At 40.8% G+C, this 72,089-nt stretch overlaps 1 protein-coding gene and 1 long non-coding RNA gene across 2 annotated transcripts; one reads left to right on the top strand and one right to left on the bottom strand.

The window, feature by feature from the left end:
• Nucleotides 1–9,920: 9,920 nt before the first annotated feature.
• Nucleotides 9,921–10,992, top strand: LOC148041710 (uncharacterized). The gene is made up of 2 exons (XR_015692474.1): nucleotides 9,921–10,031; nucleotides 10,582–10,992. It is a non-coding gene; the product is annotated as an uncharacterized LOC148041710 (long non-coding RNA).
• Nucleotides 10,993–37,856: 26,864 nt separating this feature from the next.
• On the bottom strand, nucleotides 37,857–67,858 carry LOC148041709 (RING-box protein 1a). The gene is made up of 5 exons (XM_087681573.1): nucleotides 67,604–67,858; nucleotides 67,407–67,457; nucleotides 67,274–67,333; nucleotides 38,422–38,493; nucleotides 37,857–38,343 (listed from the first exon to the last, which is right to left on the bottom strand). The coding sequence occupies exons 1-5, from the start codon at nucleotides 67,734–67,736 to the stop codon at nucleotides 38,306–38,308; spliced, it is 354 nt and encodes a 117-aa protein (XP_087537699.1). The 5' UTR covers nucleotides 67,737–67,858; the 3' UTR covers nucleotides 37,857–38,305.
• Between the last annotated feature and the right edge of the window lie 4,231 nt (nucleotides 67,859–72,089).

Below are 72,089 nucleotides of genomic sequence, written 5' to 3'. Positions count from 1 at the left end.
CAGAAGATGTGTTGCAGGAGATGAGATTGGGATTGTTCTGAAGGCTTGCCATGACGAGCCATGTGGAGGCCACTTTGTAGGAGAAGCTACAGCCAGGAAGGCTCTGCTCGTCGCAGGATACTGGTGGCCTACCATTCATAAGGATGCCTATGATTACTGTAAAAGATGTGATGCTTGTCAGAGAATGGGGAAACCCACCAAGACAAGTGCCATGCCACTGCAACCTATTCTTCCTTTGAAGCCTTTTGAGAAGTGGGGCATCGACTTCATAGGTCCGATCGATCCTCCCACTAGAAGGAAACAGAACCGATACATCCTCGTATGTACAGATTATGTCACAAAGTGGTGTGAAGCTAAAGCCCTAAAGCGGGACGATGGTAATAGCATGGCCCTGTTCATGTACGAGAATATCATCACCCGTTTTGGCAGTCCCGTAGAGCTGGTAAGTGACAGAGGCACTCATTTCATTAATAAAGTCATGGAAGAGTTGACAGAGTTGTATAAGATCCGCCATCGCAAGTCCACTCCTTATTACCCCAGAGCCAACGGCCAAGTCGAAGTCACGAATCGCATCCTCTGCTCGATTCTGACAAGAACGATTGCCGCACATCGTCGTGATTGGGATGATCGACTTATAGAGGCCCTCTGGGTGTACAGAACCTCCCATAAAGCAGCAACAGGACAGACACCCTTCCAGCTGGTGTATGGTACAGAAGCTGTTTTCCCTATTGAACTAGAATTACCCTCTTTGAGAGTGGCTATCAAAGAGCGTTTGGGGGACGATGATTCACTGCAACGCTGTCTCCTACACTTGGAATGTTTGGACGAAACTCGCAAGATGGCTTTATAGTGCATGGAAGCCACGCAAGCTCGAAGTAAGGCTTACCATGACAACTTCATCAAGCACAAGGAGTTCAAAGAAGGTGATTTGGTCCTAGCTTATGATTCACGATTTGGCAAGTTTCCTGGCAAGCTCCAACAACGGTGGATGGGCCCATATAAGGTACTTGCCGTCAACCCTAATGGCTCTGTCCAAGTGCAGTCCGTTGATGCCTCTGATGATCCCTTTCTGATCAATGAATATCGCCTGAAGAAGTACTTCCCTCCTTGGGGATCCTGACAATCATGGTCACCTGATCCTTTCCCTCGTTGGCGTGGCACTGTACTTCTTATGATGCTAATTCTAATAGCCGTTCTTCAGCCACTCCTGATGAGGTGGACGGAACCCTTCGTCCCCTCAGCCCCACCTTCCAGCCTTGATCTCTTATCCTCTATTTTCCACCAGCAGTGGCGAGGTTGGTTTTGATACATGGTCTTTCTATCATTCCCTTGCTTAATTCGAAGAAAAAAAAAAAAGAAAGAAAAAAAATATACACATCGGTCATGGGAGAAAAGGACTTCGGTCCCTGTCATGCCGACCTATTCTTCGAGAAAAGGTGGAAACATCCTCGGGAATAGAGGAAAAAAAAAGAAAAAAAAGAAAAAAAAACAAGATAAGAAAAACAAATCTATTATGGGAGAAAAGGAAGAAATTCCCTGTCATAGTAGGCCTCGTTCCAAGAAAAGGTGGCAAACACCCTTGGGCGAGAAGCTAGCTGTGGAAAAGATGATAACACCTAGCAGTCCAGAAAGTGGATTCATCAGTTGATATTCCCAAGATCCAATTCCGAAGCTGCCTCCCTTGGTACGCTGTGTCCTGGGTCTCTCTACAGAGCGTCTAACTGTCCTCTAGCAGACGACATGTCATATCCAACACAATGTTCGATTTGATGGCTACCTCCCTGGGTACGTCTCTTCAATAACTGACGACGCGATCTTCATCGACAAATAATCGAGTGACGTGAGCTTTCATCCTAACCGGATGGGAAAGTGAGTATGGTTTCCCTCTGTAACTATCAACAACGAGTGAGACAGAGGGTGGGGCGAGTGACCAGTCTTTTTTCCTTCAATCAAATGAGAGGTGAGTAGTGTGAATGAAGTGTTGCACACACGGGATGAGCCTCTCAATGCACAAAGCACAATTTGTTTCTGTGCACTGCACTATAAGGCTCCCTGGCCTTCCTTCTCGCACCATATACTGGCACAGGGCGGGATGCACAGTTGCACCATCAAATGCGCACAAGGCATACAACCCTTGCACAAGTGACTGTGAGGATTATATCAATGGGTTTCAGGACACGGCTGCCCTCCTGTATCTATCAACAGAGCATGAGACAGAGGATGGGCTAAGTGTGACTGGAGTTTCTTCAATCAATTACCGAGAGGTGAGATTGAGGAACGTTACGACACTTGGAATCAGGTATGTTCCAGTTTCCCTATGCACCCACGGGATGGGTTTTTGCCGTCATCACAAGACACATCACCCTGTTCTGTACACTGCACTGTAAGGCTCCCTTGCCTTCCTCCTTGCACTTATGCCAGATGGGTTGGACGCACTAATGCACCATCAACTGTGCACCCTGGCATACTCCTTCTGCACCATTCCCCTGTCGATTTCTAAACCGGGTACAAGATATGGGTTTCAATCATTCTTCCTCGAGTGATATTAGTCATGGGGCGAGTGACTGTTCTTTTATTCCATTTGAGTGATTGTAAGTTGAGTGCAATATCCCTCACCATCGACAAATTTCCTACAATTCCTTCAACCAGTTACCTCCCTATGTGCTCCCTTGTGGTCCCTGCCATGAAGGACGTGTGCCGAGAAGATGCCTTGGTACCTTCTGCAGCCGACAAAGACAGTGGAAGTGCCATTGACAATCAACCTTGATTCTCTACAACATGGGCCAAGTTTTTCTAACCCTACACCTTCTGTTTCTTAGTGACGATTATGTCTTAAGTGTGGGGACGTTAGTGGATGGTCTGTGGCATGGTTCTAGGTCCCTGTTGCTTGATTCACCTTCTCCGTTAAGGTTTTAAGTGTGGGGACGCGTCCCTTCGCGTCTACATTGCATACCCTTCTGCATATGCCTCACCCTGCTAATGCATCTATGCTATGACTTGCTTTTACCCTAATGAGGTCCCTTCCCACCCATCCGTTCATTTTCCACCCACCCTTGGGACTGTTCCCTTGCAGTTGTCCTTAATTACCTGCTTTTGCTGTCCTGCCATGTGAAAGCAGCCTACGTTCACCGAAGTCCACATCCAACCTTATAGCCATGTTCTTCCTTTTGAACTAACCGTTTTTCCTTTTTACCTACCCTTGTTCCAGTGCACGGTTTTCGAGTTATTAATTTTTGAAGCATTTTACGCAAATTAGCCGGTTTTTCATGTGAATGCGATTTTCTTGCTTCGGAACCATGATCTGACATCATAGCCCTAACAACCACTTTTTCCCTGATGTTTTTTCTTTTTACTCCGAGTCATTCCGATGTACGATTTGTCTAATATTAATTTTTTGGTTTTTCGAGACTTTTTCGTGCGTCTTTTTGACATTTTTCCATGTGAACCTGCCCTGTTTGCATCGGAATTCCAATTTGATTTGACAGCTGTGTCCCTATGCCTTCCCCCACCTTTTTCCTTTTTCCTCCACCCTCTTTCGCCTTCTGGATTTTTATTATTAATTTTTCAATGTGTTTTCAGGTGTATTTTTGGTATTTTTTGCATGTGAACCCCTCCTACTTTCGCCGAAACTGCGTTTTGACGTGACAACCCTGTGCCATCCCTTCCTGTGGACATTTTTCCTTTTTATTGCATGTCATTCCAGTGAATGGGTCGTCCAATATTAATTTCCGATCCCATTTTCAAGTTTGTTTTTTGGGTTTTTTCCACGTGAATGCATCTTATCTCAGTCGGAACTATGTTTTGATGTGATAGGATTGTCGAGCCGTGTCTTTTTGCACATTTTTTCTTTTTCTTGCACCTCGTTCTGATGCACGGATCTTCCGATATTAATTTTTAATTGTGTTTTTTAGTCCGTTTTTTGTGTTTTTTGCACGTGACCGTCCTTTACTCCCCCTGGAACCTCCGTTGCACATTTTTCCTGTCTTCCCCCTGTCATCTTGCCCACTTTTTGTTTTTACGCCATTTCGTTTTGATGTTCGGATTGGGAGTTATTAATTTTTCTTCATTTTTATGTGTTTTCGAGCACCTCGTCCCGCGCGTGAACGCCCCCGTTTTCGATTTTACGCATCTTAACGCGCCCTGTTTGCATCCGCGTGCCTCGTCCCGGCATCCGGGTACCCTTTCAATCCCGTCACGATAAATTTTTTTACCCCCGCCCCGCGCACGTGCGTGGGATGGGGGTACGCCTTTCCCCCTTGGGCAACCCCCCTATCCCCCCTACCCGATTCCTTGGGCACCCCCCCTCCTATGGCCTCTGCCTCTTCTCCTATGCCCTACCCACCCCATGACCCCTGCCCTTGCTAGGGGCATCCCATCCCTTGGGCCCCCCCCATGGGCCCCTGCCCATCCCCACCCCCTTCCCTATCCCCCCCTACCCCTACCCCTACCCCGACCCCTCCCCACCCTAACGGTCTTCTCCCTCCCTCTTCCCTGCGTCCTGCCTTCCCTCCCCTCCTCCTCCATTCCCTCTCCTCCATTTTCTCCTCCCTCTCCACCCTCTTCTCCATCCCCTCCTCCTCTGCTCCTCTCCTCTTCCCCTCCTTCCCCTCCACCTTCTCCCTCCCTTTCTCTTGCCCGCCCTTCTGCAGAGCCCCCGTCGACGCCCGCCGTCACCTCCCTGTGGCGCCGCCCCTCTGCAGCGCCCCCGCAGGCCACCCCGTCCTCTGGTTGCCAGCCGCCCGCCAACCTCCAAGCCGTCGCCCTTGACACCCTCTGCCACATTCGTCAGCGCCCTGCCCACCCGCCTTGTCCTCGCCCACCCCTTCTCTAGGTCGCAGCCAGCGTCCTCACCCACGCCGTCCTCCAGATCACTGCCGCCCTCGTCTGCAGCGCCCCTCGCCCTCTGCCACGTCGACTGCGCCCCCTTCACCAGGTGCCCGCTGGCCGCCTCGTCCTCGCCTGCCCCTTCTCCAGGTCGCCAGGCCCCTCCTGCCTTCTCGCCTCCTCCACGTGCCCCCCAACCAAGCCCCCTTTTCCCGCGAGCAACCCCACACACCCCCCCACCCCCAACCAAGCCCCCTTTCCCCCCCAGTACACCCCTTTTCCCACCATAACCACCCCATCCCCACCGAAGCCCCCGATCCTACTCACCAAACCCCCCTCCTCCCTATAAGCCCCATATCCCACGCTGTAGCCCCGCTACATGGCTGAACCAAAGCAACCCCCTCCATAAACCCCCGTCCCACCTGTCGACACCCTCGTGGCATCAACACGCGCGTAGGTGTGTACGTGCGCGTGGGAGCTTGAGGTTGATCGTGCGATTGATCGTGCGCGGGTAGGGGACTTTGTTCGTCCGTTGCTGCCACACAGCTGCCACACAGCTTATTTCTGGGTATTTTCCCAGATTTTTTTTATTCAAACACCCGAAACCTTTAACACACAAAAAAAAAAAACAAAAAAAAAATTAAATTTAAAAAAAAACCTTTACAATTCCGAAAAATCTACAGAAAAATCTAGAAAATTTCCTTTTATTTCTGTAACCCATGGCCATATTTTTCTAAACCTATAAATTTCAGAAAACACATTTTTGACCATTTTAAACTTCCAAATTCTTTTAAAAATACACAAAAAATGAAAAAAATTCATTAAAAATGCAAAAAATTTCCAAATTAATTTTCAAAAAATTCCTAACAATTCCATTAATATTTTTACTTATTTTTGGCATATTTTTCTAAGCTGTCACACTATTTCATTTCACACCTAAATTCTTTAAAAATACAAAAAAATAATAAACATTCTTTTTCATCCAAACATAAACTAAACATCTCGAAAAAAAAATCCAGATATTTTTGGATTGAGGAGAGCGCATTCTTTGCATTTACATACACCTACTACCAAGTATTTTCCCTTTTATTTGTTTTTTTTCAGCTATCCCAAAACCCACGGTTAATTCAAAAAAAACAAACAAACAACACACAAAAGAAAAAAAACAAACAAACAAACAAATAATTTAAAAAATAAAACCTAAACACCACCATGGCACACGCATTCGTGCTTAACACACCATATTTTTTTAAAATAAAAATAAACCCACCGTTCACTTAGCACGCGCTAAGTGCGCTAAAGAGACACTTTAATATTTTTAATTAAAATGAACCAGCCGCTCACAAAAGTACGCGCTGGCAAAAAAGCGCTCCACATCACCTTAATTTGTAGTCAATAAACTTGCATTTAGAGACCCAGTCTAGGTATCGAAGTCCGGGATTCGAATGAAAGTACCGCTTTAACCTAATAATTGGTAATTAAATTTATAAGAAGGAACCGCCATTTTCTTGATAAGGTTTATCATTTAATAAAAATTCACCCATTTCTTAATAATTTATTAAAATGAACCTTTCCTTAAATTAATTCCCCCTCACTGCACTTAATTCTCCTTTTTAATAAACCCGATTTCGTGGGATGGGTATGCGCAGTCTTTGGAGTTATTTCCATGGTCAAACACCGGTTTCTCAATGATGTGGTTTTGATATATGTAGGTTGTGGTGATGTTTTGGTTTAGTGTCTTTGTTACGGTTAAGGGTACGGTGTGTAGTTTTTTCTTTATTGCCTGATATGGGGATTTGGGTGTTTGAATGATGCATAGCATGAAGCTTTCGGTCGCATATGTCTAGAGGTCATGTCGAATTTTTTCTAGGCTGTGGTTTGCTTGGGGATAGTTGGTCGAGTCACGTTTTGTTGTTTTGGTTGTTCTCTTATCCTTGGTTTTTTGTATGTTGCTTTGCAGGCATTCTCCTTGATTGTCTATGTTGTGGTGTGTGTGTAATCATCTGAATGGCGCCTTCTCACACTCCTCCCCCTATCCAGTATGTCCCACTAGTCAGTAGGGATTACTCTTCCCTACTCACTTTTGAGCCTCTCACGAAGGCGGGACTCGCTGCTTTTGTGGCTACCTCCTTTCCATTGCTTCCAGAGGATCCATCGTTGTGTGATGAGTTTCTGGCCTCCTACAACAAGAAGTCGGGACTGGTCCAGGGTATTTCTATGACTTTGACACCTCGAGGCCGAGGGAAGGCTCAGTCTCTTCCCTCCAAAGGTGAACCTTTTGTTACCACTCGTCAGCTTTTCTCTAATGAAGAGATTCTGAAGCTGTTACAAAAGCAGACAAGGGAATTGCTGGATGTTAAGAAGGTGATCAACTGTTCAGGAGTTTCCTTTTCCATGATCACTGATCCTGTGTGGAAGATGGTCTGTCAGTTTCTCCAGGACAGGTTTATGCTTGCCAAAATGCCATCCCAATACTTGTCCAAAGAGGTTTTCATAGCTTCAAGGATGGTGTTGAAAGGAGTAGCTATTGATTGGAGCACTTACCTCCTCACTAAAATGCATCAACATTTCGTCAAAGTCACCAGGGGCAATGTTACCAATGTCACATATGGATCGTACTTGTCTGCCTTCTTGACCTACTCAGGTTTACAGAAGAGTATGCCTCCACCTCCTCCATCGGATCCAGTACCTCCTCCTCCCCCTTCAGATGAGTCAAAACCCATTGACCTAGAGGATGATGATTCTCCGCCTCCCCTGATCATACAGCACAAACGTTTGAAGCGGATAGCGGATAAAGCTCCTTCAGTTCTTCCTTCAGTGCCCATTCCTGCTACCTCTGGCAGTGATCTCCCTAGGTACCTCACTTGTAATAACCTGTTCAGAGCATATCAAGAAGGTTCGTTGGGCATATCAGTTCCCTCACTGAACAGTCTAGTCTCAGGAGATGGAATTCCTTTCCTCTGTAAAGACATTCAAAGTTCCATTGAATTGTCAGTGACAGCCTGTGTTCAACAGCTGTACACTTCCTTTTATGAAGAGCTGATGCAGTCTAAGGACCAGTTGCATAAGGCAACATCCGAGTTAGTCTCTGCTAAGGATACCCTAGCATATTTGTTTAAGCAAATGGAACAACAAACCCAACTGGTTGCAACCCAAAGAGATGAGATATCTTCTTTGAAGATTCAATTAACAGAGGCTCGATCAGAGGTTACTAGCCTTTTAGAGGAGAAGGAGAGGATGTCCAGAGAAGCGCAGGAGTTCCAAACTCTCTTAGATGCCAAACTTTCAGCCTTACAAACTGCTAATGACACGGTGGAATCCCAAGCTTCCCAAATCCAGCAGTTGCAAGATCAACTAGCAAAGTCCCGATCTATTCCTCCAAGCCCTAATGTTCCCTTGATCCCTTCTCTCTCACAGCAAGACTTGGCTGCTCTTCAGAGGCAGGCTACCTTGTGTCCTCTCTTCCAAGATAAAGTGGAAAGATTGCAGTCCAGAATGGATTTGCTATGGTCTACATTTGAGCAGTTTCAAGAATATGTTCCACCAGACCATTATTTCTTTGTCCACTATCACTTACAGAAGTTGGCCTTCTACATGAAGCTTTCCACGATGGATTTACCTCTTCCAGAGGATGGATGGAGTGGGGCTTGGTCTGCTGAGTTACTAACAGAGGTAGTAAGGATGGTGTTTAAAGATTCTATCACGACAGATACCATGTTGATGTCATACATGTATCTATGAGGAGACTTGTTAATTCCAGATGAGGTGGATATGGCATGGTATGTGGGGGACATGGTTCTACAAGCTGTTTTGTATGTCAACCATTTGGAGTTGCGAATAGCTGACACGTTCCAGAGTTACTTCTCCAAAGTGGTTAATTGTCCTGATAAATCCTGGCATACTATGATTGATTCTGTGGTCCTGAATCAAAGACAGAACACAGCCCCTACCTATGCCCAGAGTACTAATCAACTGAGGGTGGATCTCTTAGCTTATCTTTCAAAACATAATCTGTTTGATTCTACCTTTTTTTATGCCTATCATAGAAGATCTCTCTTAGGACCTTCTGTTCCTACCCTCTTATATTACCAACAAGTGGCTCACCAATATGATCTATATCTTTCCCTTTGTCAATCCAATTCCACAACTATTTTACCCCTTCTTTTCCAACCTTTCTCTTTCCCTCAAATTCCCATTTTTACATACTGTTCCTTTATTGAGGATAGAGTATTTTTCCCTTCTCCACCATGTCCTTCTCCATCCATTCATGTAACTTCCACATTTCCTATTGATCAATTAACACCCTTTTTAAGTGATTCCATACAAATTTCTGCCACTCCTTTAAATCATTATTCCTTTTATGATTTTGCATACCCCTCACTTCGTCCACTTTTTCTTATTCCATTTCCCTCTCCTAACACTTCTATATCTCAACCACCTCAGTTATTTAGTGACTATGACGGGTTTGATCATCAGATTTCCAGAAGAAGGGGATGGAGCTCGAATGATTCCCTTACAGGACCTCAGATAAATTGGCCAGTAATTCCAGGAGAATGGACAGCTGCCAGTCAAGCATATCAGAACTATATTCATTTTGCTCAGCAGTATTCACAGTCTGCAGATCCTTCAGTGAGATTAACTGCTCATTTTGCTTGGTACCTGGCGTATATGCATAGGCACTCTCATAATGATTCCAAGCCTATTCCAAAGTTGTGCATGAATGTCAATGTGAGCATTGATTCCTAGCAGCTAGATATATTGTATTTTCATGCCCTTGTTTGCCTAGTAGATACCTTGTCCTGTTGGAAAGGATGTACTACCTTCAGTTTTTTCAGAATCCTCCCAAAACATTTGTAGATGAATCCTTATCTATGGATCGTTTCCGAAATCATCAATCTTTTAAGAGGGATCATCTTCATTGATACCTTTTCCAATGTATGGTGGATGATTTTTAATGAACATCTCTTTTTGGAGGAGTCATTCAGATGGTTGTGTTGTGTGTAGTGTTTGTGTTGTGAGTTCATTTATGTAAAAAGAATGTGGTGGTTTCCTATTGGATTGGATTTCGTGTGAGCTACATTTTGGAGAATTGTGGTGATGGGGTCGTGGTTGGAGAGTTGAAGATGCTGATACAGAAGAAGAAGAAGACAACCTCTTATATCCTTTACAAGTTTGTTGTGATTTCTAGTTTGATAAGAAGTGTTAAGGTATAAAGGGTTTTCCTTTCGTTGTATTTTTATATTAGATACAAGTTATAAGTTGGGATCGTGGTTGGATGGATTGTTTTTGAAGAGATATTGAATATCAAAGTTGAGCTTGTTGACTGAACTTGTATTCCCTTTTTCCTGGGTCACGAGGAGGCTTCCTTATTAAGTGTGGGGATATGTTGAGTGTTGAAATGACTTGTTTTTTGGCTGATTTTTGTTGTTTTTGAGAGCTGAATGGTTGATTTTATGAGATGATTGATTGTTTTGAAAGAGGTTTGAGAGTGTTTTGGATGATATTGATTGTGTTTTGGAAGTTCGTGATGTTTATTAGTAGAGATATGAGGTTTTGTGATGTTCTGATAGGTTCTGATTGGTTCTGTATAGCTTCTGTTTTGTTCTGTTTTGTTCTGATTATCTTCTGTAAGGAGAGATGGAGTATTGATTGATGAATATTGAGATATTGTGAAAGCTTATTGAATGGTTTTTGAGAGTTTGGAATGGTTTGAGTATGAGTTATGTGGTTTTGATGACCTTCTGTAACCTTCTGTAGGTCTTCTGTAGAGCTTCTGTCTCTGTTCTGTTCTGTACTGTAGCTGTTCTGTATGCTACTGTATGTGTTCTGATGGATGAGAGTGTAGCTTGGGAAAGTTTTCTAGCCTTGGAAAGAGGTGAATACAAGTGCAAAAGAGTTGAAAGAAGTGAAAGAAGCAGCTGCTAAAGACTGAAGTAAAGACTGGAGTGAAGTGACAGTAGTGAGCTATGAAAGGACACTGTAGTGGCTCTGGTGACTCTTCATATCAGACATACCTCTTGGGAGGGGTATCCACGACCTAAGAAGGATTATTGAGAGTGATTTTGAGAGATTGTAGTGAGGGTATGATGTACTATTGATGGAGAGAGAGAGAGAGAGTCAGAGATAGCCAATTCTACTAAAACAGAGTGATTGTATGTGAGAGATTGAGAGAGAAGACTATGAAGATATTGAAGATGAATACTATGTGATGTATTTCCATTCAAATATGGTGTATTCCTTTGCTTTCTTTGTTCTATTGATGGATTTTGTGAAGATGTTGAAGAGTATGGTTGATTCTATCAAATCCGTGGGAGATCTACATGATGTTGTATGAAGATTTGTTATGCCTGGTGTTCTTTTCTTCATTGTGATCATATAAAACATAATAAGCAAGCTTGTTGATGTTACAAGATAGATTTTCTTGCAAGAGAATTCCCTTTTCCTTGGTGTTCCTCTTGGGAATCCAGGCTCTAAGGCTTGCAAGAGGTTGGGGTTTGACTGAGCTAAATAACACAACACAATTGATGCTTGGTGTGTGGATTGGTCAATAGAGCTCTCATCAACGACTTGTGTGAGGGGCTTGTCTTGGGGCCTTGAGGTTGCACTACTTCCTATTTTTAGAACAACAGGGACATGGGGAGTATCGGGTTGCATCGATTTTGATGCAACATGCTGCAATTTTGGTCAATAGACCCATTGAGGCTTTATGGATTTGGTGGCTTTTAGTTCAAGCAGCTTGGCAGTTCTAGGCAGCTTAGAAGGTTTTGAAGATAGGTTAGAGTTAGCGGCTACGGGCACGCATGCCACACATGATCTTAGGCAACCAAATCCAATTGTTGCCTTCATAAAATCCTTGATCATGCAACAGGGCTTTAGGCACCCATTGCGGCTTGGCCATTCTCATTTGGTTTTATACCATTGACTCTATCTCCAAGGCTTAGGTTAGCGTGACATTTGGAAATTATAGGTCTATGCAAGTTGGCTTTTAGGAGGCTATGATTGTCATTTAGATACACATTTGAACTATGGCTAAGTGGTTTGGGTCATGTCTCCTTTGGGTTGTGGTTAGTTTATCCTAGTGGGGTGGAACAAGTCATGATCCCCCTCCTTAGACTTTCTACTAGGTTCCCCTACTATGTGGCTATGTGGGCTTAGGTGGAGCCATGCTGCCCTTGCTTAAAGCTGTCATTATGCGAACACTCCCAACGTCAAGGTGAATGCACTATGAGTCATAGTCAACATTGCAATGGGCTTGTTTCTTAAATGGGCAACCCAGCAACAATTCCCTGCCAATAATCTTAGTATTAGATAACACATAGAGGATCATAGGGAGGCTTTCGATCTTGATAGAGACCGCTACTTTGCACTTTCCTAGTAGTAGGTAGGATTGCCCCCTAAATGGGTTGAGCTTAGCATTTGTGGGCTGCAATTAGGGCTAACCAATGAGAGCCCAATGCTCATGGGTAAGGATATTGAAGTCAGTTCTCTCATTGATAAGCGCATCAAAAGTGTGTATTTTTTGAGTAGTGACTATTATTCGCAAGTAAGTAGGTGCTACTGCTTACTCCTCCGTGTCCTCGATCTCTGTGATAATGGCCACTCTTACATTTACAAGGGGTTGCGGCATTGGTGTCTCATGCAACGAATGGGTTGTAGGGTAGTACTTCTTGAGGCAACTACCATTGAAGAAGCCTATGCCTCCTCACCCTCTAAGGTCTCAATCTTGACATTGTTGATTGACTAATGTTGTAGATTTTTAAGGGCCCTAATCCTCTAAATTTCATTTTCTACTTATGGACCTTCACAGAGTACAGCAACACGAGATCGCCTTGCTCAAAGTCACATTGTTTGACATGCTTGTCAAACCAACTCTTGCATCGTGATTTTTCATAGATTAGCGCATGCGTAGCTAAGAGCCGGGTCTCAAAAAGACATTCCATCTCTTCTAGGCATTCTGTCCATGCCTCCTTCCCATCCCATCTCTCTTGCATTACTACTCTCAAGTTTGGAACAAAAAACTCAAATGGCAGGATCGCTTCGGTATCGTAGGTCAATTTGAAGGGTGTTTCCCCCACTTTCGTCTTGTAGGCCGTCCTACAGGCCCATAGCAATGCAATGAGCTTATTATCCTAATCACTTCATGAGGCAGAGACCACTTTAGTTAGGGCATTCACTAAGATTTTTTTCATGGATTCTCCTTGACCATTGGCTTGAGGATAGTAAGGTGATGATTTCCTATGGATGATTAAGAATGTGGATAGCAAATGAGCAATCACTTCATTAATGAAGTGCATGCCTTGGTTGCTAACTAGCTCAATGCGAGTACTGTACCACAAGACTGCTTTAGCCTAGCCTTTTTTATAGGACTCTCAAGTAATCTACATTCCAAGATCTAGACTATGTCATATGCCCAATATGGCATTAAGTTTGCTTGAACAAGTCTTTTTCACTAGACATGCTAAACAGGTGCATATCATGTAGGTCATCTACAATCCCGTGTCCACTAGTGGCTTCTCCTATGGGTATGCGAGACATGTGATCGGCCATGTAATATTGCTTGCCTTTGTGCATAAACACGAAAAATTCAAACTATAAAATTAGAAGCAGCCATCTAGCTATGCATCCTGTAGAGCATGGCTTATTTACAAGATAAAGAAAAGCTTGATGGTCCACAAAGAAGGTGAAAGGTGTAGCCCCAAAAGATAATGTCGAAACTTCTTTACAACAAATACTATGGCTAGGCCTTCCCTCTCTATTGTGGAGTAGTTTATCTCTATATCCTTGAGTTGTCTACTAACAAAGCTTACCGAATAGTCAAGATTGTGTTCACTAGGTTGGCACAAAACATCTCCCACAGCAAACTTTGATGCATCAATGTGCATGTGAAATGTTATGCTCCAATATGGGGCTTGTAGAATTGGAGAGGTAGTGAGATCCTTTCTCAATTCCTCATAAGCACGTTGGCACTCCTTGGTTCACTCAAATGAAAGGTGAGAAGGATCGAAGCTTGCACTTGAGAGCTATGGCGGGAGAGCAAGAGCAAGAAAGAGAGAGACAAGAAATGGGAACTCCAACAATCACAATGTGTGACCGGGCCTTCCTTTATTCAAACTATCACTAAAAGAATAACGAATAATGTGATGGTGACGGGTGCCCACCACCTGCAGTGTGCAGTGGAAGTGACTATCAATGTAGTAATACACGGGTGGTTAGGTGGAGGCGCCTTTATCCCCAACAACCTCCCACTTAAAGGCAAATCTGCCCTAGTGAGGAGTGAAAAAGAAAAAGAAAAAGACAGTACAACATGTACACATGTACAACAAGATGAGGAAATACGTCATCTCATCCCACGCCCATCAACCTCCTGAGGAAGGCAAAGTGCTATGTAGAGAGGCTTTTTATGAGCAGATCTGCAGGATTCTGGTCAGTTGAGATCTTGACAAGATCAACAAACTTTTCCTCAATGACCCCACGTATGAAGTGATACCTCACCTCAATGTGTTTTGTCTCCGCATGGAAGACCGGATTCTTGGCTAACTAAATAGCATTCATAGAATCCGAATGCAGTGTAGGAATAGCATCAATACCAAGGTCAGCAACCAAATGACCCAACCAAATGGCCTCCTTGCAAGCCTCAGTGGTTGCAACATACTCGGTCTCTATAGTAGAAAGGGCCATGCATTTCTACACCCTGGACATCCAAGAAACAGCACCTCCAACATATGTGAATACATAGCTGGAAGTGGACTTCCTACTATCTGCATGTCCTGCATAATCAGAGCCAGTGTATCCCACGGCTCCTGTATCTTGGCTACCATAGCATATGCACATATCTGCAGTGCCCTTTAGGTACCTCATGATACCCTTCATGCCATCCCAATGCTTCTTGCCAGGTGTAGCCATATAGCGTGCCACAACACCAACTGCAAAGGCAATATCTGGATGAGTGGCTATCATGGCATACATAAGACTGCCCACTGTGGATGCATAGGGAATCTTGGCCATCTCGGCCCTCTACTCATCTGTCTGCAGGACAATCAGCCTGTGATACCTTCACATAAGAAGGCAATGGACAGCCAATAGACTTTACGTCTTGCATGCGGAAGCGCTCAAGGACTTTATGAATGTACTCCCTCAATGATAAGTAGAGGATTCCTTGATGCCTGTCACGTCTAATGCGCATACCAAGTATCTGAGCGGCCTGTCCTAGATCTTTCATCTTAAAGCTCTTCTTGAGTTGAGCCTTAAGAGTATCTAGCTCATCATGAGCTTTACCTGATCAGCATATCATCCACATAGAGAACCAAAATCAATAAAGAACCATCACGCGCTTTCTTCTTGTAAAGACACGGATCCATAGCACTCCTGCTGTAGCCCTGTGACTGCATAAAGGCATCAAACTTATGATACCACTCCCTAGGTGCATGTTTCAAGCCATAAAGACTTTTCTTCAATTTGCACACTAGGTGCTCCCTGCCAGGTCCTGCAAAGCCCTTAGGCTGCTTCATATAAATCTCGTCATGCAAGTCCCCATGTAGGAAAGCCGTCTTGACATCCATCTGGTATAAATCCAAGTCAATCTGAGCGACCAAAGCCAAGACTAAGAGCAGGGTGGTCATCTTAACCATAGGAGAACAGACCTCATCAAAGTCCACACCATGCTCCTACTTAAAACCCTTTGCTACAAATCTAGCCTTGTATGCCGGCTTGGGGTGTCCAAGGCTACTTTTCAGCTTGTACACCCACTTGCATGGCAAAGCTTTCTTGCTCGTAGGCAAGGAAACCAAATCCCAAGTGTCATTCTTATGCAAGGAGTCTATCTTAGACTGCGTAGCCCTCTCCTAGGAGTGACTGTCTCCCCTGTGCATAGCCTCATCATAAATGAAAGGCTCTCATGTATCTCTAACCAAGACATAATGCATCGAGGGCTAAAATCTATCAGGTGTACATCTGTCTCTAGTAGACCATCTCACGGTAGGCTCTATTCCCTACCTAGTTGCCTGTCCAACACCCTGACCATGAGCATCTACTGCAGCTGTAGGCTGTCCAATTGGCTATGTGGGAGGCTCCTCCTAAAATATGACCTTGCAGATCTCAATAACTCTCTCAGGCTACCGATGTATCTTGTCTTCATGGGAGACTACATCATGACTACGGATGATTTTTCGTGCCTGTGGATCCCAGAGACAGTAACCCATCTCACCTACATCCCCATAACCAAGGAAAATGCATTTGACACTTTTAGGATCCAACTTATTTCTCTTGTCCATGGGCACATGGCAAAATGCCTCACATCCAAAGACATGGAGATGCGCATAAGAGAGAGGTTTTCCAGTCCATACCTCCTCTGCAAACTGGAAATCCAAACCACTAGAAGGTGATGTGTTTATGACATGCACAACTATACTAACTGCCTCAGCCCAAAAGCTCTATGGTAGGCCTACATGGCTAAGCATACTACGTACACGCTCCTAGATGGTTCTATTCATCCGCTCAGCCAAACCATTCTTGGGGGAGGTGTAGGGGGCAGTCAACTGATGCTTAATACCCCTCTCATCACATAACTGCTCAAAAGCACGTGAGACATACTCACCCCCATTATCTATCCTTAGGCATTTTAGCCTATACCCAGACTGGTTCTCAACCAATGCAAGCCATCTCTAAAACACAACCAAGACATCAGATTTCAGCTTAATGGGATAAGCCCAAACTTTCCCTGAAAAATCATCTATGAAAGTAACAAAATACTTGGAACCACCCATAGAGTGACAAGGCATGGGCCCACAGACATCCGAATATACTAATGCCAAGGGCTCACTCATGCGTGGCCTACCAAACTTCTTATGTGTAGACCTAGTCTGCTTGCCATAAAGACAATGCTCACATGAATCAAAACATGCATAATCAAGGGGCGGTAAGTACTGCAAAATAGAAAGCATTTTCATTCCTTTCAAAGATATATGGCCCAAACGGGCATGCCAAAGAGATACATGTGGGATAGAACCCACAAACAAAACAAGATCAAGGGAAGAAGCTGATACAATCAAGGGATAGAGGCTGCTAGCCTTGGCACCTCTTGCAATCACAAGTCTGCCACGAGTGATCTTCCATGCAAAGTCTCCAAAAGATACAACCTACATCATCAAGCTGTCCAACTGACATGAGACTGCGTGTCAAAGCAAGTACATGACGTACATCCTGCATAACAAAACTGTTGCCATAAGGAAACTGCAGCCTAACAGCACCAATGCCCACAATATCAAGAGAGCTATCATCACCCAAGCGCACAGAGCCCGAAATAGTATGGTATGAATGAAACCACTCTCGGCAAGGTGTCACATGAAAAGACACACCTGAGTCCAAGATCCAACACTGTGCATACATAGAGTGTATCTCTATCATGTGCGAAGCACTAGAAGAAGTTGCAAGGATATAATCATCATCATCAACATCCTCAGGCTGCATAACATTGATCTCTTCAATTTTAACACTGGACTTTGCACGCACTATGCTACAATCAGAAGACTTATCCTGCACTTTGTCTTTCCCCTTATCTTTGTGCATTTCATTGCGCAATTCATGGCATTGTGGCTTAATATGGCCCTTTTTCCCACAATGGTGACAAGTAACATCTGCATTCCTGCCACAGGATTTACTACGTGACTTCCCACGAAACTTGGACCAAAATTTCTGAGAATCCCGTCCACGGCCATGCTTTCCATATCCATCATTCCTGCCTCTAATTGTCATAGCATGCGACATACGAGAGGCATCCAAATTATTACGGTTAACCTCTTCCTACAGAAGAGCACTCTCAACATCAAATAATTTCAAGGTAGCAGTAGAGGCACATAATCCAGTGCGGAATATATCCCATGACCCATTAAGAGTACCAAGCAAGAAAAGAGGAGTGACATCCTCTACAAAAGTGATGTCCTGCGAAGTCAAGTTCTTGAGTATAGCATGGAACTGGCTCAAGTGAGCAGACATAGTCGCATTCTTCTTCATGCGCAGATCCATAAGCTACTTCAGCCAATACATCTGACTCGCTGGACTTTTCTTATCATAGAGATTCTTAATTTTATTCCACAACTGCCATGATCTCTGTTCTTCCTCAAATACATTGTAATGAACCTGTTCTGTGAGAGATAATACAATAATGGACTTGCATAACTCATCAAGCTCAAGCCATTCCTCATATGGCATAGTTGGAGATGGATGGCCACTCAACCTCAAAGGTTTGATCTGCGATTTTTGCACCAACACCTGCCAAATTTGGCTCTTCCAATAAGAGTAATTTATACCATCAAGCTTAATGATGTTGAAAATAGCACTTTCACTGGACAAACTCGCCATAATGCAGGCTGGAAGACTGTAGACAATTCAAAACTACTTGCTATTTACTATAGAAAATGACAAAAAATCACCAAAATCTAGAGAAAATGGCAAGAAAAACCAAAGCTGCTGTCCACCAAGTACTAGTGAAAGTACATCATTTCAAAATATTTTAGCATGAAAATTTCATGTCAATCCATACATATATGCTTGTTGTAATAAATTACAGATTTCAGTAAATGAGAGCTAACAGTGCCAAAATCGGATCCCAGGTCAATCAGATACTGCCAAGGCCAAAGCTGACATCATATGGGCATAACATAGGCATATGAGAGTCGATAAGCATGAATCCAACACCCAAACATGTCATACAAACATCTGCCAGTGAGTAGGCACACCCCCAGTCAACGTGGCAAAGTGTTCTTGCCACTACCAAGACTTGACATAAGTAGGTGTCAGCTCACAAAGAGAGGGACCCAAAGCAAAGAGTCAGCTCATAAGCACTAGAGAAACCAAAACATATGAACCATGCATCATCCTGAAGGGTAGAAGATCCCAAATAGTCTCAAAAGCTCAAAGAGCGTAGATCGCCTACTCAATGGCTGTCAAGCATCCAAAGACGCTCCCACTGGCACAAAAGCCGTAAATATCAAGCAACAAAGCTCGAACAAATCATGTACAAGCACCAGTGACAAGTGTCCAAGATCAAGCATCAATGGTATATCCCGGACATGTAGGCAGTAGAGCATCTGTATGTAGCATCCATAAGCATGTAAGACATCAAGTACATCCCAAAATACAACTCTGTCAAGCCAATAAATAGCTCAAGTAAGCTCTGGGAATCCAAGGTCAAGCCAAGACTGAGCTCCAGTAGCAATAGGCTCCAAACAATGTAACTAGCATGTAGTAATGGCATAGGCTAAGCATGTCAAGACCGGTTAGACATAAGCAACATACATGCCATAAGTACATCCAAGACGGAGCATCCAAATTCTTTGCAAAGCGAGCTCAAGCTCAACCAATGATCCCGAATCAAAACCAAGCTCTATGTCGAGCCCCAAGTGTCAATACATCACCATATATGCCTGAAACATAGCCCAAAAAGCATAGGCATAAGTATACATGAGTGAAATGACTTTAGCTCAACTGTGTACAGCAGTAATTTACTGTTCAAAACTGAGAATTTCAACACCAAAATTAGCTCCAAATGGTTGCCAAACAATAGGCATACATTCCCCTAACATCCGGGCATCAAATGGGACCAACCAAGCATCAAATGACAATGCCAAACAAGTTGTAGCATCAAATGTCAGTGTAACACTGTTGTGTAATGTCTATGAGCTACTGTAAACAGTCTTGGGACTATGCAAATCAGACCCAAAACATCACCCAAGTCAAATGCAAGTGTCAATGCTCAATGCCAAGTGCTCAAGGGCTCCAAATGAGCCAAAATCAAGTGCCAAAGGAGGGGGAGAGCTGCTGTTGTGACTGTCAATGCTGAAGACACATATGGGAGGGCTGCATGATTATGCCAACTGTAAATGCTGGTCATGGGGCTGCAAAAAATGGTGGTAAAGCTTCGGAGGGGTCTGGTTAAAGCCAAGGAAAGCCTCAAACAAGCTCTAGCAAGGGGAGAGCAGCCCACATATGAAATGAGAGCTGGGAGTGTAATGGCTACCCTGTGTTCTTCCAGATCTAAAAACTGAGGTAAACCTTGTAAAGAGTGAAGCAATACCTCTGTGTGAATGCCTTGAGGATGCCCAAAGGGGTTGGGAAGGTGCTTTGGGAAGCCGGGGAGTGACGGGAGTTCGAAGGAGTCGAATATGGTTGCCGGGAAGGAGACCCAATGCAAGTGGGGAGTCGATGGGAAGCTAAGAATGCCACAAACCAAGCTCAAGAGTCAGGAAGCCGAGCTTTGATACTAGTTGAAAGGTGAGAAGGATCGAAGCTTGCACTCAAGAGCTATGGCGGGAGAGCAAGAGCAAGAAAGAGAGAGACAAGAAATGGGAACTCCAACAGTCACAATGTGTGATCGGGCCTTTCTTTATTCAAACTGTCACTAAAAGAATAAAGAATAAAGTGACGGTGACAGGCGCCCGCCACACCTGCAGTGTGCAGTGGCGGTGACTGTCAGTGTAGTAATATACGGGCGGCTAGGCGGAGGCGCCTTTACCCCCAACATCAAATACGATCAACAACTCTTGTAAAGTGGTCTAGCAATCAATGCATAGTTCAAGAAGAAGCACCGATAGTACCTTGTGTGTCCAAAGAAACACCAAAATCCCTTATAGTTCATTGGTGGTGGCAAGTTGACAATAACCCTGATTTTGGAGAAGTCAATCAATGTCGTTTTTGGATACCACATGCCCTAGGATACATCTGTGTTTTACCCAAAACTGGCACTTTAAGGGGTTTAAAGAGAGATTATACAATCTACACCATTCAAAGACTATGCAAAGCTTTTTTAGGTGTTCCGCCCAACTCGCCCAACTAGAGTGTATGCATTGGTCATCAACGAATACCTCTAGTTCTTTCCTAAGCATGTCCCTGAAGATGGCGCACATTAGATGCTAAAAGGTGGCAAGTGCATTAGTCAGCCCAAATTGCATGACTATATAAGAAAATACGCCCCATTTCGTGGCAAATAACATCTTGTGTCTATCATCTGGGTTCACCTAAACTTGGTTATAGCCCAAGAAGCCATCCAAGAAATTGTAGGCTTCTTTTCCCATTACTCTCTCAAGTATGTGCTCCATGTAGGGAAATGGAGAATTGTCTCTCTTAGTTGCATCATTGATTTTTTTGTAGTTCACGCGCACTCGAATCTTTCCATTCTTTTTTAGGACAATCATGATGGGTGATACCCACTCCATGTCCTCAATCTCATAGATGAATCCAGTCTTCAATAGTTTATCGATCTCTTTCTTCACGGTAAGAGCATGCTTCAAATTCATTGGGTAAGGTCATTACTTTACTGGTGTTGAATTCGGAGTCATTGGAATGTTATACATTATGACTCTCAAATCGACTCCTTTGAGTTCATCTAAACACCAAGAAAACACGTCTATCTACTCTCGCAAGAGAGCAACGAGACCAAGCTCCTCTCTCTTGGTTAGGTCATCAACTATAAACACATGGGTTCAGGCTCCTCTCTCTTGGTTAGGTCATCAACTATAAACACATGGGTTCAGGCTTCTCCCCTTCCCTTGCTAAGTTGACTTCCTTTACTTTGGCAGGCCCTTCTATCAGTTCGCTTGCTATCCCCACCTCTTCACTTCCAATAAGATCACTACCCTATCTCCCTTCTTGAACTTAGTGAAGCGCTTTGGTAGGTTATGGGGCTTCCTTTGTTGTTCGGCCTCTGGCCCCTTTGGTTGCCCTCTCTTTTTCTCCTTCAAATGTCTACACCTTAGATGGACCCGCAAGTCCCCTTGGTGCATCTAGTTTTAGGTAGTCGGGGTATCTCTGGATCTTGCCCTCATAGCTTACTTCCAATTTCGAGCAAAACTCGCAACCCTCACTAAAGGAGGGAGTATAATCTATGAGGTTGGAAGTAAACTAGAGTGTTCCATCACAACTCTAAGGTTGACTTTGTTCTGAAAAGAGGCATGACACTAGGCTGGACTAGCCCTACTTGCTCATAGTCATGCCTAAGTGATCCAAACCAAGTGTGATCACATTCAACTCTGAAGACTCCTCTTTCAGTTCTAAAAGAGTTGGCTCTCCGTGGCTTGGATTCTACTCGTATTTGTTTGATTAGTCGGCCGTCTGTGTCATACTCTATCGTCTCGGCCTCTTCTTTAATTTCCTCATTTGCGGGGAGTAACAGTTCGTACTCATCATCCGAATCACTACATTCTAACTGCTCATCATTGTTAGGTCTCTATTCTCAACCCTTTTTTCATTTTCAATCAATGCCCAATTGTACATAAGGTTTAGGCCGTGTACCTTGATCAATTTCCATTTTGGCCCATCCATGAGGTCTTGGAGTGGCTTGAGATTGGTGGCTGGGTTACTAGCTAGCTCCCTTATCAAGTACTTGAGAATCCCTTGGAGCTTAAGTCTATTAGAAAGAATATGGAAAGGGTCAAAAGTTTGTCATCTGCTAGGGCTTTTGTCCATCGTGCAAAGTGGTACTACTAAAGGTGGGGTTTTACCCTTTGGTAGTAGTTGGGATGTGTGGCTATACAGGACTCACCTAAGGTCTTTATAGGCTACTTATAATCCTCTTCTTTGTCTGAAAATGGTAGATCAATAGTGGCTAGCACATGCATCCAATCCTGCTCATCTTCAAGACAAGGAATATAATTAGTTAATGGCCCATACGAATTCCTAGAATGTGAGTCTCCCTTTAAGATAGAGGGGATGGCATCCAAGTCAAATGATGGTGTGGTCTTCCAGGTGTCCATCTCAACTACTGGTGCTACCTCCAACCTATTATCTAGGAATAAAATATCGTTGCCCCAATCTTCTATCACTCGTGTATTTTGCATCCAAGGTTGACCTAGCAAGATGTCGTAGTCCACTCCTTTCATGACTATGAATTTCACTGAGAATTGGACTCCCACTATCTTCAAAGGCCAGTCTTTTAGCACTCCAAATGGTTTGACTTTGATGCCATTAGCTAATGTGACATTAAACCTTGCAATCTCCATCGAAGGGTCACCCCATGCTTGTAGGACTACATGGCTAATCACATTGACTCCCACTCATGTGTCTACAATCCTCCTTCTTGTGACATCTCCTAATGCTACCATTGGTAGGACCGCATGCATCTCTATGCCCTCCCAGAAAGCATTTGCGTGCAAGGACTTAGGCACTAAATTTAGTGTTAGGCTTGATATCTATGTGGTTGCATCGTGGTCATGCAAATCAACTACTCCTAGCTCGTTAGATCCCTCTACCCACTACTTTAACTCTCACCATAATGAGGAACTTTGCCTAAGCAAATCCCCCATTGGTGGGTAGGGGCCGATATCAATGTTGTAAGCAGGTTGCTGGCTGGTTGCCCTTCATTATGCTCTACACTCTTTTGCCACTGTTGTTGGAAAATCTGCCCACTTGTGGCACCTAGGCTTCGTCTTTGTGGTGCCACATGGGGTGCAGATGCTTCTCTTGATTCTATGTGAGTAGGCAAGATGGGCATGCTCACACTGGAGAACTCGTCGACCTCGTCTTCTCGAATGGTCTTGACATCCTTTAGGTGCTCTTAGGCCTCTCTCACCCACTCCTTAAACTTGTCAACCACTTCCAATTCATGCCTATAATCGAGATATTCCCCAACCTCGGCAGTCCCCTTCTCTGATGTCTTAGGAGCAGATATTTCCGCTTCTGCATTCGTGACTTACTTACCCTTTAGTAGTGTAGTGGCACTATCAATTTTGAGTGGGATTTGTGTCTCAGCTCTCTTTCTTCTCCTCCTATGACTCCTCTTCCCTATGGAGACTGCGTCAAGGTTGCTAGGTCCAGGTAATGAGATACAGGCTTTCCTCATGTGCACCCTGGTCATGACATTCAACAAGATAAAAGTGGCCTCGCCATCAAGTGTCTCAACTCCAAATATCCCCAAAGGTATGGATAGCATGATCGTTGAACTTGTGGACAATTTTTGCTTAGGGTACTCAACATACAAATGAGTGATTCCACACTTAGGGCATCTCAAGTTGGCCTTTTCTCAATTAGCTTGCTCTCATTCATGGCAACGAGATGATATGTGTCCTAGGTGGCCGCAAGTCCAGCATATGCGATAGGTTCTTGGTTTTGACCTCCTAGGCCTCTACCCCTTCTTCAGTCTAACCCCATTACCAGTACTGGTCCAAAATCCATTAGAATGGGATTATCCTCTTCATCATAAGAGACATAATGCACTGGAGCATTGCTCTTCAATGGATGTGTCACGAAGTGTCCATGTGGCCCAGGTATCCCTATGGGGTTGATGTCCATCCTAGGGATAGCTGACCTTGAATCAGTGGGTGTTAGAAGAGCTAATGGAGCTCCCCTTTCATAAGGTGGTAGTCTATTCCCTAGGTAGTAAGGCTAATCGTATGGCTGCGGGTATGGAAACCACCTCAGCAATTGGCAATGCATTGCATCATGGCCAAACCTACCACAATTGGCACAGGCTTTGGATCTAGGATCCATGCACTCGACTGAAAGGTGGTTTCCTCCTCAATGTAGGCATTGCACATGAGGTCTTGCAAGCCTTCTCATCATCTCTTGAAGCCTAGCTAACTCTAGCTTCATGTCTGCTAACTCCAGGCTCTCTGATCGACATTCTTTCCTTTCTCTTGGGTGCTTTGGCTCGATCTCTCACTAGTGGTCGTAACCCTCTCTGAGATCCTAGAGGTTGTGCTATCTTAGCTTGTGGTCCTTGAGCTTCTCTCTCTGAGGTAGGTTGTCTACTCGTATGGCTTCTTCAAGACCCTAGCTAGCACATCCCTTTTCATGTTCAAGTTGCTCACTAAGACCTTGTAAAGCTCTTCACTCCTAATTCTGCTTATGAACACAATGGAGACTACTCATTCAATAGGTAGCTTTGCAGCTGGGATTCCCTTAGAAAGAGAATCCGCACATGGGTGACGTAGTCTCAAATATCCTCCTTGTCCTTTTGATTAATGCTCATCAATCAAAAAATAAGGTCATTCAAGTATCCTACCTCAAAGAATCTCTTAATGAAGAGACTCTTGAGATTGTTGAAATTATTCCATTTATTATTATCTAGACTACTATACCATGTCCGTCCTTTATCCCCAAGGCAAAGACCAAAAGCATGTGTATGTTGGGTAGGGTCTGTTAGGCCGTTCGCCTCTCGTATACATGCCCTACTCTACAAAACTATATGGGTCGTTATTGGGTTGATACTTGTCGAGTTGCTTGGCAACTACAGGTATCTTTGTTTGACTTTTTGAATTCAAAGTAATACCTAGTCCTGTTAGCAACAAAGTTGCTAAGGCTACTCCGCTCTGCTCTATAGCCATGTTATCTATGAGAAGCTCACTCAGGTCGGCTTCAAGCACTCTTTCCCTCTCGATGTTGTTGGATCCTATTTTGTTTCTATTGGCAAGTGCTAAAACTCACTCGACCTCTGACATTTCTATCTCCTACCTCAACCTTCTCTAAGCTTGTTGCTCCTGATTATAGGTGGCTATGTCTTGAAGCCCTTTCTTTGCCAATCTCTGCTCTTCCTTGAGGTCCGCTATGATGTCCTTGGCTGGTCTTCCATGGTGCTCCATTTTGGCTTGCAAGTCATATCGATTTATCATTTGCTAGATGTTTTGGGAAGTCTCCCAAGTCAAGCTCACCTCTTTTGAGATTAGTGCTGGATCCTAACATTTTGGCAGTCTCTTGGGCTACTAGAGTGTCAATCAAGCTTATCAACTCGAGTAAGGTTGAGTCCCTAATCATATCATCTCCTAGTGCTCTCCAAGAGGCTTTCTTTGAGGCTTAGTGTCCTCAGTCGTGCGTTCAAGATCTGAGGGTATTCTCTTATTAGTAGGTTCATTTGATGTTGCTTATCTTGTGTGTGAATTCCTTGTTATTTCAGACAGTTCTCAGATTTAAGTGCACTCAAGTGCTCGTGGGGTACTTCCTTATATGCATGGTGCAAAATCAGGCTTTCATCTTTCTAGGTGCACTTCAAGTGATTATTCATGCAATGTGTGACCGTGATGAAAACAATGCGGTACAACACATACTTTTCTAGTTTGCTCCTGCAAGTGGTGGTCACTCTAACGGGTTCATTTGTGTCCTTTGAGATGTTTCGGATGGGTGGTTTGAGAGGTTGTCTTCACATCCACTTCCTAGGCCGCTAAGTCACAAGTTTTGGAGTATGGAGGCTCTATGAGCCTTTCAATGTCTAGAGGCCTACAAGGGTGTTGTTTAGCTCCAATTTGTGGGCTTTGTCTTGTCTAGGGCATGCTAGTTTTATCTACTTCCAGGTTCAGTTTTCCGTGTCCAAGTATCAAGCATCCCATTCCCAAAATCGAACTCTCCGATTCTGGTTTATCCAAGTGCTCGAGTCGGATGGTCCGAGTCTAAGTCCAAGTAGGACAATTCGAATAGGGTGGTCCGAGTTTGAAGGCTCAAATGAATGAGATGTGTCCGAGTAGACAAGCGGTCCAAGTGTCTGCGGTGTTGAGGAAGGATTCATAGCTCAAGGTATTAACTACCACATTATCCTTCCTAGGACAATACTTGATGTTAAAGTAAAAATCCTAAAGGACTTCTATCTAAGTTTTTTATCTCATGTTGAGTTTTTGCTATGTGAAGATTTACATTAGGCTATTGTGATCTATTACCGATGAGATTTGTAGCCTAGCAATAGGTAGCATCTCCATAATTTGAGGAAAATGTTTGTTGTGTGAGTTCTAGGCCATGCTTCATAATATAGCTCCCCCATGAGGCTTGAGCTTTGTTGAAGTATATCATATTGGATTGCCTTTCTTGAAATCAATACCTCATTAATGGCAAGAATGCCTAGATCAGTGACCTTCAAAATCCTATTCAACTTGCATCAATGGATTCAAAGTTCAAGAGCATTTGTCAATCCAAAAGGCATGACCAAAAACGGAATGACCATGATGGGTGCAAAATGTAGCTATTGGAGGACCTTTATCCTTGATCCTTATTATGATGGTAACCTCACCTCATATCTATCTTAATGAAGATCTTTGCTTCTTGTAACCTATTCAACAAAAAATCAATCCTAGGAAAATGATATTCATTCTTGATTCCCACACAATTCAATCATATGTAGTTAGTACATATGTGAAAGAAGCATCCTTGCTCTTTTAAAATTTTGCATGTACTCCCCAAGGTGAATTGCTTAGGTGAATGAATCCTTGCTCCATTAGAAGATGCAATTTCTCCTTGAAATCAATAGCTTGAGGGAGGATTTGTGTGAATCTCAGTGTAAGAAAACAAAAAATAAAAAAGAAGCAAGCAAAAGAAAATTTTAAAATATAAGGCAAAGTGGAAAAAGGCGGATCGACACAGTAGAAATAAGAGGAAAAAGGGCCAAAAGGGAAAAGACACCTTAAAAACCCAAGGCGAGTGCAAAAATTGAATAGGTGCATTTTTAAATGCAAAGGCACCCCTAAATCTTTGTAAAGGAGTGTGAGGCTCCCTCCTATGCAATTTGTAAATAGTAGACAAGTATGGGTGCAGCCACAATGTAAATAGAGGGTGATAGGAAAAGAAGACCTAGGCCAAATGGCCTGTCATGTAAAAAGGGGGTGGGTGCCCAAAAGGGATTAGGGCGGCATGTATAAAAGCCAAAAAGTAAACAGAGAAGCTCATTCTTGTGTGTGGCCAAAAGGAGCTCTTCTCTTCTTCTTCTTCTTCTTCTTATTCTTATTCTTATTCTTATTCTTATTATTATTATTCTTCTTCTTCTTCTTCTTCTTCTTCCTCTTGCTTGCTTGTGCTTGTGCTTGAGAGAGAGTGTGTGTGAGGGTGAGGAATCGCGGTGGAGAAGCTCTCCATCTTCTCCTCTCTTCTTCTTCTTCTTCTTCTTCTTCTTCTTCTTCTTCTTGTCTCACACGTGGAAATTGAGCATGGAGCTTGGAGCTTGAGGATCAAGCTTGCTTGAGCTTGCACCCTAGATCGTGGAGCTACCGGAGTGGTTGAGGTAGATAGGTAGGAAGCAAGGGAGTTTGAAGAGGCATTCAATCTCCTTAGCAAGTAATTTTTGTGATTTTTTGGATCTGGATAAGTAGATCGGATTAGTGTAGGCATTTGGTTGTGATTTGAATGCATTAGGATAATGAAAAAATAAGAAAAAGAAGGTTATGCACAGTAGGGTTTCTGTTGTTATAAATGGGCCAAACAAGGAAAAAGGGAGAGAAAAAGAGCTTTAATGTGTAATGCATGAAAAGGAAGAAAGGGGGAAGATACAAATTGAGTAGAGAAGGGCTTTAATTGGCCAGGAATAGGTGGGAGAGCTCATTTGCTCATTTGAGAGCTTGAGAGAGAGAGAGAGAGAGAAAGAAAGAGAGAGAGAGAGAGTTATAGGTAAAGAGGAGAGATTGTGCATGGTGATCTTTATCACAGTGTATTTTGGCCCTCCAGGTATGTTTTCGATGTTGCTTAGTGCTTGTTGATTATTGTCAACACCTTGGTTGCAATCATTAGCAAGGAGCGTGTAGGATTTTTAAAGAATTTTCATCATTCTATAACTCACCATCATAATCGGACACACATTGCAAGGTCCGATTTCCCTAGTCAGACTACTCGATTTCGTCCGTTTTGAACACACCTTTCCTTGTCCGAGTCACTAGACAACTAAATAATAAGATTTGTGGAAAGTCCACTATAGCCCTTTGCCATGCTACCCAGGACATACAGAAACCCTTAACTTTGTAAGGAAGAGTGTTAAACCCAAATAGGAAAGGCTACAAAAGGCAATAAAAATTCAAAATCAAAGGGCAAGAAAAAGTGGTCAAAGCTAAGGTCAATTGGGATCAATGAAGTTCGATTAATAAAGATATATGAGTTGCAAGGCCAAAGCCAACTTAAAGGAGTAGATGTAGAGTAAAATAAAGCTAGCTAGAAGTTCAAGAGGTGCAAAAAATCATGGCAACAATCTTTTGGAAAGCTACCTAGCCAATTAAGCCATATCAATACAATCATGACAGAAAATTTAGGGCATCAGGTATTAGCAAATAGGAATCTCTTACTTAGCATCTAGACTTTATTATATCTACAATATGTATATTTTAAAAAAATTGAGAGTTGCACTCACTCTTGTCTAAATTGTAATATTTCTTGAAATCATGGTTATGTATTTTCTAAAATTCTACTCATATACAAAAAAAACTTGTAGATTCATGGACAACCATGTTTGTCATGTAAGCCTATATTACAAATCTAAAAGCTATGAGTATTTAAAAGAGAGGAGGACTAGACTTGAGAGAGGCTAAGAGTCAAGGCTACCCACTTGGGAAACCCTATGTATATAATGTGTTAAATGAAGAGAATCTCTCATTCTTGTGTCTTCAATCATTTGAGTTCCATTCTTTTGCTTCTTGCTTCCAATAAAGCGAAAGCTTGAGAGAGTGAGAGTGTGTGCATCAGAGTGTGAGGGAGAGAGTGAGGGACTAAGAAGGAGAATTGTCTACTCACTCTTTTTCATCATCATCATCTTCTTCCATATGACATGAAGGTTTCCAAAAACCATTGCATTCGTGAGAGAGTAAGGGACCAAGGTGGAGAAGCTTCTTATTCTATTTTTATTTTCTACTCTCTTAGCAGAATTGAAGGTGAACTGAATGAATGCAAATTGGTGGCTTGAGAGCTTTAGGTGACACATATCTAATTATGAGACCATCAAGCTTCCTTTGTAAATAGATTATGACGGGAAAGATAGGATTCATGAATCTACTACACCCTTTGAGCCTTCTTTCTTTCATTTATTCATGGGGATTGAGTAGAGAGGCATAGATGGTTTAGAGCTAGAGTACAAGCTTGCCTATATAAGAGATAGACTATGAGCATTTAGGATGAAGGAAGCTCTTTATACAATAAGAGTTCATCAAAGTCTCATCTATTGTTGATCAACCCCAAGATTTTTATTATACTTCCAAGATAAAGATGAAATCCTCTCTCTTTATGGTTGCTCCTACTCTTGCTATGTGTATGATTAGGAATCCATGAGTGCTTGAAAGGATTGAACCTTTGTTCTTTATTTAGAGAAGGCATGGGTTATTCAAAACATGAGTGCTCAAAGGATTGAACCTTTGTTCTTTATTTAGAGAAGGAATAGGTTATTCACAAAGCATGCATGTCTAGTTTAGGTTCACTAGTTGTAGTAGAATAGGAAGTTGATATTATTTAAAATGGTCAAGCTCTTGCTATCTAATTCAAGAAGATTCATTTACTCCAAGGCACACATAGCTTAGGAAGTCCAACATAGAACATAATTGGTTTGATAGATGAATTAGTATATAGTAGAATAGATTATGATCCATTCTCTTCATTTTCATCTTCCTCCAAAAGAACATTAAAAACATAAAATAACCAATCCACAATATTATGTTAAGCTATGTGCTCAAAATTCATCCATCGACTTTCTCCACTTATGTGAAGCATTGAGCTTTGTGACATAGATCACTTATAGAGCATACGTGGACTAAATGACATTGGGCTCCAAAGCATACTCATATTTGTGCTTCATTTTACTTCACATGTGGTAGAAGTTGCTTCAGATCTTTAGTTTATTAAATATGTGACACGTACATATCCATCATTCAATAAGTATGCCATGCACCTTGCTTGCATATGGTACACCTTGTTTGCCATCATTCAAATGGATTGTGCTTGTCTATGCCTACGAGTAAGAGTGAGTTCTTGATAGCCTTGACTGCATCATATGACCACATCAATTATTGCTCTTTATTCCATAAATAAAATTAAATTAGGCTTTTGAAGTTGAAAACACTATGCAAAGTCATTTAAAGGCTAAGGTCAAACTATAGTGTAGCTACTACCAACATTGTCACACATTCTTTTGGTGCTTAATTTGGGCATCTTCTTCACCTCGATGATTGACCCTTGACATCACCTCAATGGTTGGGTGTGAAGCCATATTTCTCAATGCTTTGCACCTTTGGGGATAGAAACACAGCAAATGACACCCAAATAAAAAGGTCAAACTTCAATGCATCAATTATGAGTGTCAAACATTGTTTCTATCCACTTAGAAATGCCCTCAAGTGATCATCATGATTGACTTTAGCCATCGCCTTGATCAACTAGTTTTTAGGGCATAAAGCATGGTTGTTTGAGCACAAATGGAAGGCCTTTGGTGATCACCTCTCAAGATCAACTCAACTAATGGTTTTGGGTCCCTAAGACCTAACATTGCATGAATTTGTGAATGAAATAATCATGGGAATCATCTATAACACACCACCTTAAAATTTTAACTTTTTCAAAATTAATAAAGCACTTAATATGAGGAGATATACTTAGCTTATGATTGTAGAGCTCATTACTATGATTCTAGTACTTTTAACAGTTCTAAATTTTAATGTATAAGTCAAATTCTATGGCCATTTGAAGTTTTATCGTGAGTACAAGAATTGTTGTGTACACCAAACATCAACATGGATGAACAAGCCACATCTTACCTTTTCTTCCTCTTGAATCCCATAGGCTTTTATAAGCCTTAGAGTAATACTTCAGAAAGTATATAAAGGATCAATAGGGTCAATTGTAATACATCTTCCCTTGGCCAAGCACCTTGGAGGTGTTTTAACACTCATCCGCAAGAGCCTCAAGGACAAGAGCTTGAGTGCAAGGTATGGAAGGCCAAGAAGAAAAGAAATTGCAGGTTTTGTTCCTCTTTTTTTGCTATCTTGCAAAAGCTTAGTAAAATTCCATCATAAGTATTCTCCTTCAGCATTAATCCAAGTGAGTTTGAGGCCATCAATTGAGGAGGCTACATGACTACTCATTGCTCAAGTATTACTATCACGAGGGCCACAATCAACAAGGATGTGTTAAACACCAAGATGGATGCTACTAACCATGGCCCTGAGAATGGATTTCCTAACATAGAAAAAGACTAAGTTATCAAGGCCTAGGTTAGGGATGGTTTTTGTGTGATAATAAAGCAAGATTGATTATTGTTTGGATAACAATATGCTCTCATAAAGTTACGAAAAGTGCATTGTTAAACTCCATTTATAGCACATCAAGTTTTTGGTGAACTTATTTCTCATTTTTACTAGCAGCCATCAATTCAGTAACACACGGAAGATTGCTATTAAGGATTGGTTGTGATGTACTCAAGGTGTCCCTCTAGCCATGGAGTAGGGCAAAATCACTAAGGGTGGTATGTTGAGTCATTGAGAGTGTTACATTGATTAAAAACCACCTAGCATCAAGGGCATGAGATAAGTGGCAAATATATCCCCTACCTGGAAGGCTTGTGTTGCATCCAATGAGGCTTACAGACTAGCTCCGGACTGCCTAGGATGGGATGCATGATCCCTAAGGGCATACAAAACCTACGCATTGACAAATTGTTTTGCTAATGGGATTGGTGATATTTATGTTAATGAAAAGTTATTTATTGGCTTGTGAAACAATGTTTGTGCGTCGATTGATTGATGTGTCATGCTTAAAGAAGATGTAATGAACCTTGTGTAATAGATCAATCATGGAAGCTATTTGTATATGTCAAAACAATGTGATAGCAAAAACTGCTTAGACAACTAAAGCTTATTGGGTGAATGGGTGGAAAGTGGGTGCATGGAGGTCCCAACTACCCCATCCTATGGATGGATGGGACCATTCGTTTGAATAACTTTCTAATCAAATTGAAAATATGTAAGAGCTATTAGCACAATACCTCATCAGTACCGTTGTAATCTTGGACAAGGTGTATGGTATTAGCATAAGGAGTGGTCATTACATAACCCTTGAGGTGTCAAACATTACTTAAACCACTTTTTGACAACTTAATCAACCATGTATTAACAATTTAACACCACCTCAATTGGACCAAGTTGACTACTAATTGGTGGGTAAGCAGTATTAGCAATCGTTGCGTCTATGGGTATAAATAAAGATTCAATCATCTAGATTTCAAGTACTAGTCATTGTTGATGTGTCAAGAGCATTAGATACTATCTAGGCCTTCCTAGGAGCATATCTACTGACCACCACCGTGACTAAATTCAACCATCACCTTGGCTAGATTATGGAGCTCCAAAAGTTCCTCTTGCTTAACGTTGGAGTTCTTGAATAGTGTATACATCTCAAAGGGGTCAAGGCCTAGATCATTATTAAGAAACAAGATTACTAAGAGCTTGTTTGATCGGCAACATCTCGATTGAGATTTCACATAGTGAAAACAACTCACAACCACTGCAACTAACTTTTGGAGATCTAAATGACCTTCTCTTCTTTGCTACAATAGCATATCAAACAAATTTTAGAGAATTTATTATTCACTTTTGTTAAAACCAAAAAAAAGAATATAGGAGATAACATAATGTCCAAACATGAGGTTTCAAACAAATATTACAATGTTTGAATACTTTCAAGATACAAGTTAGCTATACTAACCAAGCATTTATATCTTCGAAGCAAGGTCTCAATGAAAGCACATCCATCATTGGATCATCAAGTCCACGAGATAGACCATTTGAGCATGTAGCAACATACCATGGCTAGACAAACAACAAAAAATATCTTGATTGAGATTTCTCGTAGTGAAAATAGCTCATGACCACCACAACTAACTTTTGGAGATCTAAATGACCTTCTCTTCTTTGCTACAATAGCATATTAGAACAATTTTAAGAAAGGCGTATTATTCACTTCTTCTTTTTTTTTATAGAAGAAGTTAATAGGTAATACAATGTCCAAACATGAGGTCTCAAACAAATGTTACAATGTTTGGATACTTTTAGGATACAAGTAAGTTGTACCAACCAAGCATTGCTATCTTTGAAGCAAGATCTCAATGAAAGCACATTGATCATTGGATCATCAAATCCATTGGATAGACCATTTGAGAATGTAGCAATATACCATGGCTAGACAAACAACAAAAAATCAAATGAAATCAAGATGGTATTAGAAGACATTGCTACAACCTGGAATACTCAACCATTAAATCACATTAAGTTAAATTGATCTAACAATAAAGGATAGTAATTAAATATTTTTCACAATAAAACATAGCAAAAATAACACTTCCATGATCAAGAAACTACAAGTAATTAGAAAACTAAAGTAGTGGCACATTTCACAATAAAGTATAATCAACTTTTTCTTAGGATAGACCTTACTATGGCAAAGGCTATGAAATTATATCATGTATAGATATGAGTTACATAATGCTAGGATTTCATCCCAAATTTACTAGAATGGATCTATATGTTGGTGTAAAGACCAATGGCATATAGTCAAACAATCACTCTACATGCATCTTGATAGAGATACTATCCTCATCATCAAGCTCTATATATAAGGTAGACAAGTGCTTCAATTTGAGAAATCATTGAGACTAGATTCAAGGGCTTCCATAGCTCAATTTGGTTGCATTTGGACTACCATTAGTGGTAGGAATTGATGCAAAATAGCTTGGCTTTTGATACTCAAAAAGAGGTTTTAGATGCTCATAGACAAATCGAGTAGCATTGAAGCTTTCCAAGAGAAAAGGAATCAATATTTTGTTCTATTTTTTTCCTCTCAAATGTATGTACGATAGAAAAGAATGTGAAAATCCATTTCAAGAAACAATTTGGGAGCCATTCTATCCATTTTGAGTGAATACAAAGCATCTTGCAACAATCATGGATAGCTATAATAGCTTGATATTACTTCAATATTTTGGCCATAAGTTTTGCATTCAATATCACATTGAGGTATTCTATAGCTCAAAGTGAAGAGTATGACAAGAACTATAGATTTCTATACTCACAAAGTTAATGTTGTGCACCTTTCAATTCTTTGTTTTATACAAAACAAGACCATTTAAGTTTGGATCACACTTTTGAACATCAGCTCACATCCGAAGGGTCCAAACTTACTCATAGCTTTGAATTAAATGCAAATTTCAAGGGATTTGTTAACTTGAAATATCTACCATGCAAGTAAATGCCCATTTTGCAAAGATTGTGTGTGTTGAAATTGACTTGTAAAGGCAACTTGCATGTACTTAGTCTCCAATGGCTATTTTGTTCTCAAAAGATAGTCAAAATACTTGGAAAGGCTTGTAGAAAAATTCATGTGCCTTTTAAAGTGCTAAAATATTAGTTTTGCATCAATTTTGTGATGTTTGATTTTTGGATACATGTTGCTTAGCATTGCAAGTACTATGTTTGCAATTTACTAGTCTATTTTAAGCTTGCTTCTATTGTTTTTAGTGTGCTAACATACTTTTGTCACTATGGCTTCTTCATTGAATTCAAAAAATGCATAATTCAATATTAAAAAGTTTGATAGCAAAAACTTTTCATATTGAAAAGAGAACATATGCAATGTATTGATCCAAAAGAAACAACTCCAGTAGAAAATCAAGGTTTCAAGTGGATGACACCATGGTGCATCACCAAACAAGGGAATAAACAACCCTTAGAGTTAAGGCGTCCAAGATAAAATTAAAGCACTAAAGCAATCAAAATGTTTCGAGAAAACCAAATTATGTATCACAAATGAGCTCTCATAGCACAATTAGGCGAGATTGCCAAGATGAAGCCAAATAGAAAAGAGGGCAAGCAAACAATTTATCAAGGTGGCAAATCCATCATAAAAGAGTCCAAAAATCAAAGAAGAGTTCAAAAAACCTAAGCATTAGGCTACTTTAGGATCGTTAACATTTGTAGCAACTCTTGTAGCCTTAGTAGTTTGTGTTCATTAGCACCAACATACCAAGTGCATTGTATATGAATCTTTGGTTTGTTATTCTATTCTACGCATTTTTTAAGCATTTGGAAGGGCAATAATTAATATATATATATATATATATATATATATATATATATATATATATCTCTCTCTCTCTCTCTCTCTCTCTCCACCACGTTAGTCATTTTTGGGTATTTGAAGATTTAAACATTTTTGCAACATAATAATTACTAGTCAAGGAAAAAGCAAGCTTGGGAAACAACGCCCTATTTTGACTCAAAGTTGGTCCTGAGTCCAAATTAACGTGTATACCAAAGAATGTTTACATGTGCAAATGGATATTCTTATGCATGTGTATGCAAGCATTAGACAATGTGACCATAATGAGGAAATTCTAGCTACCAATGTGCATGAGTTCAAAGAGTGAATGGATTAGACTTGAACGTGAAGAATAAGAGAGTACACTGCTATCCTTTCAAATATTGACATTGCCAAAGCTCCCTTTACCATAAAGCATAGAACTTTGGTCAAGGATATTACTCATATTTTACTATGTTTACATGATAACAACAAAAGCATAAACAAAGCACTTTTAACAACAAAAGCAAAACAAAGCAACTTTAAGAGCTTAGATTTTACAACGGTAAGAAAGCTACCATGCTACCTTGCAAGTAAATAAAGTGGTCATCCAAATCGCTTCACTCATGTAAAACCTAAAGCAAGGCACACTACCACAAGCTTGACAATGAATATATGCTAACACTAGCTTTTGGCAAATTTGTTCAATAACGTAGATTAAAACAATATGTTTGATTGTAATTAAGCATGTGTGAAACCACATTATGCTTGTTGAATTGTACAAAGCACATAGGCCATTCTAGCAATCAAGAATATTAGGGCTGCCATCATCACAAACTTTTTCAATAGATGTGCCATTGCACAATTCCTTTGATGGATTCCTTCAAGTCATCCAAGCTTAGAATCTGCAATCGCGATGTGAACATTCAACAATTGTGAACCCCTTCTTTTACTCCTACGCCATGAATTAATCCCAACACCTAATAACTAAAATGGATTCTCAAGAGATGCTACAAGTGAAATGGACTTTCACATTCATTTCAATTGCTCTTGAACCTAGTTACCTCTTTCACCTCGAATTAGTTACATGTTCCCACCACTTGTATCCTAGTGCTACAATGACACTTTCTACAAGGCGCAAAACTTAGCCCCGAGCAAAACTCCTTTCATTAAGCACCCTATGCAGAATATTGGGCTTACACGTCACGTTGGGGCAATGTTCACAAATGATATTAACTTGCTCCCAATGGGGAAGTGAGTTCTAAGAGGCCAACGGTTCTATGAGGTTTGCAGTAATATAAAATCCTTTATTTTTCCAACCATGTTTTTTCTTTCTTATGAATTTCTTGCAAATGGCATATATAGTATTACACAAATCACCCAATATCAAGTGTTCAACATCTTTGAAGAAATGTGGCAATTTTAAGCATACAAATCAATGTAAAGCTTACGTTATTTTCTTTGAGTAATTGTATTCATTACTATGACCACAAAAATACAAGTCAACTGTATGACTGGTAGATTAAAGAGACCGCATGCCTCTCTCTCTCTCTCTCTCTCTCTCATATTTGTGTGCTTTTTTGTGTGCATTTATATTGGCTAAATTCATTATTTTAAGCATGTTTAATTAAAACTTGACTTGCACTCACCTTGAAGACAGCCATATCCCAACACCACCAGCTCTATACTATCTCAACATGAGCAACTATATACATGACAAATGGAACAAGCCCTCAATATTTGCTAGCACATCCTCAATTGTATCACACTTGATCTTAAAGGAGTATCATAACATGAACTATGCTTCCATCCATGACTAACAAGCCAAGGGCAATAATACTATAACTAATCAAAAAACGTAGTACTTCTTTTACACAGGTAAATGACGGCCTCATATACACACCTGTGTGGACAAAAGAGTGCGCCTGTCAGTGCACACACATACACCCACCGCACCATTCCAATAATGCTGCCAATACAACACACGCAAAACAAAAAATGAACAATGTTTATTTGCATACTACTGATCAACAAAAATACTTAATCTTTTGCATCCAGGTGTTCCTTGGTACCTATGCCTAGCACCTTTCATCTAGGGCTCTATGTATATCTGCCAGAAGTATTATCTTGCACCCATTACATATCCAATCATCTTCAGCAACTTGTCATCAAGTCACCACTTGAGAACAAATAGCACTCGCTTTTATGTTTTCCCAAGAACTCTTTTGGCACTTGTTTTCAGGCAACCCAAACAGAAATCAGAAAACAACGTAAAAGATCAGTTCTGATTTTATTGCAAGACTTGTTTAACACTTGTCTTACCCTAACCACAGAAAATTAACAACATAGCCTCAGGAGACCATACACTCAAGTTCTGTGTTCATACACACACACATGCTAGAACAGAGTGTGTCATTGTTTCACACTTTTCCACAGCTTTGAAAAAACTAGCAGTCCAATAGCCTTAAGAACGTTGGCGAGCCTTAGCTGTCATTTTGTGTGGGAAGACACATCAGATGTGCTAGATGAATTGGCCTGTGAACTAAATCGGCTGGCAGTCAAAAGCCATGAAACTCTGACATCATTTGCATGCCATAACTTGTTGACATGATTACATAGGCATTGCAAAAATTTATAAATGAAAACATTTTACAATGAGGTTCATAAGTTTGCCGAGACTTATCCACAAGCACAAAACTCCATCACATCAACGCCCATACTTCTGGAACTCCCACTCACTGTTATCTGGGAAAGATCAGGAAGAATGTGTGAAGTGTCATTCTAAAATACCAATTCAATTTCACACGGCAGCATGATTCTTACCAAGAGGACAAACTTGTCTTGTTTTAAGCCACCTGCTGATACAGTGGAAATGGAAAGCATGGTTGCAGACACCTAATGGAAACAAATTGAAATGGTCAAATGAAAGGGGTATTTAACTATTTTCAGAAAAACTTATAGCAGCCTGATGTGTCCTTGAGAGCCACTTGGAGAAATAAATCAACAAACAGCAAATTCAAAATTTTCATTTTCTTAATCTGACATACAAGCTCATAGAAAAAGTACAGATGTTAAAAGACTGAAATAACTTGGTACGGAGCTAAATAATCCGCTGTATTGATTTTTCACAAGATTCAGTACTTCCAAAGCTGAACCAACTTAGGTCTAACCTGGTAAGGCTAGGGAAACTAGGCTTGAACCTGCTAAGGCCAGGGAGACTAGGAATACACAGCCACCTAATAAGTACTTCCAAAGGCCTTCCAAAGCTGAACCAACTTAGGTCGAACCTGGTAAGGCTAGGCAGACTAGGCTTGAACCTGCATAAGGCCAGGGAGACTAGGAATACACATCCACCTAATAAAGGTTGAAACCAACTTAAATTTAGCCTGCAAAGGCAAGGTAGACTAGCACTTAGCATCCAGAGAGTTGGGATCCTCAAAGATAATTTCAGGGGTCAAGTGTTCCACATGCCATAGTCAAAGTTACGTCTTAGAATGGAATACATAAATAAATACTGACAAAACAATTTCCAATTATCAACTGACACATTGCAGCAGGAGACATCATTACATGTTTCAAGGCTACTGAAACCCTATCATTGCGACCACCAGGTATGATACTGAACTAGAACACAAACTAAAACCTATTCAGGCTAAAAAATTGAGCAGAAATCAAAGTGATCCCAACACAACAATGGCAATCCGTCAATTTGCCCAAGTCCAAGGAGATAAGGTCATGGTATTAGAATAGAATCCATCCTCTTATAACAATCCAGAGCCAGGGCCCAGAAATGAAACCAGAATCCACAAAAAGTAAATTCCCTCCTGTCTCCTACTGGTTCAAAATCTCATCTAGGCACCACAATGTGATATAGTTTATAATGAACTCATATGCATTATTCTTGCATGTAAGATTAAAGGGTCTTTTAGGACTAGTATTCCAAATACAAGACAAAGATGAAGTGGTCAGCATAAGCCAAAATGCTGGCAGTGGAAATGAACAAAAAGCCGTGTTCACATACCAGCAATGCAGAATGCAATGTATTGTGAGATAACAAAAGCGGGGCCCAATATTTCCAAAGTTAGCATCCAAAATTATCATTCATCCTTGATTCACAACTTAAATTAACAGGGACGAGTCCAGATGTAAAAAAGAACAGTTGAACTAGCATATCTCATTTCATACTCTTCTGGAATGCAGTGTTTTTTATCATCTTGCCTTCAATTAGCCTGGAAACATCTGAATCGAGCTCCTCAATTAAGATTCAAAATCTTCTGCTCAGTACTTTCGAGGCAAAACGATGTGTTTAGAACTTTGGTTTGATACAACACCTTGCAGCACCTAAAATATATTTGAGAGTAGCTGAGAAAATTCTGGCTGGAGAAAAAGGAACAAAGGTGATGAAGCCGGCTAAAGCTGGAGTACTTCAATTTTATCAAGCCTTGGCACTAAGCACTAGCCCTATTGCACCAGAGATTAAGCAATGGTGTAGCTCCAGTATATTAAGCTTGGTGTCAGTTCCACGCCACAAAAGTTTTGTTCATTGGCCAGAAGTATTTGACCTTGGGTGTCATATTCTAGTACTCCAAGTTTAATCTTGTAGAAAGGGCCAGAGTGGAATATACTAAAGAACCAGTGTGCATTGAGCAAAGCTCATTGAGAGCATTGTATTAGCTTTTCAGCTCATTAGCTTGTTTAAGCTCCAACTAGTGTATAGTTACAGTGAGTCAGGTCACTATTTAGACTGAGTGGACTGCAGATCCATTTTCTTTTGTCCTTCATGATCCTAATACATTTGAATACTTCCTTGTCTCAATTCCCATCAGTAAGACATAGTATTTGTTTCTCTGCAACAAAGGTATCCCATCCAGAGAAGGTTAAATTGAACTCTTGAACAATATTGTTAGAAGACTACAATTGATGAATAAATACTTTTTTTCCATATCGTCTCCGTGGTATGCCACTGGCATTCAAAGAAATCCAAAACTTGAAGATAATCTCGTGTATCTACTAAAGATGATAGTAAGAAGAAAAAGTTTGCATTGCACCAACTTTCTCCAATATTTCTTGTCATGACAAACCAGTTATTATTGAATATCTATCATCCACAATAATCTCAAGCATTCTATGGGCATATGTTTGTATTGATCTACAAAACTATTAGCTGTCTAAACTTACTTCGATTGTCTGCTTCAAGTCAATATAAGCAGCCACCTTGCTAAATCTATCAACAATGGTCCATACAACAATACTCCCTTTTCAAGTCTTTGAGAATCCAGAGAAGGTTCAAATACATTCCATCATCCTCCTAGTTTAGGGCACTCCAATACCTAACCCACCACAATGCCCCTCAAAACATACTGAAAAAATCTAAAGACCCAATTTGACCTGGCTAATTTTGTAAGGTCTCCAAAAGTCGATCACCTTTCAATGCAATTAGAGACTCTATTCTTTCAGCCCTCAGCAATCAAAATAAACATTCTTATATGTCTCATTGTAAGAGGAGGAAAGTCCAAAAAGACTCCTCACAATGTTAATTTTAGTCATGCCTAGTCTTGTTATAGTAATGCAAAAGGCATGATCACATGCTAATGGAGACTGCAGTTCAAAGATTATTCTAAAAACATCAATCATGCAAAGTAGAAGAAACATACTTTTGGCCCTATTTAATTCAACCAATTTTGAGTTCACCTAACCTTTAGTGTGCCAACCCAATTTTCTATTGCTATTAGAGAACAAGCATCTACAATGTGTTCACATGGTATGAAATTATTTTCTAGGACTTGACCATGACCAAGTGGAAGCTCAATGCTATCACAGGGACGTGAAATTGCTATCACAAGGACGTGAAATTTTGAGATGCTCTAATCTTGCCAATAAGATTTGATTAAGATATTAATCAAATGTGCAAGGTTGGCATTTATTTCATGGTAACAAGCCAAGAACCCTGACGATGCAATGGGTGTCAAAGGCAAAATTTGTAATAAGTTATGCCTAACAAGTACTAGGTGATACCCGGTGTCAAAGTTTGGCCTAGACCAATTTATTGGTTACTAACATTAATGGTGACATTAGAGACTAAGTATTAATTAATTAATTAATGCCAATCTAAGGGTCAATAACTACTCGAGGCTACTTGGAAAACAAATTAGCCTAGCCAATTTAATTATTGGCTAGTGAAATTAATTTTTGGGCACCATAATAATATTATAAAAATTAATTTAATAAGATGGATAATGCTGGAAAGTGGGATTAGAAGATTGCCACTTGGCAAAAAATGTCCGTGCAAGACTAAAAACCGTTTTTGGGGGCTGGAGAGAGGAATTCAATGCATTTAGCCTGCAAAAGAAAGGAAGGAGATGTTGTTGGTCTGCTCTGCAACCATTAGATGACCATCTAAGGTAGCCAAAGGTAGGGAAAGACCAAATTGAAGTAGGCAACAGTAGTTCTAGTCCTTCCAAGAATTGGCGACAACAAATAGGGGCTGGCGACAGCAATTCGAGGCCTCGTGAGTAGGTGGCAACAGCATTAAATGATGTCAGGTACAAGCAACAATCAAATTTTTAGCTTTTCTCACGTGAAAATCAAAACTCTCTCCCTTCTGGCATTCTTTCACCTTCTCCAGCTTGCGCTCAACCATTCTCAACATCTCTCAACCATTTGTAGTAAATCTTAGCCATATTTGGTGGACAACAAGAGGATTTCTGTAGTAAACCCTACATTTCTGCAAAAATTAGTATTTGGCAACCACCTTGGGACTCATGCCAATAGAATAAGGCATTGCACACTAAAATCAGCATCTACAATTTGTTGTATTGACAAGGATTCCAAATGCCAAGCCATCCATTGTGAATTGGGATAGCATTTGGCCAATCAATGGTTCCATTTTTGCAAGTTTTAGGTAAAATCGAGAGGCGATCACCCCAAATTGCTTGTTGATTGTTTGTACAGTAAGGGGCTTTTGGATTATCCAAAGAGATCAGAGAATCTTGGCTTGTAATTGATCCATTGGCAATTGAAGTTAAAAAAATATTAAGAGGGGCACCAATTTTGGGTTCAACACGGTGTCTATTGTCCAAGATTTTTAAGATAATGTATGCATTTTAGTTTATGCTCAGTTATTAATTGTTGTAATTATTGTTAAATCAAGTTATTTACCACCCTATCTGGGTAAGAGGGCTAGTTTCACGGTTCCATCGCCGGGATATCATCAATTTCCTTGACTTGGTGGACTTGAAGCACTTGATTTAAGGTCAAAAGCTTAGCTCTAGTGCTGAAATTGTATTCAGCTAAGCATTATAGCAATAATGTCTTCAGATAGCGATATAGCATCAAGCAAGGATGATGCCTCTCAATCTGAAAATTCAGAGTGCCGGAAAAAATGCAATGCTTGATCTTCAACGAAGCATGCAACATGGATAGCACGCTGATAATATTGGTTTAGACCAAAATGTAGGTCCTTCTAGGCCTTTAGAAGTTGATAATCAACAAGAGAAAGAGGAATTTAATGACCAGTTTAAAAATCAGTTAAGGACAACAGCTGAAATGTTTATGCAATTGGCAAATGATCCTCAATTCATACGCTTTTCAAACCCTTTAAAGGAGGGCAGCAAAGGCAAGAAAAGGAATTTATATTTAAAAGCTTTGGAATAGCAAGATACACCAAAGGAAGAGCCAATACAATAGCATGATGTTCCAAACATGGATAGTAAGCATAAGCAAATGATGCCAGTGAGACAATTAATGCATATGCAAGGCCAACTTGAAAGTCCCAATCCAATGCTTTTTGGACAATAGGACATGCATACAATGATGGGACAGCCAAGGTACTTTTGTGGTGAAACCGGTTTCCATGCTATGGTGGGTCAGGGACCGCACACAGAGATGTATGGGACAACTCCTTATGGTATGCAACAACCAATGCATGGTGTGCAAGGCCCAATGTATCTGGGTATGGCTGATAATATGCTAAACCTATATATAGCAATGTTGGTATGATGTTGGGGCACAAAGTGGCAAGTTTGACAGCACATATATACAACCCACTGTTTTTGGGACTCATGGTATTAATGATGGTCATGCAAATGCTCCATATAGTGTTGGTCATTAGAAAAAATCCAACTAGTAATGCTGCAATGTATAGAAAAATGTATCTTGGTATGGTTGGTACAAAAATGTTTCCTAATACATCTGGTGCCTGTAGCATGTTAGGTACACATGGGAGGCTAGTCAATTGGATGCAATGTTACATATTAGCTAAGTTGGAATTGCAGCAATGTGAAAGTAAAAAGGTATCACAATGCTTAAGGGGACGAAAGGCCTACAACCTAGTGGAAGTTTGAGGCAAGTAAAGTTAAGAGGTAAAGTTTCCATATACTTCTTAGTGAAGCTTTAGCATTGTTTCACCAATAGATACAAAGTGGATGGAAGAGGATGACTTGGCAGACCATCTTCAATTGTTGCAACTTTACTGAGATGCCTTTCACGTAGAGTCAAATTCAATTCAAGGTTAATCAGGTTCAGCAAATTCGAGGTCCGTAGCATTGCCTGGTGCTCAAAGGGGAGGTAGCACTTCCACTCCACTAGTTGTGGACAGCTCTCGTATGTAGTGGATCTCGAATTTATTCAACATGCATCCAAGGTACTATACTAATAATATGTCTACCACCATGAGGTCACTACTCAAAGTACTAGTCACTGTGAGACGTATGCAAATGAGTATGAATTTCCCCTTGGCATGGAACTATATTTTTACATCAATTCATGATCAACTAGGCATGAGCTTTTGCCTCAATTTTAAATTCAAATTCTGATTAGTTTCAACTCAGTTTTTTATCATTTTAAGAGCCGTTTATGATCACTTCTAGAATCAATTTTTGCATTATTTACTATCCAATTTTGCAATCAATTTGTGATCTATTTGGAATCACACTTGCAACACTTTGTGATCAATTCTCAAATCAGCAAAACTGATCAGTTCATGACCAGATTATACTCAATTTTCAATGATTTACAACTAGCTCCATGAACAGCAACGTGTTAGTAAATGCCATTGACAATTTCAGCCATGGTTTAAGCTAAATTTATGCTTTTACTATGGTTGTTAAGTCAAAAGAATTAACAAAAAGAAGTTATGGATGCATCCAATGGGTTTCTAGCAACAGTTCTAGACTGATTTTCAGTTTTATGTTATGTACATGCTAGCTGTAAATTTTTAGCAAGTTTGGAGCATGTGGCAATGCAATGCAATCAAGGACATTTATAGGGATTTCAAGGGGGAGATCTATCACAGGGACATGAAATTTTGAGATGCTCTAATCTTGTCGATAACATTTAATTAAGATATTATTCAAATGTGCAAGGTTGTTTAGCACATGTGATGCACATGGTACTTATTTCATGGTAACATGCCAAGGACTCGAAAGATGCAATGGATGTCAAAGGCAAAAGCTATAATAAGTTGTGCCTAACAGATACAAGGTTTCTGATATTAGATTTGAGCCTAGACCAATTTATTGAGCACTAATGTCAATGGTGACATTAGAGACTAGGCATTAATTAATTAATTAATGCCAATCGAAGAGTCAATAACTACTCAATGATACTTGGAAGACAAATTTGCCTAACCAATTTAATTATTGGTTAGTGAAATTAATTTTGAGAACTAAAATAATTACTAAATAAATTTTTAAAATTAATATTATGATAATTAATTTAAAAAGCTAAATAATGGGATTAGAAGGCTGCCACTTAGCAAAACTTACCCATGCAATTGGGAAAACGTTTCTAGGGGCTGATTGAAGTCTATTCCAACCTTCGTGAGAGAGAATAAGGCTATTAGAGAGCAAGGAGAGGCTACTGATGTGATTTGCAGCCACGAAGGATCGGTTCTCTAAGAGCATGTGACAGCACTCCAAGGTCCTTTTGGTATACATGACAACATACAAGAGAGGGCGACAATCTTTCTGGTGATCCTAAGCTATAGGTGACAACTTCTATGGTTGTTTGAGGAAGGCAACAATAGCTTTTCAATGTTTCTCGCGATGAAACTCTAAAATTTTCCTCTCTACACCATTCTTTCTTATCCCCCAACCATCTCAGCATTTCTAACAATTTGAACCATCAAAGGAAGATATCTTGATCAAACTTTACTGTAAATTAGAGTTTGACAACCACCTCACGATGTATGCTTAAAATTGAGAGCCTAGGACTTGAATTCAAACAACTAAAATTGAGAAATTTCAAGGAAATTCAAGAGGCCAACCAGCCAATATAAAAATTTAGGACAGAATTTACTTTTCAAGGAGCAAGGTGAAAGCCAATCCCTAAGCAAACTAAGAGGCAAATTGGTTTGAAAGCTTGCTGATCATTTATGGTAACAAGGTGCATTTAGATCCACGGAGGAGATTAAGAAATCTTAGTTGTACTCCGTCCAATTGCAATTTATGTTTAAAAAATACCAAAAGAGGCACCAATTTTAGAGCCAACAAGGTGTCCAATGTCCAAGATTGTATGGTAAAGTATACATTTTAATTTTGTGAATTTGTTATTTGCTATAATTTAGTACTTAATCAAGTTTCACCACCCTCTCCAAAAAGGAAGACTAGTGACAAACTACAACCACAAGCTACCACACTATTATGTGAAACCAGCCTTCCTTCTTGGAATGAGTGGTAATAACCTAATTTAAGAGTTAATTACAACAATAAATAAATGTATATAAAGTAAAATACACACTTTACCATAACATTCTTGGATAGTAGACTCCCTGTTGGTCCCAAAACTGACGCCCCTTGCGATATTTCTTTAGCTTCATTCAATTGGAAGGAGTACAACTTAAGATTCTTCAATCTCCTCCTACTAACCAATTGCTCTTGCTGTCATAAATGACCAACAAACCTTTTGGGTCATTTGCCCCTTGATTTACCCAAGACTTCTTCTCCAATTTGACCCTTGGTTGGCCAAATGCTGCCCCAAATCAATTCGGGAAGGGCCGGCTCCTGAAATCCCTTGATAATCTTCAATTATCAGCTACTGATTTCAATCCCTTGAGCCTTCAATCTCTAGCACGGATCCCAAGGTGGCTGCTAAACCCTAATTTCTGCTATAAATTAGGGTTTACTGCAGAAATTACAAATAAGCCCACCAAAAATGGCTGAGATCTCCGAATAGCCAAGAATTACTGAGAATGGCTGAGTATAGGCCGAAGGAGATGAGAGAATGCTATAGAGAGAAAATTCTGAGATTTGACGCGAAGAACTGATCAAAATCTGCTGCTGCCCTGTTGTACCAGCCCCAAACGGATGCATCAACAACAATAGGAGTATCAGAGACTGTGATCTTCAAGAGAAAGTACATCAGCAGCAATTGCCAACTTCCCAAGGTCAAGAATATGCAATCTCCATCACCAAAATGGTCTCCAATGGCTGGGAAATAGCCCCAAAAGCTGGCAGCAACAGTCCAACACCTCTTCCCAACAGCTCTAAAATGAAAAAACGAGATTTCCCTCTCCCTTCAAGCCAATTTAGCCTTTCCCCCACTTGCATGGGAAAGTTTTGCCAAGTGGCAACTTTCTTAATCCATTTTCAGCAATTTCCAGCCATTTAATTAATTTTCAAAATTAATTAATTCTGAAAATTAATTCAGCCCTTAATCCATGCCCAAAAAATTAACCTTGCCCATCCAAAAATTAATTGGCTAGGCCATTTGCAACCCAAAGCGGTCCCATGCATTAATTGACCCTTGGACAAGCATTAATGCATTAATGCCTAGTTCCTAGTGTCACCACTGATACTTAATAGCCAATTAATGGTCCTAGGGGCAAATTGACACCAAAAATGGCTGAAATCTAACAAGTGTAACTTGTTACAACTTTTACCTTTGACACCCATCTTTTTCACAGGGTCCTTCAACCTTCAACTGTGAAAAAGTAGCTTGCACCCCACGTGCAACAAATGTGTATCTTTTAATTGCATATTTGATTAATCCTTTAATCAAATGTCAATTAAACATAAGCAAAGCATCAAAGTTTCACGTCCTCGTGACATTATGCCACCCAAGGTCTACAATGTGCAATCAAACTCGCATGACTACAAAGCAAAGGACTAGACATCACCACTATCAAGAAGAAGGTAAAAGGCATGTGTCTTGATGATCACAAAGTCATGGAACTAGTGTTAAGAGAAAAGAAACCTAATACACCTATCACACTTTTTAAAAATCTTATGCTTTGAACGAATTCCACCAAGTGCAAATAGTACTCCAACTTTGCTTTATGCTCTGATACATAGCATTTGAGAAGATTTAGAACAATAGAACAAGCCTCTTACAATTGCTGATATGGCTGCAAATAAAAACAAGATGATCATTTTTTTAGCATCCATATTCTCAAAAAATGCCTCTCCAAAATAGACTCGTCTTCTATGGATCTTCCTCAATGATGATAGACTAGGGTATATCATCACTTAAAGATGTTTTGTATGAGCAACTTTGCCATGTGATCCACTTTCATTTCTTCCTCCCCGGAATGAGATGGACTTGTTGACTCTTGAGCCACTCAAATTAAAACTCACAATAATCAAAAAGTAATTGTGCATTAATGCCTATTTTATTCTTTTTAAGATGCTACCAAAAATTATATATATACTAAATACCAAAAATAAAAGGCTTTATTTTTTAAAGAATAAGACAAATGCCCCCTAAAATCTCTATAAATTGAGTATTTTGTGACGAAGGAGTTATTTCCACATCAGACATTCCCGACTGCAAGGGCTCACATGAGAAATATGTCTCGAATAGGAATTATCTGAATCGTGATATGGCTCCACTATCCATGATCCAAGCAGTGAGAGAAATAATCAGTCAACTAGAGTGCACCTCTACAATCACCTCATCAAGAGATGACTCGCAAATATAGACTAAGCTTGCATCCTCTAATGTCTCTATAGAAACAAAGTGAGCATGTGGTCTAACAAACCAATTGGACATGCCCTTTGGAATTGTAAAACGGTACCGGCTATGATGGTTGACCGGTAGCAATGTGGGTCTAAGTCCACCACTATCTTTGATTTTGTCGATTGCCACCATCCTACATCTCCTATTGGAGGTTAACCCTATGATGGGTGGGGGTTTGATTCTTAGGTTTGGGTTTGTGTATCTCTACCCTTTGAGCATCATCAAAATGGCCTGCTTTTTGACAATGTTGGCAATACCAATTTTTCTTAGATACATTCTATTACCCAGGTTTGAGGGATGACTCGGTATTTCCTTGTGATCACTTGATTGACTTTGAGTTTGAGTTTGATTTTGACTTTGTGTCTTCTTCCCTTTTCATTGCTGCCCCCCTTCTGAGAAGGGGTAACAAGTGAAACTAACCTTCCTTTCAAGGAAAGGGTGGTAATGACTTGATTTTCACTAATTACAACAATAATAAAATTCAAATAAACTGAAAATGCAACATTACCACTTAATCTTGGACAATGGAGAGCCTATTGGGCCCAAAATTGACATCCTTCTAGTATTTGTTTATCTTGTATTGCAATTTGGATGGAATATACCAAGATTCCTTGACTCTCTTTCTCTCTAGACTCTCCAAATGCCTCTTGTTGTTACAAATGACTAGCAAGCCTTCAAACCAATTTGCCCCTTGGTTTGCTTGGGAATTGGCCTTCACCTTGCTCCTTGAGAGATAAATTCAACCCCAAATTCAATGTTGATTGGATGGCATTTTGAATCTCCCTAAAACCTTCAGATTTCAATTGTTGAGTTAGAAGTCCTAGGTCCCAATTCTAAGCACTCTTCCCAAGGTGGTTGGTAAACCATAATTTCTACTGTAAATTAAGGTTTAGCAATAGAAATTCTTTAATTACACACTCTTGGAACTGAATTTGGCTGAGACCTCCTAAGGGAACCTATGAATTGGCTGAGAGAATAGAAAAGAAGCTAGAGAGAGAGAAATTTCAATGTTTCATTGCCAAAATCGGTTGAAACCTAATGCTGCCTTGCTACAACCTGCAAGGTCTATCACTTGCCTCCAATGGCTTCCTAATTGACTAAGGATAGCTCTTTGACAGCCTCCAATGGCTGGGCTAATCACCAATGGCTAGAGAATTGTTGCAACAGCTCTCTCTCTCTCTCTCTCTCTCTCTCTCTCTCTCTCTCTCTCTCTCTCTCTCCCCACCATGCTAAAATCAAGCTCCACCTGTCTCTAATAGCCTTTACCTCACTTGCATGGGCAAGTCTTGCCAAGTGGCAACCTTCAAATTGCAATTTTCAGCCCATTTAAATTAATTTCCAGAATATTAACTCTGATATTAACTTAGTTATTAATTCTTACTCATTAAAAAATTTATGAGCCAACAATTAAATTGGCTACACCAATTTGTCACCAAAGTATTCCTAAGCATTTATTAGCCATTAAACTAGCATTCTTTCATTAATTAATGCCTAGTTCCTAATGTCACCACTGATATTAATAGCTGATAAAATGATCAGCCAAAATTTGTCACCAAGCACCACTTAGTACCTATCAAACTCAACTTATGCAACTTTTGCCTTTTGACACCCATTGACATCTAGGGGTCCCTAACATGTCATTGTAACTTAACTGACTTGCACAACACATGCACCTCACATTTGTGCATTTGATTAATAACTTAACCGAATGCTATGCAAAGCATCAAAATTTCACGTTCTCATGACAACAAGAGTCACCCCTAAAGAGAGAGTGGACATGTTGAAACTCGTTGAACAACCAAGCATAATGAAGAGTTAGTCAGAACAATGCATGCGACAGCTATTCTAGCAAAACACAACAATTTGGATGACATCCAAGTTGTACGACAAAACAAATGAAGATGATGGCATCAGTAACATGCGACAGTTCTAGAGTGGTAACAAGCTGAAACAGCTGGACAGCAGCAAAACATAGCCAATGAGTGACAGCAATAGGCCGGAAAACAATCACCAAAAGTAGGAGATAGTTTGGATGCAAGCGCCAACTGTTGAACAGCAACCTCCAACTAAGATATCCACCACAAGGAGGGTGAACCGGCAACCTCCAACTGAGATATCCAGCACAAGGAAGGTGGGCAACAGAGGATAGGGGCCAACACTTTGCAAAACAAAGATGGGCTGAGTGATGGGCAGCCTATCTATTTATACATGAGTGGGTCTTCCCAAATTATGGTTTGGTAATAATTGAGTTTTTAGGCTGTAATAAAGAGCTTATCAATTTATAATGTCTTTTTTAGCTCAACAATAATGTCCAAAAGATGTCTTAAAAGCTGGTTTTGGCACATCCTCTTGATACCCACTTTTCAAATCAATATGGCTGACCCCTGCAATTTGTCAATACTGTCATCAATCCTAGAAATTGGGAATCGATTCTTGATCATTATCTTATTTAGTGTGTAATAGTCAATGCACATATGCCATGAACCATCCTTCTTTTGCACCAAAAGAACCGGCAAATAGTTAGGAGATGAGCTTGTTAACAATCTAGTCAGCTCATGTGTAAGTCTGGGCTATGCTTGATACTGCTGAGTAATCTAGGCATTTTATAATGGTCATATTAGTGATTATTTAGGCATTTATTGCTCGCCAACCAGCTACCATATTTGGAATATTTTGGGCCTATTTATTCAATGGCTCCTCTCATTCAATCATCATCATTCTTCAGGTAGTCTTCTTGTAAGAGAGAGGAGTCAATGCCGATGCTAACACAACCAGTGACTCATTGTTATACACATCATTCTCATGTTTGGTATATAGATTCCATTTCCCGAGCACTTCTCTAAGTTCTCTTCCTTTGCAATGTCCTTTTGTTGTTCTGCTCTTTTGTGTCCTTTCTCTTCCGCCTTGTGTTCAATAGCTTATTTTAGCACTTATCTATGCTTCCATTTGTTGAGAAACCCTTCACCCGCAGTTTGTGTTTTTGCGTTTTGCGTTTAGGGTTTGCAGCCCCAAAAAGGGGCGCCATCCTAAACTAACTATGCCTATTTATAGGCCACTCTCTCATTCATTCCTTACAATTGATTCATTCAATCCGTCACCTCTTCTCTCCAACCTCTCCACTACCCTCACACCCCTTCAGGAGGACATTGCGGTTCGTGGTTCGTGGCTGTCTTCATCATCTTCCTTGTGCTACAACACCCTTGGTCCCTTGTATCACATTCACTCCATGATTCGGAACTTCATCATTCCATTCATCAGAGTTTCTTCTCTCTTCTCTTCTCTTCTCCATGTTTGCCGAGTTCACTCCGTGTTCCTCCCCGCAAACCCTACTGTCTCGCTAGTACATCATCTTTTGACATGGTATCAAAGCTGGATCTGCTCACCTAGCAGCGAAGATCCTCCACTCCAATGAAGGCAAATACCGATGGCGGGTTCGGCATCCACTTCTCTTCTTCTTCCGCTGCATCAACATCTCGTTTTTGCAAATTTCAGGTGTTTCAGCTTGCTGCCCACACCCCGTTCATGGAGGACATCTCAGCCGAAGCTGTCCATTGCTGTCTCCATCAATTGGCGCTTGATTCCAGCCAAGCGATTGCTGTTCTTGTGCAAACCTGCTACCGCACAGCCTGCCGCATCATCACAGTCCTACTGCTTGCGCTTTTAATCTCTCTCTCTCTCCTGTTGCCTACGTATTTAGTCTGTCTCTCCTACTGCCTACGTTTTTGGTCTTTCTCTCTCCTCACCTGCGTTTTTCTACTAGTTGCAATCTCTTACTGCTGGTCACATCCTCCTACCACTGGCAGCTCACTTCCAGCCCTTCCACTACCCTCCCACCCCTTGAGACGGACATGGAGGTTCGTACCTCACACTGCCCTCACACCCCTTGAAGTGAACATTGCGGTTCGTGGTTCATGGTGACTGACCTCTTCCTTCTTCAGCAAGGCACATTGGTATCCATGGCTTCAACACCGACAGATTGCCAGTCTACTAGGTGTTCCTACTACGGCACGAACGGTCATCCCACCGAAGCTTGCCAACTTCGACCTTTGCTCCCTACTCCTCCGAAGTATATGCATCTTTCACCAAGCACTCCTTGTGCCACTTCTCCTTTCTGGGCCACAGAGATTGTTCTACATCGGTTATCAGAGTACTATACTCAAGGCAATTAGGCACACCCGATGCGCACTAAGTCCTTTCGAGCACATGAAGGATCGATTGGCACTACGACCTCCTGGAGATCGTCACAATGCCAACGGCAGTCTTCTCCTACTTATTTTCAAGTACAGTGGCTTCCATGACCTATGGATCTGTAGTCCGCTCCATCGAGAGACGGTGATTGTTTGATACCGTCTCCTCGTCAGTCTGCTCCCTCGAGAGATAGTGGCTGCTCGACTCCTTCCTCTTCTTCGGCTACCTAGTCTGCTCCACTGAGAGACAGCGACTATTGCCCACCTCTTGCTCATTCTGAGCCCCACCCTTCCCCACCCTCGATTACTCAGGTTCGAGAGGCTACCTCTGGGAGCTCTTCAGCATCCCAAATACCTTCGACACGACCGACGGCACTTCCTTTGTCATCAAACATTTCAGAGTCTGTGATCCATGAGTTTTTGGATTCCCTATCTACTTCAAAGGGAGATTCAGAGGGGGATGTTATTTCTTTGCCCTCAGAGGGGGCATCTACTTCTTCTCCGACTTCAACGAGGGCCCCTCCACCTCCCACCTCAAAGAGGGAACCTACTCTACATAAAGCTCTTCACCTATCCTCTACTTTCTTGGGGTGGCCGTCTTCGACCAGTCATCTCTTCTACTAATACCCAGGATCTTCAAGTACCACCTAGATCGGGACCTCGAAGATTCAACCGCGACTTAGTGACGAGGCCTTTGTATTCCTTCCAACATGGATGCACAGGGGCTAGTGGCTTCTCTCCCGAGGTTGAGTTTTGGGTTCTCCAATTCACTGTCTATTGTTCTTTACTACAAGTTCCCTTTCCGGTGGAAATCTTGGATCTTAGGAATCCTCTACATCTTCTTCCTCCTCTCCTCTTCTTGCCTTAGTCACTTGGTTAACATGGAGCCACCTCCTAAGATCAAGTACGGGCATACCCTTTTGGTTCTCGGCACCACACAAAGTCCGACATTCCTCCTATGCATTGCATATTTTCATCATCTTTGTACTAGGGCACTTTGGGCAAGTGAACAATTCCCCCACAGCGACATTGTCCAAGTGGCACTTGCCGCATGAGCATTCCTCGGCATGTAGCATTGCATCTCCACCTCACTCTTCTCTTGTTCCCCTTTTTGAGCCTGAGAGGGGGTGTTGAGAAACCCTTCAACCGCAATTTGCGTTTTGCGTTTAGGGTTTGCAGCCCCAAAAAGGGGCGCCATCCTAGACTAACTATGCCTATTTATAGACCACTCTCTCATTCATTCCTTACGGCTGATTCATTCAGTCCGTCACCTCTTCTCTCCAGCCTCTCCACTACCCTCATACCCCTTCAAGAGGACCTTGCGGTTCGTGGGTCGTGGTTCGTGGTTGTCTTCATCATCTTCCTTGTGCTACGGCACCCTTGGTCCCTTGTATCACATTCACTCCATGATTCGAAACTTCATCATTCCATTCATCAAAGTTTCTTCTCTCTTCTATTCTCTTCCCCATGTTTACTGAGTTAACTTCGTGTTCCTCCCCACAAACCCTACTGTCTCGCTAGTACGTCATCTTTTGACACCATTGCTGCACCACTTTTGACGTGGTATCACATTGCATGATCTCAGTTCTTGTTGCGATTTTTCTGCTAATTACACATCTTTCTTCCCCGTGCTGATCAAGACTACGCTTATCAAACCAGTAACGTGTGTTTTCAGAGTGCGCCTGGACTTCAACCTACAATCATCAGTTTGCTTCATTAAATGCTCCACCCTCCTACATTTTTTGGCTTTCTACATTTAACTCCGGCTAGGTGATTGTTTCTACAAGCAATTTTACTTTTTTTGGACAGTTTTTGACTAGTTTTTCTTCATTTTGCAGCAGTTAGCTTTCATTGATATCAGATTTTTTGTTATGCTATATGTGCTCTCTCATTTTGTGAAGTCTTTGTATTCCATCTCCCTATACCCTCTATCTTCTCTCTTCACTTCTCTCCAAATGGCTCCTCCGTGCACTTCTACAAATGATAACTTACATGGACCTAACTATCTTACATGAAGTGCCGTGATGAAAGCTTGGTTTGTGCAAAAGCGGATTTGGTACATTGTATGCGGAGCTATTCCTTGGCCTGAGCGTCCTTTTCTACTTCCCGACGATTTTGATGAGAACGACCATGAGGAAGCTGCGCCTACCTAGGATTTAGACGAAGCATGTGTGTATTCTGCACTGCTTCAGTGTATTTCTAAACTTCTACCAACGGTTACCTCCTGTAGCACATCATCAAAAATATGATAGAAGTTTCAAATATTGTACAAGGCACCTTTCCCCATGCGTGCCATGCCCCTTTATGGACAGCTTCAGCAAATGAAGTTTAAGTCCAAGGATACCATTCAATCATTATTGCTCAATGTTACACAAGTATAGGACCAACTTCGACACATACAATCTGCCCTTCTACAGGCACATCTAGTGGACACGGTACTCTATAAGCTCCCCCCAGAGTTAGATGGAGTGGCGAATGCTCGAGGGCGCAAACATCCTCTACACCTATGAGCTTTACACACATGCCCTCGATGCTGCTGCATGAGATATCTTTGCATTTAGAGGGGAGGCTCTCATCTCATTATGGTGGTTCCAATGAGACCTTTGGAGCTGTAGAGAGGGGTAACAGAAAGAAGAAGTCGAAGCCCCAATGTTATCACTATGCGGAAGGACTGCAAGGAGTTAGCAACCTCGTGGAAGAATAAGAATAAGTCGAATGCAAACCCCTCCTCTGCATCATCCTCTTCCTTAGACTTCAACTCTGATTCTCCAACCAAGAAGTCCGCAACACAGAAGAAATCCACTTCTTCAGACCATGGGAAGGGCTTGATTGCCCCTTCCTCAACTGATTTCTAGTCTAGGTGATGCAATCATCCCTCACAACTCTCCAATGCCAAAGAGGAAGTATAAGAGGGTAGTGAGATGGAGCAGCTAAGCCTCATCTATACAAGTATACAAGTGCACGAATTCCAAAGAGAGACATTCTTGATGCATTGACCGAAGTCTGGCAGGTTCAAATCCTGGGGTTGGGATTGACATCTAAGTTCATGATGGATGGTTTCTTTTTAAAATGTGTAAGTAAAGCTTTCCAATGATAAGAGTGAAGAGCTCTACATATCCCTTGCATGCAATACCAATCTCCCCCATAGAATCCATCTCATTCTTTCCGATGCTTAGACCTGCAACCATTGTTCGTAGAGATAAAATTTGAGCATGCACCAAAAACAAAGATGATCAATGCATGCTGATCTCTAATTTTATTCCATGCTCTACAAAGTTTTGTAACATCATTATTGGATTGATCTATCACCACATCAAAAACCAAACCAACCGAGGTTTTGGGCTTTTTTCCCTTGGGATCTCCCTTATTTGCACCTTTTTCAGCTTGCTGCCTATTGGTACATTCTTCTGCCATGTGCCCCTCCTTTTCACATGTAAAGCATTTATTTGCAGCCATTAATTAAACCATTGCTTAAACTGTACCCACATTGACAGTGCTCTACCTTGCATTAAAAGTATGGACCACCAATATGCACTCCCTTTCAAAAATGTGGCTATTTTTCGGATCTTACAATTGAGTGAAGTTGTTCCCAAAGTACGCAGCATCAAACTATTGAATGAAAACCAACACTTTCAATCTATCTTGCACACCACTAAAGGTCCCAAACTTCACCCCTTTACCACCCTTGTCATTGTCCTTTGCCAAACCCTTTGGTGTCAAATTATCATAAATTATCATCAACTAGTGGCTGCAAAAAGGGAGCATTTACTATATTTGCACTATGGCCAAGACCAGCATTCATTCCTCAAGCCCCATACACACTACAGGGTGCAAATGCATTACCATACATCCCAAATTGTGCCCCATGTATTACGCCAACATTGCTATACATAGGGTTTTACATTCCACTTGCCATAACCAAATACATTGGGTTTTGCATTCCATGCATTGCATATGGATTCACACCATATATCCCAATATGTGGCCCTTGACTAGCCATTGCATGCAAGATAGTTCCACCACCAAAGACCCTCGATTAACCCATATCAATATCCATGCCCTGCTGTCCAAAGACAAATGGGCTGGTACTACCAAGATGGCCTTGCATTTGCATATCTTGCAGCACCTTGCCCCATTGGCATGAGTTCCTTTTGTTCATCACCAACATTTGGTGCATTTTGAGCCCACAGTGACTCTTGTTTGGGAGCCTCTCGCTGCCCAGGAGCTCTAGAGGATGATATATTCTTCTTGCCCTTGTGTCGAGGAATTCAAGAAATGCATGAATTGAGGATTCCTGGCTAATTGGGCAAAGATATCAATTGTTGTCCTCAACCAAGCCTTAAACTTGTCATCATATTCTTCATCTCCTTGCTGGTCATCAACATTTTGTGACCTTGAGGAACCCACTTCTCACTCTACACCCACAATCTCTCCTTACAACCCACGCTACGAGCCTATTCCAAGATTAAGCATTGCATTTCCCCAATTGCTTTGTGTATATTTAGACTGTGAGGCATCATCATGACTTGAACCACTATATGATGACATGCACTCAACTAATCACAATTTCAACAAGAATGCAAATTCTTTGGCTAGCACACAAGTGTCTCAGGCCCACCTACTTGAGGGAGTTGATGAGTTGATGTATCCAAGCAATGGAACCATGAAACATGCCTTCCTTCTTGAAAAGGGTGGTAGATGACCTCGTTTAACCACAAATTACAAGAAGCAATAAATGCACAAATGTGAAAATGCAAACTTTTACCACCTAATCTTGGACAAACAAGCCCCGACAACTATCGCCCCTTATTGGCATCTCTTTATCTTGTGTTATTAGAAGATTGAAGTGCACTAAGACATGGGCTAATCTCCTTCAATCTTCAATATAATTGCTGTCAAGAGTGACTAGAACTTCATAAAATCAATTTGCCCCTTGATTGTAATAGTTTGAGCACCATTGGGTCTTCAATCTCTCATATGCCGGCCTCAATGAATTGAAGAACGGCTACCCCTTGATTCTGTTGCAAATCCCTTCCCTTTAGTTGCTATAGCAAGCACTCTGCCTTCAATAATTGGTCATAAATACTGAGGTGGCTGTAAAAACCCTAATTTCTGTTGTAAATTAGGATTTCAATAGCAATTTTTTCAATTGCTCCACTCCAACGTAGAGATGGCCGAGAATTGTTGAGGGCTTGTCGAAGGATGAGAGAGAAAGCTATAGAGAGAGATTTCACGATTGTCACCAAAAAGTATCTAGATGTGCTGCCTTGATTTACAACAGCATAAATGCTGTCACCTACACATCTATGGGCTCCAAATGCTATCACCAGCCCCTATCAATACTAGCCAGCTGCTAATCACCTTCAGGGGATACTCACCTGCTATAGAAACCCCTTTGGCTAGTTGCAAATGCTCACAAACTACTGGCACCTCTTGTAGCAGCACTCCTCTCTCTCTCTCTCTCTCTCTCTCTCTCTCTCTCTCTCTCTCTCTCTCTCTCTCTCTCTCCCTGTGAGAAAGCATTGTGTCTCTTGATCCTCGCGTTGTCTGTCTTAACAAACTAGTATTAAAGCACATAGGTTGTGCACATTTCCCAAAGCTATTGAAGGGCGAGTAGGAGCTTCAGGCACCAATCGTCAGTGTCCAACGAGTGCAAGAGAGGCCGTTAGACCAACGAGCGGTGTTTCAAGTGTCGCATGAGTAGCACACAGTCTCGATGGGTAATAGACTATAGGCGACAGTCAACGCGAGTTGAGGAGGAGACAACAAGACTAACAAAGGCCAAGTCAACGAGTAGGCAAGCTGACGACACACGCTGGACAGGTCAGTCGTGACCAAGCAGGCCCCAACGAAATCAATTGTCGTGACAATCGATGGGGGTTTCCAAGTCAAACAAGTCTAACAGAAAGTTGGCGGGGCTCCATGTCACACAACATGACTGGCAGGTCAACGGACCTCATCACGACATTTTCCTTAAGGTCACAAATTCGTTTTTCTTCAAAATTCTTCTTCAATTTCCCCTTGGACTGACCAGGATTCGCGCACATAAGCATAGAGTTCAGATTTGTGCATATTTTGCCCAGAAAAATTGGGGCTTTTCCCAGATTTGGGGATCTTAATGCAGAACTGGACAATCTAACTCAAAAATTGCAAAATTAGTGCACATTTGGCCAGGAATTTTGGGGCTTTTTACATTTTAGTGAACTTTTTTCAATTTCACTGAAATTTGTGCACACCGGACCCAAGAAATTTGGGGATTTATCTAGATTTTATGCGAGCAAGACACAACAGAGATATTTGTCTCAGAAATTGCAGGAATTTGTGACATTTTGCCTCCGACATTTGGGGCTTTTCATGTACATGCAAGAATCGGGCTGAAATTTACCCAATTTCTCGACATTGATGCACATTGGACCCCGTGCAATTTGGGGCTTTTGCTGTTTGGGTAAAATTTGTGCACCATTTGGTCATTTTATGTACATGCGGGTTTAATTCCATGCAATTGGGACATCTAGCACTTGAAAATTTTGGGGGTTTTGCTGAACTTGCTCTATTTTGGCAAATTTGGCCGGTTCTATGCATGTCAGGGACAGTGCAAATGTATGGTTGATGCTTTGAGCACAAAAACTTTGGGGCTTTTGACTGTGTGTGTCAGATTTTGTGCTCGTGGGTCCATGTACAACAGAAATTGCAGCTAAAATTTGGGTTGTAATCAATTGTAGAGTGCTGTAGCACAAGGTTTAGTCCTTCCGAAAACTTATCTGCAAATCTGAAATTTATGCTTCTACGTGGTTATTTATTGTTGGTTGGTACTTGTTTGTACCTTGATCGCTTGTGTGCAGTTTGGGACTGCATTTGCTGAATTTTTAGGTCACATTTGGGTTGAAAATCATGGCTGGCAGTAGTGACAGCAGTAATCTCACGCACATTAAGAAGCTTGAAGGAGCACATAACTTTGTAGTCTGGCAAAAACAATGCTATAATATCCTATTGCAAAAGAAGCAGACAAGGCCGATTAAGACCAAAGGGACGAAAACCGCAGATATGGAATAGGAAGACTGGGATGAGTTAAATGAGCTTGCACACTCAACCACCGAGCTATCATGCTCAACCACAAAGCCATCGATTTTTAGTGCCTTGCTGTTTAACATTGAAGGTTTGGATTTTGCCTATGCTATTTGGACTCAACTAGAAGAACTGTATGCATAGAAGAGTGCCGCAAGTAAAGTTTATTGGCTGAAAAAGCTTACGGATTTGCATATGAAAGAGGGTACAACAATGTCTACTCACTTGAGTGAGTTTAACTCCATTTTTAATCAGATGGTTGCCTTGAAGTTCATGATTGATGAGGAATTGAAGGCTACTTTCTTGCTTTGCACTTTGCTAGAGAGTTGGGATACATTCAAGACTGCTATGAGCAATTCTAATGCGATCCTTTTGTATGCTGATGTAAAGAGTGCTCTACTCATGGAAGAAATGAATCAGCAGAACAATGCATCCAATAAGTCTTACAATGCTTTGCATACTAGGGGCAAATCACAACAAAAAGGCAAATCTGATAGCAAGGGATGCAATAAATCACGTGGTAAGGATGTTGAATGCCATCATTGTGGCAAGAAAAGTCACTTTAAACGTGATTGCTACAAATGGAAGAAAGAGAAAGGAAAGAGCAAGAAGACAGATGATAGCAAGAAAGAGAAGGAAGAGAGTCATCCTTAGAAGAGCAGAGTCAAAATTGAAGAGGTGAATGTAGTCACTCATGACAGTGGCAGTGGCAATGATGTACTCTTTGTCTCTTCACACTTTAGTACACATGCTTTACTTGCAAATATGGATGATGACATGTATACTTGGATTCTCGATTCACGTGCTTCCTTTCATGTCACGCCTCATCGTGAGTGGTTTTCTAACTACACAGGGGGTCGACATGGTGTTGTCCATCTTGGGGATAACTATGCATGTGACATTGCAGGTATTGGCAGTGTGCAGTTGCAGTTTCAGCATGGTAATGTCTTCACACTTTAGCATGTACGGCATGTACCTCAGCTCAAGAAAATCTTGATTAGCACAGAGCAGCTAGATGACGATGGATTTCATACCACTTTTGGTGATGGGAAATGGAAGATCTGTAAGGGATCTAGAGTGATTGCCAAAGGTTGTAAAAGTGATACCTTGTATTCTCTCTGAAACCCATCTATGACTCACATAAAGCAGTAGTTCCTTCAATTAACACATGGTCTTCACACACACACACACACACAAACGGAGACCTCACTCCCTCGCTCAACACTAGATTGGCCCCGATGACCGACGCCCCTCTCGATATTTCTTTATTAATTAAAAGATGGAAAGTTACAAAAATGAAATGTTCCAAAATACATAACCTGTGAACAATTGGTTTTCATCTTTTTTTAGTAAATCCCAGCTGCGTAAGGACAATACAATATGACCAAAACAACATCCCTTTTAGAAAAGCATTTTCTATGACCATAACTCAATAATTCATGTGCAAAATTGCAATCTGCAAAACTCTATGTTTACTATTTTTACTGTCTAGCATATCCAAGACAACATCCCTTTTAGAAAAGCATTTTCTGTGACCATAACTCGATGATTCATGTGCAGAATTGTAGTCTGCAAAACTCTGTATTTACTGTTTTTACCGTCCAGCATATCCAGAACAACATCCCTTTTACCCTGGCATCATTCCAGCAAAAAAACAGTCCCATAAATAGCACTAAATTAGAGCTGAAAAACTCTATTCCTGTGTGGCATGGTCATCACTTTTTTTAGTTCCTGCATTGGAGAAGCCAACAGTTGCTCCTGAACCTGGACAATGAGGCTCTTGCCTCAGTAGAAGTGCAAAGAAAACACAGAATTGTACCTTCGATGGAATCAGCCCATCATGCAGAGCATTTCCTCTAAGAATAGAGAGAGAGTTGACCAAAGGGAGCAAGCTCTACCTCCGTACATGAGTCAAAGACGAAGAAGTATTCTCCATAGTTTATGAACTTGCAGCAATCTCCCCTCAGCTCCTCAAAACTTCATTCTCACATTCTGCCCCTCGTGCCTATTACGTTTTCTTTTTAAATGCTCTCGCTCTCTCTCTCTCTCTCTCTCTCTCTCTCTCTCTTAAATTTGTGCCACATGGCATACATATAACAATTTTCCCGTTTAAACCTTCCGGTCTAAAATTCCCCATGATCGGTGCAAAATTTGACCTTGGCACAAACCAAAGAATTAATCCTCATGCAAAAACAAGGATAATGATGCGAACAGATTTTGAGGTCCAAAAATAGCAACTCTCTAAATTTTAGGGATGGTAACCCCTACATTCCTCAAGTTGTTCTGAGTAACTTTTATTATTGCAACCACATCAAAAAGTGTAATGTGGCTCAATTACGGTGACTTTTATTCCATGAGCATTCTCACATGTGCATCTTCTATCTTGGCCAGGCTCATTGTTCTACACCATCTCCAGTGGCTAAAACACACAGTCCCAAACCAATGGCATTCTATTCTTTAGAGTCCATTCAATATGAAACTGGTCCTAAGGCTCAAACAAACCATTAGTCCAATTTGTCCCAATGGCTACCTCTTCTAACCATGCAAAGATTCCGACTTAATTCAAGAGAACTCTCGGGGTAAAAATCAACAGCAACTAAAGAAAAGAAAAACAAAATATTTATATAAGTAAATAAGGAAAGCAACTACAAAAAGTATCACCACCTAGTAACACTCTCCATGTATCTAGTGTGAGTGATCATGTTGTTGCCATGACCGGGCAGCCAAGTGTTTCTTTGTGACATGGTCGATTGCAACACATGAGTCAAACTAGAATGAAGGTGTTGGGTCACTTGCCTCGTCTTCATTATTGCTGATTTTAAGCATTATGATCATTGTGTTTATGGTAAACATCCACAGACGTCTCATGAAAAGTCACTTTCGCTGAAATCTTCTTCTCTAGAGTTAGTACATTCTGAAGTATGTCAGATGCCAAAGTTATCTTTGGGGGGAAAGAAATACTTTGTCACCTTTGTCAATGACGCTACATGGAAGGTATGGGTTTACCCTATTCGTAGCAAGGACGAAGTACTTAACAAGATTAAAAATTTCTTCGCATTGGTTGAAAATCAGACTAATAAGACACTTAAGTGTCTTCACTCTGACAATGGTGGGGAATATGTGTCCAAGGCCTTTCAGGCATTTTGTGACAGCAAAGGGATAAAGAGGGAGCTCACTGCCTCTCATAATCCACCCTAAAATGGAGTTGCAAAGCGTATGAATCGGACCATACAAGATAAGGTCTGTACGGTGCTGTCTCACCTTACATTACCCCATGGTTTTTGGGTAGAGGTTGTCATGACTGCCGTACACTTGATTAATCGGTCACCAAACAGGTCTTTAGAAGGGAGAGTTCCCTAAGAAGCGTGATCGAGTAGTGTTTGGCTACAAAGCATTTGTGCACATACATAACGAAAAACGCAACAAACTTGAGCCAAAGTCCTATAAATGTATTTTACTAGGATATGGTAATGAAGGTGAAATGGGATATAGATTATGGGATCCTAAGAAAAGAAAAGTAATACACAGCAATAATGTTATCTTCCGGGAAGATCGCATGTACAAACAACCCAAAAGAACAGAGGAAGTCTGTAGGGTTGTATTCCGGGAAGAACTACCTTTTGGACAGCAAAATAAGCCCGTTGTACAGCAGCAAATACCTACTGTAAATGAACCTGCAAATGCAAAAAATAATGCTGAAAATGATCAGCCAGCTATTGCCCCTAATGATGAGCCATTGGATGTGCAAGAATAGCCAAGACAGCAAGTTGTTAATGCTGATTTGAAGGCTGAAATGCTAGGAAAGCAAGCTAAAAATGGAAATTTGAAGGAACAACCAATAAACAATGATCATTGGGTTAGGAGATCATCTAGGGCTACTAGACAACCTAATAGATTCGTTCCTGGTGCAAACAATGTGGCTGATTATGTCATGTTGACATACCCTAGTGAACCGTCTTGCTTCAAGGAAGCAATGGACAGACAGGACAGCAAGAAATGGTATAAAGCCATGTTGTTAGAGATGGAATCTCTTGAGAAAAATGGCACTTGGGACTTGGTGCAGTTGCCTAAAGGGCATAAAACCCTTCCATGCAAATGGGTTTACAAGATGGTCACTTCTGGTTCCTTGCCAAAGTACAAAGCAAGATTGGATGCGAAGGGATACAAGCAAGAACATGGAGTTGACGTGGATGAGATCTTCTCTCCTGTAGTCAAGATGACTGCATTGAGAACCATTTTGGGCTTGGTTGCAACTGAAGATATGGAGCTCATACAGATGGACGTAAAGACTGTATTCTTACATGGTGATCTGAATGAATGCATATATATGCAGCAGCCTGAAGGGTTTGTGGAAAAAGGAAAAGAGAAAATGGTATGTAAACTCAAAAGGAGTTTGTATGGGCTGAAACAAGCACCAAGAGAATGGTATCATAAGTTTGATACATTTATGCAATCTCAAGGTTTTTATAGAAGTCAAGTGGATCATTGCTCGTACACCAAGAAGGCTGCATATGACAGCCTGATTATCTTGGTTCTGTATATTGATGACATGCTAATTACTGGCAGGGATACTCATGACTTGGACTCACTGAAGTAAAGTCTTCATGGCAGCTTTGACATGAAGGATCTTGGTAATGTAAATCACATTCTTGGCATGCGAATACTCAAAAATAGGTGAAAAGGATTACCCCATCTATCTCAGCAGGAGTATATCTCCAAGGTTTTGCAGCGTTTCAATATGGAGGGAGGGAAAACAATTGGGGTTCTATTGCCTCCATATATGAAACTCAATGCAAAGGACAGCCCTACATCTGATGTTGAGAAGGCTGAACTGGCATTCAAAGCTAATCATTAAAAATATGCATCCTTGTAAAAATCTAGTCCAAAGTGGTGAACTTGCTTTGATAAGGAACAGTGTGAAATGAGTTGACAAGGAGCAAAGCTTCCAAAACTTTTTGTTAAAATACTCAAGATTCTTGTAACTACTTGCCTCCAACTTGTGTCAAAATGTCATTACATCCACTTCAAATGTGTTTATAACCCATACGAATGAGAAAACCAATTTAACCTTTGTCAATGAAGATGGTGCTTTGCCTTGCATGAGAAGAGCAGTCAACCATTGCAAAGCATTACTCTTCAAGAAAGTGGCTACCTTACACAACACAAATGCATTAAGCCAATAATGGCAACCACCAATAGTATGTAAAATAAATACGAATAACTATACTCACAAGGGGAGACCAAGTTACCGTACATAACCTCGAGTTCACCAAGATACTCTAGATTTGGTGATATGCAACATCCAAGATTCTACCAACACCTTATAAGGAATAATATCTTTATTTATTAGCATTACATTCTTTGACAAGAATGGAATAGAGCTTGTTCAATCTTCAAATTTATACATTACTCAAGACATGCATGAGAGTCTTACAAGGTTTTTTTCTTTTAGGAGGTCACAAGAGAACTAATAGACGTCACAAAACATTCAACAATAGTAACAACAATAACAATTCTGCTTCACTCTACTTAGACTATGAATTAGTAATGCAATTTATAGGAAGAAAAAAAGTTAGAAAGACTCAAGCTTAGCTCAAGTTACTAGTGCATGTTATGCAAGTATTAAATTTCAATAAAGTGAAAACAAACTTGAGAGCTTATTCTCAGAACTATATGAAAAAAAGGAGATTGGAGGTCCAGTGGTCTACAAGAACATCTGGAAAGCTGGTAAGACCCTAGACTAGCATAAGAGATAAGGTAAAGTTTGTTGCAAAGGTCAACAACATAGCTTGAATTTGAAGAGATTCTTTCTATCACCACAAGTGATAACAAACATTAAGAGGACCAATGCTTTCACTAAAATTTCTCAATGGCCTAACTTCTAAATGCATATGAAACCCGCTTCCTTTTACAAGGTCTCGTAGCAAAAGTTTTACATCAATTCCAAATGGATGTAAAGTCCACTTTCTCCCATGACCTCTCATAGGAGGAGATTTATACTGCAAAAACACCATAATTCAAAGTTTCAAGATTGAAGGATCGCATATTACCACTCACAAAACACTCTTTGGAAACGAAACAAGCACCTAAAAATAGATAACAAGTGATTTATTGCTTCTTCTTCCAAATTCGCTCTACTCACTGAAAATTCAAATCCATGTTCCAACCTCCATCTTCAAATGTGATAAGTGCAAGGAGCCATAGTGACCAATTTCCAAAGAAGTCACTGAGAAAAAGAGTTTTAAAATGGATAACGGCCTTCTTCATTTCTTTCTTGAGTAAAACAACTCTCCCGTGTCACATAGCTAATTTGTTTTGCAACAACAATAGATAGTTCAATTGCTTTCAACCTTTGTATGGTTGCTTAGAGTGTTCCCTAGCCCGTGACCAATGTTTCTCTAATGAGAGATCTTTACATCAAGGTACTCAAACTTGCCATTGAAAGCATAAAACTTTCTATTGTGAAAAAACAAAGCCATGACACAAACGATCTCTTGCATGAGAAGCATCCACAACTAACAAATGTACGCCTCGAGCAAGTACTTGGATTATCAATAATATCAATTTTCATGCATGTTGATACACACAAAGTGGTAGATTGCATAGGATCATATGTAAAGCATGGGACCAAATTGAGCAATAAATAGATTCTAAATGGACTACAATATTGACACTCATTGGTCTACTATGAGTCAAGCATTATACTTGGATCTAGTGCTATCACTTGGAGCAACAAGAAGCAGCCTGCCAATTCTATTTTGTTCAACAATGGATCATATAGATTAGATGGTCAACAATCGAATAGATTTCTCCCTCAAAAATTTACTTTAGCATGAAAGGTTGACCGCGCTTTGGCAAGACGAGTAGACTTGCAGCCAAGAATCTTATACTCCAAGATTGCACCAAGATTGTTGAGATTTAAACACCATTATGGTCAAAAGGGGGTTCTCAACAAGAAGTTGAATATATAACAAAATACACCAAATCCCTTCATGAAGGCTTTCTCTTGCCTTCAATCACCACTTGTCCTCCTTGCTTGTTCATACACATCGTGACTTCATTTCTTCCTTCTAAATTCCCTCGCATTCATGTGTAAGGATTCTAGTACTTAGGAATTCACAAAGAATCAGCTTCCTCCTGCCTTCACATCCTTGCTGTTATTGTCTTTGCTAAATCATGCAGTTTGCTTTGGCATACACTCTGACAATATGAGCAACTACACTTACAAAGTGTGGCTTGTATATCTCCAGCAGAAGATTTATTGCGCCAATGTATTGTTGCAACCCTAAGACTCTAGTAAAAGATGGTCAAGTCTATCAACGGACAGATGTACAAAACAGAGTGACAACATATAGGTGGCTATGAGAAACGTCAGGAGCAACACTCCATGAAGAACGTGAAGAACACATTATGAAACAAAAACGCATCACAAATATAGACGGTTTTCCCTAAGATGTGAGCTTGCATACCCCATGCAACGGTGCACTCTTCACTCGTGGCACTGGCTTGATTAGCTTGGCACTCAATACCTGCATCAATATATCCTGAAATCAGAAACGTTCAGAAATTTTGCCGCAATGGTTCGCTCGTTTGCAGACTTACACAGGTCCATGATGTGGTTTCTGCAGATGGCACAGTTGTCGACGACAATATCTGCACCGAACGGGCAAAAAGAAAACCTAAGTGTGAGCTTTGCTAGACACAGGCATGGTTACCAATGACTGAAAAGACGTACAGATACAGGAGCACAGCTAACGATGCGGCAGAAAAAACCTTAGAAAAACAGCCGGCATGCTTACCCCATGCCCAGAGGGCTACGGCGTTCCATTTCTTGATTTCGAAGCGTTTGGGGCGTTTGCTGCTGGAGCCTGGGCCACTACTGGTTCCTTCATCGGCGGGGGTCATAGGCACGTCGGTGTCTGCAGCGGCCATGGCGAAGCCTAATCGCACACAACAACGATGACACGGGAGCGCGACTGGTGGTCTGAAGTTTCTTCGAGGAAAAACTTAATCGTCCAGTTTGCATTCGTCATATAGCGAAAAATGCGACTTGGCTTTGTGGTCATTTAAAACTCTTTGGAGTGTAGGCCTAGTGTCGATGAGTGTCAACGCAAGAAATATATAGCCAGCTCGATCTATCTTTTTATGTTCGTGAATCGAAGCAAGGATAAGATTGTTGCAAATGCAAGAATCCATGGAGATTGGAGTGGTCTTGAAGGAGAGTTGGGAAATGGGCACCCTAAATACGGACTAGCGGATGTTGATTAAAGGCATTAAAAACCTCAATTAAATGGGCTTAACTCCCTTAGCTGCTATTAGGCACCACATGGTTGTAACTCGTGCAACAAGCCATGAGGTCAAAGTGGACACAAGAGGGGCAACATGGTGAGCCTACAAAAGTAAGTAGTGGAAGTCCTTTGAGAATGGTGACCTCACATAAACTCCAAACCACGGTGATATTGATATGGTGGAAAAGGCCAAGTGCATCAATTTACAACACTTCATGATAAGAGGAGTTCTCAAGCTGCTAAGAGCAAAGCCAAAATTCATAGGGCACTAGATGCTCTCTCAAAAGCTCAAAAGAAAGGTGCACAAGGAAAAAGAAGCTAAATGAACAACTCATGGTGACAACCATCAAAAACTTGAGAGCTAAAAAACTTTGGGAAGAGATAGAGTGGAAAAAGGATAAAGACACTAACAAACCCTAGAACTAGGGGAAAAAAGCATACATAACCATGCAAACCACACATCAAAGCTAAGCAAGATTGGAACTCCTTGCAAAGGTAAAAACGAAGAAAACCTAGGACACACAAGGGATTTGATACTATAGGAAGGGTAGAAGAGTTTCACCTAACTATTTTGAGCTTGAGAGCTTTGTTGATATACTTACACACCAAACTAGACTCCAAGATCCCCATAGTTGGATCCTCATCAAGCAAAAATGTGAAGAAATTCATAGCTGCCCTGTTTTTCCCCAATTTTGGAATGAAGAATTTGCTTCAAATCTTGTCAAGAAGTTCCAATGTCAACTCAATGATGAATGTAGATGCTTGTCTTCAACTTCCTGAGGCCAAGGAGCACAAAAGCCTTCTCCAGTCTTCAAAGAAATGGTCAAAATATACTTGTTGTCCCGAATCTGCCATAGCTAGGGTTTCCATAAAGCTTTAAAGACTCAAGAGAAGAGAAGGACCTTGAATATGACTATCGAGAGCTCTTTATTGGAGAGTACAGAGCCTAACTATAGCTCAAATGAAGCTAGAGGTATCACATCTTATAGAGGATGAAGAATTTGATGGTTGAAATTCAACACAAATTGCATTGATGCATTAGATAACTTGACCTTGTGCCAACAAATGCAATTGTTAGACCTTACAAAGAATCCCCATATTCCCTCCTAGGGAAATGCAATGTTTGCATGACCATAAAAATTGAAAGCATGCCAATGATGTTTTCAAAGTAAGTCTCGCTTGGAAGGACTTTCAATTATGTGACTAAATGTGATGTTGATTACGAAGTGCAATGGGTACACTTGAGCTTACCAAGTGTCAAGATAGTATACTCAATCAACCTTTGGCCATTCGCCTTTACCCCAAAAATCCAATCTACCCATATTTAACTCTATGAAGCTCTTTTAACATTATCCTCCCTTGGCATTAGGCACAAAACATTGAACTATAGAATTAGAGTTTCTAGGCAATCCCCTATTAACTTGACAAATAAGCATCTTAAGTTCTTAGATCTAAACAAGATGATCACTAAATACTACATTGAGCCATTTCATAGTTTATCTACCTTGCTAATGTGCCTTTTATCAGCCTCAAGGCAATTCACTTATATGCAACAAAGCACCAAAATGATTTTCTTAAATTAAAAGAGTATGCATACTAGTCCATGGATTTTTTGCACATGTACACATGTTTATCCTTCAATCTACCTCAAGGCAATTCACTTATATGCAATAAGCACCAAAATGATTTCCTTGAATTAAAAGAGTATGCATACCAATCCATGGATTTTTTGCACATATACACATGTTTATCCTTCAAAAGATCATATATTAAGAGGGTTCTATTTTGTGTATGCCTCACCTATATCTTGCATAACATGTGAGACAAAATGCATATTGAGTGAACATGAGAACATAATTTTGAGTCACATTGAATGTTCCCAATGGGTGGAATCAATCACCCCAACGTAGACTATGAATTAGAGTCCTTATAGACAAATGTAAGATATCGAGTGAGTTGTTATCAACTCAATACTCGAGTCAAGGTAGCAATGTGTTCTTGAATGCTCTTATTTTTGTAGCTAAAGACACGATGAATACAAAGTATTACACCAGGCCATGCCACGGTTCAACAATCTTGCTAGTATGCCTCGAGGCAATTCCCTATGACTCTAAGAACTTGACCAAACTAGATTGGCCCATTAATTTGTGACATGCTAGAATAGGTGGTGATAATGACAACATTGCATGACTTCACCCCATGCATGTCAAATGAAACGATGAGGAACAAAGTCATTATCTTTCATATTCTCTACCTACCAAATCTCTCACAATGCTTCTCACATGAGAATCAACTAGCTTATAGAATGAGATCAGCACAAAATGGAGTCATACCTTTATTACATGATTGTGAGGTGAAGTAAGAGGCTTCTAATGCAGTTTAAATGTTGCAAACTACATTTTACATTATGGTTGTAAGCACTCCATTTATGAGTATCCTTACTTAAATACATGACATGACATGATAATCATTCTTAAAAACAAAATGTTATATAGTTGAGAATTGTCCATTTGTAGATACAATAAAACATGTCAAGCTAAACAAAATTACAACACCTAGTCACAAAAAAATATCATCATTAAAATAGCTATGCATGTTAATAAACATAAACTCATGACACTTTAAATTCCCTTGCATTATTTGTTGTGGATCATGCCTATAGCCTAGCCACAATGTCTTATTAGGGATATTATAAGCTAGCTATTGACTAGGATAAGGATACAATGCACTTGTGCAATTTTGACTGACCACTACAAATGAACAGATGCTTAAGGAAACAAGGATATAGAAAGCAATTCCTCTAGTGAATAGATTTGATATGTTGATTTTAGCTCTTGTTTGTTTATGGTGTGACATTACAGGAGTTGAATTACTTGGAAGTGCCATATCGTCTATGTGGTAGAAAAAAGCTAAAAGATTATAAGTCATGGGTAGTAGGAGCTTAGCCTGTGTGATATCTTGAATGTGAAGCTTTCATTGACCTCAATAAATGTACTCGATTAGAGATAGGCCTTAAGTGTAGGCCTTCTCAAGTGCTCAACACGTATATTCCCTAAAAAAAGTGAACGTGACACAACTAGAAACCAAGAAGGCATCTCTAAGGTTGATATTTGTTGTTAGATTAAGGGTGCTAAACTAATGACATTGTGGATATTGAATGATCGAGCTAGAGTGTGTGCTAACACTAATAATGCTAGACTTCTAGTCAACACAAATGTGATCATCACAATAGGCAATCTTTCTTGCAATGACCTATTGGTATGCTAAGAAGCATCATGATTATAAGCACATAATTTAGTCACATTGATATTAGCAATGCCTAGACCCCAATGATACGGTCATCTTAGGAGCATTTGTGCAAGAGGAGATGTTACATGATGGAGTAAGGATATGGTGCAATTGCTCAAAGTTGAGCAAACTTTACATACTAGTGAAGTCTTGAGCCAATAAAGGTAGAGTAACACCACCTATTGCCATTGGGTTTGATGTGGTAATTTTTGGTTGTTTCCTAATTGTGTGATATATTTTGGATTTAGAATTAGGGTTGTAGGGATGCATACATACACATACAACAAGACAAACATAACCAAGGGAAAGGGCAAGGAGCGAGCTTTTTTTAACAACCCATGTATTTTTTTTTCCACATAGTCTACTTGTTCCACCCTTTGATGCAAACAATGCCATCACCACTAGCATTTGCACTTGCACCAAACACCACCACCTCCACCACATCTGCCACCATCACTACCACCATTGCCTACACATCTAGCACCACCGTTGCCACTACCATCTCCAACACCACCTTGAATTAATAACCAACATTGAATTGAGAGAGAGAGAGAGAGAGAGAGAGAGAGAGAGGTGGGCTAGTCGTTGTTCTCCCTCTCCCTGGTGCATTCCTTACAAGCCTCTACCAACCCCTCCTGGTGCGGCCAATTTCTACTACTAAACGTAGCATTTGCTTCCGTCAAGCCAGTGCCATCGATAATGCGAGATC

This window comes from Lygodium microphyllum, chromosome 1, assembly GCF_053477565.2.
Source record: "Lygodium microphyllum isolate KBCC chromosome 1, Lygodium_microphyllum_v1.1.10, whole genome shotgun sequence".
In the NCBI taxonomy this organism is placed as follows: domain Eukaryota; kingdom Viridiplantae; phylum Streptophyta; class Polypodiopsida; order Schizaeales; family Lygodiaceae; genus Lygodium; species Lygodium microphyllum.
Note: the sequence above shows the minus strand (reverse complement) of the source record. Positions and strands in the feature narration are given on the sequence as shown.

Excerpts from the sequence above, each read along its gene's own strand:
- LOC148041709 (XM_087681573.1), bottom strand. The coding sequence starts at position 67,736 with ATGGCCGCTGCAGACACCGACGTGCCTATGACCCCCGCCGATGAAGGA. Across the intron at positions 67,334-67,406 it reads AAACCACATCATGGACCTGT|GTATTGAGTGCCAAGCTAAT; the intron begins GTAAGTCTGCAA and ends ATATTGATGCAG. Across the intron at positions 38,494-67,273 it reads AGAGTGCACCGTTGCATGGG|GTGTCTGCAACCATGCTTTC; the intron begins GTATGCAAGCTC and ends TGTTTCCATTAG.